At 39.7% G+C, this 70,630-nt stretch overlaps 5 protein-coding genes across 13 annotated transcripts in view; 3 read left to right on the top strand and 2 right to left on the bottom strand.

Moving 5' to 3' along the window:
* CDK2AP2 (cyclin dependent kinase 2 associated protein 2) overlaps positions 1–3,962 on the bottom strand; it is a 7,114-nt gene extending 3,152 nt beyond the window's left edge. The window contains exon 1 of one of the 4 annotated variants that reach the window (XM_034420267.3): positions 3,309–3,962. In XM_034420267.3, the coding sequence (XP_034276158.1) occupies positions 3,309–3,405 (97 nt within the window). In that variant the 5' untranslated portion in view covers positions 3,406–3,962. Of the gene's footprint in view, positions 1–3,100 lie in introns of all 4 variants that reach the window. The other 3 variants (XM_034420269.2, XM_087881518.1, XM_087881517.1) reach the window with 3 other exon arrangements.
* A 2,510-nt stretch (positions 3,963–6,472) lies between these two features.
* CABP2 (calcium binding protein 2) lies at positions 6,473–31,535 on the bottom strand. Of its 3 annotated transcripts, none has more exons than XM_034420265.3 (7): positions 30,449–31,535; positions 20,961–20,991; positions 16,620–16,754; positions 13,840–13,949; positions 11,241–11,388; positions 10,503–10,545; positions 6,473–6,702 (listed from the first exon to the last, which is right to left on the bottom strand). In XM_034420265.3, the coding sequence occupies exons 1-6, from the start codon at positions 30,824–30,826 to the stop codon at positions 10,520–10,522; spliced, it is 828 nt and encodes a 275-aa protein (XP_034276156.2). In that variant the 5' UTR covers positions 30,827–31,535; the 3' UTR covers positions 6,473–6,702; positions 10,503–10,519. The 3 variants fall into 3 exon arrangements, with proteins under 3 accessions (XP_034276156.2, XP_034276157.1, XP_034276155.2); XM_034420266.2 differs by lacking the exons at positions 6,473–6,702; positions 30,449–31,535 and adding exons at positions 22,379–22,561; positions 24,708–24,900 and having other exon boundaries at positions 8,127–10,545; XM_034420264.3 differs by lacking the exon at positions 6,473–6,702 and having other exon boundaries at positions 8,127–10,545; positions 30,449–31,533.
* Positions 31,536–37,325: 5,790 nt separating this feature from the next.
* GSTP1 (glutathione S-transferase pi 1) lies at positions 37,326–48,861 on the top strand. Its single transcript, XM_034420263.3, has 7 exons — positions 37,326–37,690; positions 37,889–37,927; positions 43,590–43,696; positions 43,986–44,073; positions 44,945–45,048; positions 46,351–46,458; positions 48,424–48,861. Coding segments are annotated over exons 1-7 (636 nt in total). The 5' UTR covers positions 37,326–37,689; the 3' UTR covers positions 48,613–48,861.
* Positions 48,862–52,808: 3,947 nt separating this feature from the next.
* Positions 52,809–58,154, top strand: NDUFV1 (NADH:ubiquinone oxidoreductase core subunit V1). The gene is made up of 10 exons (XM_034420258.3): positions 52,809–53,031; positions 53,690–53,772; positions 54,971–55,141; positions 55,809–55,992; positions 56,119–56,308; positions 56,579–56,791; positions 56,954–57,120; positions 57,197–57,278; positions 57,591–57,736; positions 57,894–58,154. Exons 1-10 carry the CDS (start codon positions 52,951–52,953, stop codon positions 57,972–57,974), a joined length of 1,398 nt encoding a protein of 465 aa, XP_034276149.1. The 5' UTR covers positions 52,809–52,950; the 3' UTR covers positions 57,975–58,154.
* Positions 58,155–60,051: 1,897 nt separating this feature from the next.
* NUDT8 (nudix hydrolase 8) lies at positions 60,052–64,135 on the top strand. 4 transcript variants are annotated; one of them, XM_034420262.3, is made up of 5 exons: positions 60,052–60,267; positions 61,115–61,380; positions 61,881–62,013; positions 62,320–62,397; positions 63,218–64,135. In XM_034420262.3, the coding sequence occupies exons 2-5, from the start codon at positions 61,121–61,123 to the stop codon at positions 63,437–63,439; spliced, it is 693 nt and encodes a 230-aa protein (XP_034276153.1). In that variant the 5' UTR covers positions 60,052–60,267; positions 61,115–61,120; the 3' UTR covers positions 63,440–64,135. The 4 variants fall into 4 exon arrangements, with proteins under 4 accessions (XP_034276153.1, XP_034276150.1, XP_034276152.1 ...); XM_034420259.3 differs by lacking the exon at positions 60,052–60,267 and adding an exon at positions 60,368–60,691; XM_034420261.3 differs by lacking the exon at positions 60,052–60,267 and adding an exon at positions 60,403–60,477.
* Positions 64,136–70,630: the final 6,495 nt, after the last annotated feature.

Raw genomic sequence — 70,630 nt, 5'->3', positions numbered from 1 at the left:
TTGCCTTGCTAGACTGAGACAAGGTGGAAGTTTAATAAATAAATGAATAAAATATCTTGGAAGTATCAACAAGCCTTCTTTAAGAAATGGAGGCAGAAGTAAAAAATATATATATTTATAATGTGAACAGACAACTTCCCCCTGGCTTTTCCGTCTTGACCGCAGTAGCTTGTGGGTTTTAACTCAACTTCCGGCAGCCCAATATATAACATAAAGCAGAATTTTATGGGTTTTTACTGAGAACTTGCTGCCCTATACTGATCTGAATTCAGCCATTATTCTTGGCTGTCAACTTCATCTTGCTTTTCTCATCCTAACCATGTGAGCCTAACACTCTAAAAGTAGACTATAATTTCAGTATTTTATGAGTAATCCTGCGAATTTTATTATAAAATGATAGACACTTAACAAGTAAAAAATACAAATGTACACATAAATGGTACACTACTCATCATTCCTGTATCACATTATGATCTACTAAAACTATTCAACTCAGGACAAGTTTCTAAAAATAGAAAACTTGAAAATACAAAGTCCTTAATTGAGAAAAATGGGTATTATTATCCCACTTATAAAGGGTATGTTTTTAGACTATGAATCATTTGGAATTAATGTGTGGTAGAAAGTGAGTATGAAAGCAACCCAATTATTTTGATCAGATGAATCCAGAAAAATAACTACTTAAGGTTGGCCCCTACCAAGATTGCATACAATTTGGATCTCTTTTCTGAACCACTTAACTTACTGTATCTGTTTTTTAATTTGTGCAAATGATTCACCTATGGCTACTACATGTTAGTTTAGTAGAAATTTCTTCCACAAGAAATGTCCTTTCAAAATTGTTATATCATATACTGTACAATTTTCTTTAACACTATCTAATAATGATGGCATCCATATAGTTCTAATTAGCATAAAGGCAATATGTTTTCTACCAAGTGTCTAGCATTTTAAATCACTTACAAGTTTTTTATACAACCACATCAGCACAGTAATTACAGACATGCAATTAACTTCCCTGATCTGAAGAAAATATGAGAACTAGAAAAGGAAGATTTTATAAAACAAAAGTCTGCTGATTCTTTTCTTTGAAAACTATTAGTGTTCTGCAGATATCTAATACACGCATGTAGGAAATTTAGTTAATAACCCAAAAATACATGAAGTTTAAATGATAGATTGATCAAATCCAACAGTATTATTCTGGCTGCCTGTGATTGTCCATGCTGTGGCTGATAATTCAATTTGCTATCTAAAATCTAACTCAAGAGGACTTCCATGGAAAAAATGGCAAACTAAAGACTGTTCTGCTAGCAGAATGAAGTGACAGTGAGAAAACCAACATTTTATCATTCCTTTCTGGACAAAGAGAGGACTTGAGATCACCCACAATTGCTCCAGATAGTTGCTCCTCATACGAAGATTGCAAGACAGCAGTTTCCAGCCCTAGGAATCGAGGGAAAGCCAACTTTGCTCAAACCATGGTCTGCACTTTAATGACACTTGGTTTCCATACTTCCTTCTCTAATTACTTTCAGAAATTGCTTGTTAACTGCTTTTCAGCTATTAAGAATCTTTGAATTGACAAATTTTACAACTCTAGGTGAATTTCTTTTAATCCCTAGCACAATAAGATCTAAATACAAGTTTAAGGACTTAAAAAATTATTGGAACAGTAAATGGGTGATTAGAACTTTGATTTTGGAAAATTACAAAAAGTGTAAAAGTCCAGATAAATGGGGGTGGGGGAATTGAAATTAATTGTAAGAAGCATTCCCGTGGGGAAATGTTTTTGTTTGAAAAATGATTTGACAGGACTTGAAGGTTATACTCTATACACTAGAGGGAACTAGAAGGGACTAAAGATTACAATTAAAGAACTAAATTTAACTTAATATGGATAGAAACAAAATATTGCATAATATATAAAATATATATTTCTTTGTTACATTCTTATTGTTTCTTTTCTACTTTTTTCTTCACTGATTTTTCTTTTTTTATATTAGTTTTCATCTTTTAATTGTAAAGTTTAATAAAAGTATTATAAAATCAAACTGGATATCACACCTGAAACCTGAATATCCTTTATGCAAAGAATATACTTCATCGCTGACCTAAAATTTTTCCTGCTGTGCTCTAGTTTACACACCTATTTATGAATAATTAACATCCTGTAAGTATACAATCAGGAAGTCAATCTCAATCTTTTTCAAGCATATACATACATTCATCCCAATATTTATCTTCAAACCTATATAATATACTCAAGTATGCCAAAAGAAGCATAAGTACATGGTGGAGGGCATCAGCACAACTAATACCTCCAGGAACTTTCTGTACCCAAGCCAAGATATATACAAAGAGCAGAGTTAGTAGTCTGTGTACTAGGAAAAAAGTAATTTCCGTTCCTAAACATGGTAACCAGATCCTAGGGAACACTCGGTCAGAATGTTTTTTACAGAAAAACTGACAAGAAATGCAAACCGCAGGATCCAGTTCCATTCCTCATGTACATGAAATTGCTTCTTCCTGGCCACTGCCACTTATGCTATGTTCAAATTAGTTAGCCAGAGTTATAAGTAAAAACTGTAACTTGTCCTCCTTTGTGCTTATTTTTCAATTAAACTCTAGTGTATTGCTAACCTAGCAAAACGTGTTTCACCTGATATTATGCAACCCTATATTGCTCAAACAGAAATCCAGCCGAGTTTAATGGGGCTCTTAGCACAAACTGCAAATTCTATGCCACCACACCGAATATAAATCAAGAAACCTCTGTAAATATGCAGACTGAGCTTCCCTTCTGTTTATTTCCCCCCCCACTTTTACCATCCAGAAGTTAAACTTTTCACTTTTCTGGGCCGGTTCGCTATTCTTTTTAACCAGCAGCTCTTTCTTACCTTAAAAGAATCAGTGTGATAAAACAACCGCATATTATCCATATATATATATATATATACACATATATTAATCGCCTTAGGTCCCCCCACCCCTTTTGTTTAAAGTATGCATTCATTTTGTTTCTTTCCTATTCTAATACAACCCGGCTTTTCCCCTTCTTCCCTTTTCTGGTCGGCCTCCCCCGAGCCCTCCGTCTTACCCAGCTGCTCTGGAAGGCCCAGGAAAAACCTGCCAGGAAAAGGGCGGAGGGGGGGGAGGGAGGGAGGTGAGGCAACCCTCTAGGGCCGGCCACTGACCCCAGGCGACTCCGCCGTGTAGCCTTCCGCCCTGTTCGGCTTCCAGCCGGCCACCGCTGCTCGGGCGCGGGAAGAGAGCAGGCGGGCGGGCGGGCAGGCGGGGGCTCTTACCGACCGGCGGGGCTCCGGGGGCGGGACTGGCGCTACTGCTGCTGGTGCCGGCGGCTCCTGAGCTGGTGGGGGCAGGCGCGATAGGCTTGTAGGACATCCCCGACTCCGCGCTCTCGAGTAGTGGCTGGCCCGCGATTGGCGCGCTGCTCCGGCTTCAGCCGCGACTGCCGCTGCTCCGATTGGAGGGGAGGCTACAAAAAGCACACACCCCCGGGCTGGCAATCTTTTTTTTTTTTTTCCTCCTCCGACGGTGCTGATTGGTGGGAGGCGTCCTAAACGCCGCCTACCCAATCGGCTTGCGTGGGTCTTCCCTCCTTTCCCCTCCCCCCCCTCTTCCCGGCTCCACGCCTCTTCAGCTGCCTGTCCCGGCTTGGTTCCCCGGCGAGTGGGGGGCTCTTTCTCGCGCCCCGAGGAGGCGCGCGCGCTTCACCCTTCAATCCCTCAAGCGAGCGGACGCGCGTTTCCTCCCTCTTTCGCGCCCACGGTTCTAAGGCGGCCTCTGGACCCTGGGAGAGCGAGCACGCGCGCCTTCTGGCCCCTTTCGCTCCTCTTCCCCTCGCGCTCGGAGCGCTCGAGTCCTGCGAGTGGCCGCCGTGGATTACGCCTTCATCTCGCGCCTACGTGTCTCGCTCCCTCCCCCTGTGACCTCACTGCGTACTATCACACCCGTCCCGTCCGTTTCCATAGCGACGAGAGGGCCCGAACAGTGGCCTACTTGATGTCCTTTCGTCAGGCCTTCGGGCTCCGAAAGGAAGTCGCTGCGGCCTCTGTTGCCTCTTTACCCCGGGCTTCTACATGTACTAGAGTGCCCTGTTGAACCGTTTTGAGCCCTCTAAAAGTTTGGGGCATTCTTTTTTGGGGAAGGGAAGGGAAGGGACTCTGTTACCCCAAACGTTAAAATCCTAGATTTTCACATGACCTATTTTTGCATTTTTATTTTTGTTTCTATATTTCCTATGCCTGAAACTGGAATTTTTATTCAAAGAGGGGTGAGAAAGTCAGGGATCAGAGGTCAAGGTTTTTCTTTAGATACTGTATGCTTCACTGGCTGGATAATTTTGCAACACTTTTCTCCCAGAGTGGTGCCAGGCCTTTCTGCAACAGACATATAAGTCTGTGCAGATATTTTCATTGCTGTGGGCTTCCAAACCTTAATGGCAATTGAACTGCCTCTTTTTTTCTTTGATAGACTTTATAAAGAAAGGAGGAAATTACTTTGGACTGAGGGATACGATTTTTATTGTATGGCTGCATTTATAGTTTTGTACATTGATGATAATGAAGGTATAAAATTGTATTAATAGTAAAAAATAGTTTTGGCTTCATTTCAGGTGCTGAGTTTTTTAATGATGGATTCCAGATTCTGGAACAAAGATAGTATCTTTGTTGTTATCTGTAAAAACATCAGTTTATGTTTAGTTGAACAATTTTTTCCATCAGATAGTAGGCATATGGGGAGAGGGCAATTCACGAACATGCAGCAAACTGCAAGTGTCAAAATCATGATGGGTTATCACATAAATTACAGCTATGCACTTACATCATATATTACATGATAGAAGTTCATTATTTGCTCTTTCCCCTGTGAATAAAAGTGAGGTACAGGTAGTCTTCAACTTACAACCATTTGTTTAGTGGCCAAATTTAAAACTGCACTGAAAAAGTGACTTAAAACCAATCCTCTCATTTATGACCATTGCAGCAACTTTTTTTGACAAGGGGAATGAAAACAGAAACGTAAAAAATAAAGTTTAAACTTTTCAAAACTTTTCATGGAGCTGTAGTTCATGCCATTGGAGTCTGAATTTCAAGTCCAGTGCTGGCTAAGAATCAGAGATTGGAATCCATTCTACTTGTAGAACACCAAGCTAAAGAAAGGTATTTTATAGCAGTATATATATAAATATATGGCAGGTTCATCTATTAAAAAACAGCTGTTCCAACATGCCGTACAGACTGTATACAAAATGCAGCACCCCGCATGGTTTTGTGCTGACCTCGGTGTGCACATGTATCATCATCTCTTCTGTAGGAGCTGTATTGGTTGCCGATTTGCTTCCGGGTGCAATTTAAGGTGCTGGTTGTCACCTTCAAAGCCCCTCATAGCTTGGGACCAGGTTATCTGAGGGAGTGTCTCTTGCCGGTCACTTCTACCTGACCCATCAGAGCCAAGAGGCAGGGAATGTTGTGAGTCCCATCCCCAAGGGAGATACATCTAGTGGGATCCAGAAGAAAGGCCTTCCCCGTGGTGGCTCCCTCTTTCTGGAACATCATTCCCCCAGAGATTAGAATGGCCTCCACTCTAATACTCTTCCGGAAGGCGCTGAAGACCTGGTTCTGCTGGCGGGCCTAGGGAACCCAGAGCAGGATAGAACCCATTAAATGGCTTGTGTGGTTTGTTGTTGCAGGGACGGGTGGGTGGGTGGGGTGGCTGCTGCTTCTCTGTGCCACAGCGCTGTCTGGATGGGACTTAGAGGAAAGCGATGGCTCACAGCTGCTAAATTGTACAAGACCCTCTCCCAGCAGTGTGGAGAGAAGCAGCCGCTGCCCCAACTCTCTCTCTGCCAGAGAGCAGAGATTGAGGGGACCAGGCCCCAAAAGGCTGCTCGGTCGAGCCTCACCATGCGTGTGCTCATGTGCAGAAGCCATGTGTGCGCACATGTGCACGCTCACATTTTTGGCGAACCGGTGGTGAAATTATTTGAAACCCACCACTGTATAGTGTACTATATTAATTTATTTGATTCTTTTTGTTTTTATTGTTTTAAATGTGGTTTTGTATTCTGTAAGTCGCCTTGAATCGCCATGGTCAAATAGGCGGCAATATAAAATAAACAAATAAACAAACAAACAAATAAATACAGTACAATATCCATTGTATTGATTTTTTAAATTTGCTTCTTCTGTTTAAAAAACGAACGCAACTTTATATTGTACTGATTTAGGCTATAAAATATGAATACTTTCTTTACTAGTCATAATCCCTTGGGACTCATCTTCAAGAATCTATTAGTTAGGCATAATAGAGGGAAAAATGCTGTGTTTATGTCATGGATGATGGAAATGCAACAAAAATTAAAAGCCAATTTCCACAAACATTTTAATGTGAAATCTATTTAGAATAAGATTAGGATGATGCCCTATGAATAATTTTGATCCCTTAGACAACAGTAGGGGTGCATTTGGAAAGAGAACAAAGTGCTGTGTCAAAATTTGGTCCAAAAGTTTAATTTGTGTAACAATGGGAATCATACCTAATGAGAAATTTTAAAATGGCTATGTTAAGCAAGGCATTCTCTCATTGTTTTGTTGCTTTAGTCAATCTGTGTGGCTGTTATGCTAATGTTTATTTGAATTTAAATTATTATTTCCATCTTCATCCTCATCTGCAGGTCTGGTGTGAGGAAAGAAAAAGAAAGAATAAGATTATAGAAAAAAATGTAATTTACCATCTTCTCTTAAAATACAACAAATGATTTCTTTTTTCCATATCTCATCTATTAACAAAACCTTAATACTTTGTCATTTGGTCCTGATCTGTATAAATCCACTAAAGATTACCCGAGATAACAACATATCTATTTTAACCTTGATCAAATAAACCAACTTTATATTCCACCCCTTTACTTTTAATAATCTTGATCTTTAGCACTTCAAATGTGTCCCATAAACATAATAATAATATTTTTCAGAATTTTAATAAATCACTTCTGTAAATGCAATATAAGAAAGCTACCAGTATCAATTGGATTAGGAAAAGGAATAGTTTGCCTTCAGAAATTGTGGGCGTTCCATCACTGGAAGTTTTTAAGAAGAAACTAGATAGCCGCTGATCTGAAATAGTATAGGTTCTGCTTGAGCAGGGGGCTGGACTAGAAGACCTCCAAGGTCCCTTCCAGCTCTATTCTATTCATCACTTTGTTAAGGCTTCAGCCATTCACTTGTATGTCTAATGATATTGAGAGAAACACAATCAGGAAATACCTATTATTTTTACTGTAAATTTCCAGATGCAGATTAATTGGTATTATATGGTACTGAATGAATTTCCTGATGGCTTAGCTGAACTTTTATATACAGGTAATCCTTGACTTAACGACCACAATTGAGGCCAACATTTCTGTTTCTAAGCAAGATAGTTGTTAAGTGGATTTTGCTCCATTTACAAGCTTTCTAAGTGAGTCACTGTAGTTGTTAAGTTAGTAACACAGTTGTTAAGTGAATCTGGCTTTCCCATTGACTTTGCATGTAATCATATGGTCCCAAGACCCTGAAACCATCATAAATATGAGTTAGTTGCCAAGGATCTAAATTTTGAACACATGACCATGAGGATGCTGCGACGGTCATAGGTAGGAAAAACTGTCATATGTCACTTTTGTCAGTGCTGTTGTAACTTTGAACAATCACTAAATGAGGTGATTGAGCACCTGTACTATCTTTGAGTGTACACTCCCTATAGTCTTGGGAGCGAATCAAATGTCAGATCACTAGAGAAGTCTATTACCTTCCAAAAAGAGAAAAAGGAGAAACCTACAAATCATAGACCAGAGTTTTATTAATTCTAGAGCAGATCATAAAAAGCTTTATCTGCAAACATAGAAATTACTCTCTTTGGATTTACCAAAAGAAATCTTACATACTAACTGTAATGTAACTCTGATCAATTAACTTCTTTAATTTATCATGGAAATACTGTAGACATAGTATTATTCCAGCAAGGCATTCAATAAAAGCACCGAATAACATTCTAGTTAGCAAGCTAGAGAAATGTGGAGTAATAGCATAATAAATAGATTCATAACTACCTGAAAATTGTACTCAGAAAGTGTTTATTAAAGGCTCTTCATCAAACTAGGTGAGGTATTGAGGGGGCAGAAATAAGGTGTGGCCCTGGGTCTTTCAGCATTTTTATTAATAACTTGCATTAATAAAACTTGTAAAATAAGTATATGTTTTATTAGTAACTTGCATATGTAGGCTGAATAAATGCTTATTAAATTAGCAGATGACAGGACTGGGAAGGATAATTCCAAAGAAAATAAAATTCAGAACAAACTTGTCAGATTAGAGAAATGGGCTGAGAATGAATGAAATTTAACAGAGACAAATGCCAAAATTCTTCACTTCAAAAACAAAATATGCAATTATAGAATAGAAAATTATTGGCTTGTTTATAATACTTGTGCAGCAGTTTTTGGAACAGTAGTTGATTAGAAGCTGAACATGAACCAGCAGTTCATCTGGCTATAAAAAGGCAAATGTATAACCAAATTATTATAGGTAATAGGAAGAAATTGTACCCGTTGTCTGCATTCCCCCTGAAAGTTTCAGATAAACTGAAACATGTTCAAAGAAAACCAGCAGAGGCTAGAAGGCTAAAAATGACATCTGAAGAATAGGAATTAAAAGAACAAGGATGCTTGGCCTTCAGAATAAAAGGTGAGAGGGGACATGACAGACTCCTCAAGTACGATATTGCTAGTTCATATTCAGTTTGTAATCAAAAGATGGTACATATATAAAAATTTAAGACCTGTTTTCTGTTGTTATTGAAAATGAATTTAAATTACAGGAGGGAGATTCTGATAGTTATAAAAATGGTAGCAGGAAGAACAGTTTAAGAATGCAGTTACTTTTCTTTGCTCAATGTATTCAGGAAGGGACTACACATCTTTTGGGAATGCTTTAATTTGGATTTCTCTGGAATCCCTATCTTCGTAGACTTTTATTTGTCTGCTGTGAAATCATTCTGAAATTGTGAAACATTTTGGTGCACACTTATTTAGGACAACATGCTGGGTTCTGGTGTTTGAGTGCATCTTGAAGCTCATTCTACATTCCCCTTAGGCTGTACATTTTCAAAGACACAATAGGAAAGCTAGTTCAACAATTTTTTTTGTGGGAATTCTAGCAAGCTTCCAAGAGTTTCTAGGGTTCTCCAGAAGACTAAAAATTACCAATACAAATACAAAATTACTAATAAAATAGATCAATATATTTTTATCATAGTCCTGAAAGGGGACATTTAGTCATTGAGTTTCCTCCATGCAGGAATCCAAGTTAAAGCATCTCATACAAATAATTGTCTTTGCTGGCCACAACCAGTGAAATGGAGTCTACCTTCCTCTGGGTTATTGGTTCCACTACTAATCTGTTCTTACAGTTAGCATATTTTTTCTAACATTCAATCAGAATTGGTCCTCCTGTGACTTATCCATTGTTTTGTGTCATGTACTCTGGCATGGTAGAGGGTGATCTACAAAGCATATGTTTTCATGGAGTGTATGGAAGACATATGTCCTGGAATTAGACAAAAGAAGCAGTACTGTAGTTCTATCTTTTAGCATTCCAGCTCCATCAAAATAGATACATCTCTGGATCACAGATGCTACTTCCTGTGGACTTGATCAATATTTTTGTATCATCAGTTTTATTCAGACATTAAAACTGATTTAAGAGTAACCAGCTGCCTATCTAGATCCTAGCAATTCTATTTGGGGCCATAAGTCAACCACTTTGCATTTCTATCCTGCTTAGGAAGAAGAGTTTATGGTGCAAAATTGAATTTGGGTCAATCAACGGGACCAGAGATTTACTCTTTACTCCAGTAAATCTCTGCATCTGGTGACCAACCCAAATTCAATTTCGTATTGTTATCCTGGAACGTGTATATTTGCCTTCATTTCGAAGAGTTTATGACTTTATATGGCATATTAGAAATGATGAAATATTATTTATGCCACAGTGGAAAGCAAAATATATTTTGAAACAGAAAACAGCTGTTAGAGGAAGAACAAATAAAGAGAAACAGCCCTTCTTATAGTAGAACAGAGGTATTTGGAATATTTTCACAAATACACACAATTAGGGAGATTTGTTGGTTAAGCCTGCTTGGAATGAACAAAGTGGAAATTCAGTGTTACTGCAAACAGTTATCAAGATATGATGGCATCTGAAATCTATGGGAAGTTCATGGCCACGTTTAATACAGAAATCTGGTATTCCTCTGGTTAATGTCCACAACATCTTTAAAGGTGCTGAAACTAGCTGAACTCTCTGGATTATAGGAATAGCTGCTTGGTTCCAGGCAGAAAACATAAGATATGTGGGAAATTCTTTGCTGCCGAATGGCTGGATTGATTGAAGCTGGAATTTATGGCAGTTGTCCTTCTCAAGGCACTTCATTCTTACATTGCTGCTTGTTTTTCTCAGCGAGACATCATCCGTACAAACTCTATATGGAGAAGAGCCAGGATATCAGCACATTAGGAGAGAAGAAAGAATGTATCATTTTTAAAAACATTGCTGAGAAGTAGGAATGGACTAGTTAGCTATAGATCCTCATTTTGTAAAAATTCACCTCATTTTTCCAATATTACAGTATTTCATCACACACTAGTTTGACCAAGAAACAGATGTATATGTATCAATGGACACCCTCCCTTAAAAAAAAAGAATGAAAGAAAGAAAGGTAAATAGATTGCAAGAGGCAACAGAGCTTTATAGGAGCAAAACATGATTTTGCTGTTTTTCACTGAGTAAAAATCTTCACGGAGTAAAGATTTAGAGCCAACCATTGAGTTCACATGTTTATCTTCTCCAGTTAAAATATGCCTGCCAATAGGAAAAGATAAAATGCTCTACGGCAGTTGAGTTTAAAAGTTAAGTTTATATATAGGTATTCTGGTTAGTATTTGCTGCTTTGAAATTTTAAAAAAATCTTAGCTTTCAAGCTGTCCCTTTTTGACTGTATTCTCTATTAAATAGAAATTGGTAAGTCCTAATATATATTTTTTCTCCCAGCCTGTTCAATATATTCCTTCCCAAAACCAAAACCAAGTTCCAAATAGTCTCTCGGCTTCAGTTCAGACATCCTACTCTATTTGTAAAATAAAAGTTTTCATCCCAAAAGGACTTTCCCTGTCATACCTTCAAAGTCCACAAGACCATCCCCATTCAAATCAACATCCTGGATAATCTCATCCACTTCTTGGTAGTTCAACTGTTGCCCTAGGAGCTTATGCATTGCTTCCCGTAGTTCAGCTATGCTGATCTGCCCATCGCCATTTGTATCAAACTGGAAGGAGAAAATACACAAACACCTTATTTCACTCTTCATTTAGTTATCTCTCATACTTCTCCAGTCTTATTTGAACCCAGTATTGTTTTCTGTTCTTAGCTGACTAATAAACAATGGCAATTGGTCTAGTGGTTAAGGCACCAGACCAGAAAGCGGGAAATCATGAGTTCAAAGTCCACCTTAGTCATCAAAGCCAGCTGGGTGACTTTGGACCAGTCACTCTCTCTCAGCCCAATCCACCTCACAGGGTTGTTGTTGTGGGGAAAATAGGAAGAGGAAGATGTGTTGGATATGTCAGTCACCTTGAGTTATTTGCAAAAATAATAAAGGCAGGATATAAATAAGTAAAGGCAGGATATAAATAAAGGCAGGATATAAATAAGTAAGTCAGTAAACAAATAGTTGATACAGGGCAATGTAATGCAATACAATACAATACATCCTTACGTATATATCCTGCCCATCCAAACGGGCTTGCATACAGCAGACATTTCAAGCAGCTGCACATAATAACATTACAAGGTATACTCATGTGAATTTTGCAAATTCAAAACCAAAATCATGCCTGAAAAAGCATTCATTACATCTATGGTAGCTGCTGCAGTTAAGAAGTATTACTTAAGAAGGATTCAGAGAATTTGAAATAGGCTCAGAACAAGGCCATGAGGATGATTAGGGATTAGAAATTAAATCTATAAAAAAACTAAGTCTATAAAAAGAGATTGAAAGAACTGTGAATGTTACTCTTGAGAACAAACAATGACAACACAATTTAAATTCCTAAAATACATTAATGTGCACAAAAACTGTTTTTCTCTCATCCCAGAGTCATAGACATGGAAGAATGCATGTAAATTACAGGAAGGGAAACTCTACCCAGTTTGTTAACAAGAAGAGCATATTGACACTCCAATCATTCTGTGAGATGGTGAATTTCTGTTTGCTAGATGTATTCAGGCAAAAGCTTGACAGCTACAGTATATGTGAATTAAACATTTTTAGGTTTCTGCATGTTGCAAGAGGATGGTTCCTAATGGCCTGAAAATAATCACTTGTAATTTTGCTTTCTCAGTTCAAAATGGTACCATAGTCTCCAGTTACTACTCTAAATAATTTTCTCTGCCTGCAGACTCGTGACTTGTTTTCAATGAAACCCAAATATACAACATCCTTGGAGTCCAGCATTTCATTATTTCCTATACCTAGATGATTCCAGTAAAACAGACAATACTAAGGAAGATTCTTCTTAATTTCACAAGTATTTGATTAGTTTCTCTATCGGTTTTCTCCAATGCCTTGTTGGTCTTACTAAGAATTATTTTGATACATAAAGAATATACCTTTATGTCTGTTTTACCTAAGGAAGGGGGGAAAGTCTGAAGGTGGGGTATTAGCATGACCTAGAAGAATGTAAAAAACAAACAGCAGTTAAAGTATGGAGGATATACTTCTTAGTCAAGGATGAAAAACTGAAGAAAAACAATACCCCTGAATTTTCCTCAGAATTCTGCAGAGAAAAACCTGGTTGAAGGTTTCTTACGCAACAACAATACTTCAAAAAGCTAAAATATAATGATAAAGCTATTTCTTGTCTAAATATCACATTAGAATCTATGCATATCAAGAGTAAGAGAGTTACTCAAAGATATTTTACATAGTAAGAGAAAACTTAATTAAAACAGTTAAGATTTGTTTCCTTTACAAGTTAGCCTTAGAGTTATTTTTTTAATAGTGTACAACCTAACAATAGTTTCATGTATCCTTAAGGAATAACTGAGGTATTTCTTTTTACTTCTGCTTGTGGAACCTCTGTATTTGTGTAAAGCTGGAGGAAAATTTGAGTAACAGGGTCCTCTGTTTTTCGGAATGAGAATAATCCTCAGAGTCCTTGGTGTCATCTGGCACATCTAGCAATGACTAAATCATTCACTCTTCGCTTTGACGCTGAATCAAAAATGAAAAATTCAGGACATAATTTCTGGTGTCAGTTTCTCACTTTGTGACTTGATTCTTATTTATTTTTTTAGGTTGATGAAACGTTGATCATCTTGAAGGTACACATATCAATTGTTTAAAGCATTTGATGGTTGTTGATACTGCCTAACTTAAAATTGTGAATCAAGGCTGCAACAATTTAATCAAAATTAAACATCCACAATATATAGTTATCCAGCCACTCTTTGCTCACCATATGTGATCATGCAATTTGTCACATATGGTTTTCCCACTCTTTGATTCAGTGTGATTTGCTTATTTATGGCTTAGTGTGTTGACTCAACTCATCCAGAATCGTTTTGTAAGCAACAGTCTATGACTGAAACTAGCCAAATGTGGTTTATTCAGTAAATCATTATTAACGTATTTAGCCATAATATATTATGGGAAGGTAGCAGGCATGCATATAATACTACTATCTCTGATCCTTATAACTGTATAACTGTAGCTCACCTCTCTGAAAGCATCCCTCAGCTCTTTAACTCCAATCATGTCTGCTGTCTCCGCCAACAGCTTAGGGCCCATCAGTTCCACAAAGTCATCAAAATCCACTTTTCCTCCAGCTGTAGACATATAAAGGCATTTTCAGAAGAAGCAGGGCAACACAAAATTAAATATTTTATATCATGAGCCAAAGCCATCTCATACTGGGAGAAACTGAGTTTCATCTTTCTAACTACCATGTCCCCCAACAGAATTCCCTTTTATGTGGATTGTGTATATTTATTTAAAGTAAAATGACTGTTACCAATCTAGAATAGAATAGAATAACAGAATTGGAAGGGACCCTGGAGGTTTTATAGTCCAACTCTCTGCTCAAGCAGGAAACCCTATACCATTTCAGACAAATGGTTGTCCAATCACTATTTAAAAACTTCCAGTGTTGGAGCATTCACAATTTCTGGAAGCAAGTTGTTCCACTAATTGTTGTAACTGTCAGGAATTTTCTTCTTAGTTCCAGGTTGCTTCTCTCCTTGATTAATTTCCATCCATTGCTTCTTGTCCTGCCCTCAGGTGCTTTCTAAATAATCAGAATTTGAACCCTGTTAGAAAGTCTACACAGTCAGTAGTTTTTCCTTAGCACAACCATTTGCACATTCAGGGCATCTTTAATGTGAGGCTTCTATCTTCATTTGAAAACAGTTTTGGCTCCTGCCATCCCATCCCATTGTCTATTTTCAATAAGCTGAGCCAGTATTTTCAGCTCAGCTGCAACTGCAGCAAGGGTAGTATTACTGTTTCCAAAGCTTTGAAACAATCTTTGTGCATGGTTCTTTTCTTCATTGATGGAAATTCTTGCCTCACCCCTTTTCTTGAATTCAAGGCAAACCTCCCACCTCTGTTTAACACATATACTCCATGGAACTTTTGTTTCAAGGCAATCACTAGGGGGGTGGGGAAGGGAGAGGGAGATAAACCTAAATAGCCCCCTGGAGCTTTGCAGTCTGCTTGCCCCTGCAGAAAAGAAGCGAAAAAGCATTATTCTTCATTTCACATCTACTTGCTTTGCCTGGGTTACGGGACTCCTGGGAACACTTGCAATGGTATTGAAAAAGTCAAAACAACATGGACCGAGTACACCCATTTTAGCACAGTAACCAACCACCATGGTTAGAGCCATTGGGAAAAGTGGCTAACATGCTACCCTTGCAGCATCACAGTTCACAATTTTTTTTAGCAAAATCCAGGGGTCTCCCAAGGGTGAGATTTTGATTACATAGTTGTGGCTGCTATCTAGACATTTTTGAGACACACAAAGGCACCCACATACCCGTCGACACCCCTGACAGAAGCTGTAGAGACCAGAGTGGCTCCTTTTCTAGCAACTGTTCAGATTGTTTAAACAACAACATTCAGATTCAATTCAAACTGAAAATATTGGTGGGGAAATGGAGGTGCTAGCTATTTCTCATTTGAATGGGATGTGTGTGAGAGAGAAGATTTCATTCCAGGAACTGCAGCAGTTTGAATTTTACTTGTTTGTTTGTTTGGCTTTTCCTTACTGGTCATCCTGAAGAAATACTGATCAGTTCATCGCATTCTCTGCCATTCTCAGCATTTCAAACTGGCAGAAGGAGAAATGATTGGGGATTGACTTCAAAGAGTTTTTAAGGGATTGGTGAAAGAAAAGGTTTAAAAGTGTGCTTGGTCTCAGCACTAACAAAACAAAACAAAACAAAACAAAACAAAACAAAACAAAACAAAACAAAACAAAACAAAACAAAACAGTAATGCTCTGTGGAGGTGAGAAAAAGGAACCCAAAAAGGTTTCATGGATTTTCTACAATGACTCATACCCTTATTCCACTCAACTGGACTTCTGCAACATGGTTTATATGGGGCTATTATTAAAGACCACCTGAAAGCTGCAGTTAGTTCAACGTTCAGGTAGATTGCTTGCTAACTGGTGGACATTTGAATGGGATGTGTGTGAGATAATATGACATCTATTTTGGAGTCCCTGCATTTCTTACAATGGGTTTCTAGGTACAGTTCACAATGGTAGCAAAGATTTAAGATTTGGGGGTTCTATTTATTTGTTTAATTTATATGCTACCTTTCATCTAATTGCTCACAGTTATGTACATATTGTGCCCATTTGTCATTTTTCTCCACCCTGAAAATCTTTTGAGGTAGATTGGGCTGAGAGACAGCAATTGGCTCAAGATCACCCTGAGTTTCTTGACTAAGGATGATCTTGAAAGTGGTCATCCTAAATCAGCCTGAGATATTCCTAGTCAAGGTAGCAGATAATTTCAAGGATGCTCTTCATAACAGGGTGGATGACTGATTGGGATGGATCCAGGGGTGGGTTTCAAAACCCATCGCTACTGGTTTGCTCATGGGCATGCACGCGCTCGTGCGTGCACTCAACCCTTCTGCTCATGCACAGAAGCTTCTGCATATGCACAGAAGCATCCAGGCAGGTGGGCGGAGCCTCCCGCTGCCATCACTACCAGTTCGCCCAATCCGGGGCGAACCGGTAGCAACCCACCACTGGAGGGATCAAGAGATGAATGTCAGTTTTAACATCCGTGCTGTAAAAGCAATTCAAGAATGAGAGGCAGTCAAAAGGTATTGCTGATTTTAATTCCAGCACTCAAAGATAAAGAGGCAGGGGAGGTAAAGCTCAGAATCCATATTAAAGGCAACTGGAAGACATTTCTCAATGGGACATCCCTTACTGCATAGTATTCCTTAGGCATTACAGACTTATAGAAGAAGGTACGTACTAATTTGTTGAGATAATTCTATGAGTTCCATTTCAGTAGGCATGAAGCCCATAGTTCGCATACATTCTCCCAAGTCCTTATAACTGATGTAGCCATCACGATCTTTGTCAAACTCCCGAAAAGCCTCCTTGAGCTCTGAAAGGAGAGAAGTTGTTATAACAAACTACAGTTAATAGGCAGGTGAGCCCCTGTCCCCACCTTCTGGTCTACACTTGCAGCCTGCCTGCCAGCCCTTATACCAGGTGACAAGATGCAGCCCTTCTCTTCATATAATTGCATAATTTTTTTCAGTGAGAGATCCTTTTAAATTGAAATGTGTATTTTTATCTTCTTTCCAATGTAATGAGCTGTGAAAAACCTTGGAGACAGGAGGAAGAATCACAGCCTTGACAACAGTCTGATAAGAGAGAACTAAATCTAAAGGAAAGACAGGGGTGGAGAAAGCATCTTAGAAGGGACCCTCCTTAGTACTCTGGTAATTAAAGGCCCAGGAGGGGCCAAGTGCCTTCAGACTTGCAAGGTTTTACTATAGTAATCTTATAATAAAGGTAGCATTGGTACTTATGGTTTTGGTTTCATGTCTGGGCCACCTTGAAGAGCTAACAGCCATCGAATATTTTAGCACATAGCTTAAAACTACAAACTGATTTTTGCATTTTCTCTTTCCCGTTTTAATAATTTTTTATTCTAGACAAGCCTTGCGAGATTGATGAATCCCACAAAGGGGTGGCATTGATTTCCTTAGTGACACAGCTCAAGGAGGTAGAGCAAAGGAATTTATACCTTTTAAAATATTTTTTTCCTTTTTTTATCTTAATAAAGCAAATTGTCTATGAGGCTCCTATTTCTCTCTCACCACATAAAATCTCTCTGGAAAGTATTGGTGGTAGTAGTAATTACCAAGCCACCTATACCCAGACAGAAAGGTATGTAGGCAAAAGGGTTTCAAAAATAAGAGGTTAATACCCAAAGATGCTTTTTCAAGAGGCAGCTGGACTGTCTTGTTTTTTCTTTGAAGATGTTTCACTTCTCATCCAAGAAACTTATTCAGCTCTGACTGGATGGTAGGGAATAGAAGGTTTTATACTCCTTGCAGACAGCTGGTCATTTGCATTCTTTTAGAGTCACTGAGGCCACTTGGAGGTTTATTTGGGTTCTCAGGGTCACCTGAGTAGTGCAAATGGGTATGAAGCCTTTTGGGAGCTGTTGAAAGGACTGTGTTGTAGACTGGAAATAGATGATGTCATATCCCTCCCCTTCTGTCGAGAGAGGGATGTTCAATTTTGACCTCAGATGGCCTCTTTGACCCCTCTTTCAAACCAGCGGTCCTCTCTGTCCAAAATGTGGACTTCGTTGTCTTCAAAAGAGTGGCCTTTGTCTTTTAAAGGCAGACTGACTGCTGAATCTTGTCCTGATGGGTTTGTTCTCTACGTTGTGCCATGCATTTATGAAGTGGTTATTTTGTTTCTGCAATATACAGATTTGCACATACTTCCATTCCTTCCATTCCTCACCATTCAGTCAGAGCTGAAGAAGCTTCTTGGATGAGAAGTGAAATGTCTTTAAAGAAAAACAAGAAAGTCCAGTTGCCTCTTGAAAAAGCACCTTTGGGACAACCATGAGCTGGATGACTGAGAATCTCCATAGACAGAGGTTAATACTTCCAGTCTTTTATCCTATGTGCTCAGCTCTGTCGATATAGGATCCCTATATCTTGGCAGCAATCCGAAATTGTTATTGCTGAACCACATTACCCTTTTTTTCCTAAATTTGTTTTCCTTGAAAATACTATGATCCATCCATGTCTTGCATGCACCAAATTGATACAAAAGTGGAAATGGAGTGACAGAATGCAATATACACAATATTTTTACCAATTCTAACATCTCTGCTCCAGTTTAATAGTGACTTTGGAAGTTACTCAAGGAAAATTAGACCAAAAATGGTCCATAGCAGTGGTGGGTTGCCCCCGGTTCGCACCGGTTCTATAGAACTGGTAGTAAAACCGGCGGGAGGCCCCGCCCACTGACCTTGACATCATGAAAATGCTTCTGCACATGTACAGAAGAGCGTGCACGCATGTGAGCAAAGTGAGCAAGCGCACGCGGTCCCATTGCGAACCGGTAGTAAAGGTAAGTAGAACCCACCCCTGGTCCATAGGCATTCAAATCCCAAATTTTCAGAGGAAGGGATATAGGGTAAAGAAAAGAAGCAAAGAATAGCATTGTACCTAAAAGAAAACATAGCTTGAGAAAACAAATAACAAAACAAATTGGTGCAATTAAATACTAAATTAAATCAGTGATTTACAGTAATTTACACCTATTTTTTTAGCAAATTAGTATAGTATTTTAAAAGTACCCATAATAGAGAGCTAGAAGATAGCAGCAAAATGTGTAAATGTCTAGACTCCATTCCATTAATTCCCTTGATAATGCCTGTATTTCATCAACTGCTCAGTAAAAGTTTATCAGAAAATCCAATTTTCTGAATAATTTCATAACTCCTGATAGACAGTTTCACAATGTTAAGTAGAAACTCTCAAACTTGATTTTCCCAGTTTAAATAAGCAAAATGATACCTTACTAACATTAATTCTTGATTTTGACTACAAACAATTAAATCAGTGAACTCTTAGCAACCACATAATTTTCTCCATGACAATCTGTCCCTAACTTGGTCTTACAGATCTTCCAGCAATGCAGCCATCACCATTGCAACTGAATCATTATGAGTCTCATTATAATGGATAGCCTTCACATCCTCCAGAATCCAGACTCATGATAGAAAAGCAAACCTTTTATTTTAAAAAGATCACCACTAGTTTTATTTTGTTAAATAAAAAGTACAAGAATTTTAGAAAGGGGGAAAAAATTGATCTTCCCTGGGACTGTTTTTCCCACTTTGTTTGATGTATTTTCCTTTCCTCATCTTTAAAAATTGTGCTATTATTTCAACATTGCCATCTTTAACTGAAGTTCTGCAGTAGAAGAAAATGATGGGGAAAGTGGTAGAATTGCAAATGTCAGTTGGTCTCACAAAGTTTTATAAACAAGAGAGTGTAGCTGCACAATAAATTCTCATTTAGCAGCACTTCTTAGCAGGAGGATCGACTAATGAAGATTTAGACTTTAGGTCTTATGAGACCCCCTTTAGGCAGCAATGTGTGTTACTTCAGTTGTGAAGTACACAGGGAACATTCCTAGCCATAACCATCATCTTCCAATGACTTTTAATTCTTGCTATGTTAGAGGAAAAGCTAAACAAGACTGAAGCTGGGAGAAAGGTCCTCACACACACCAGAGGGAAAAAAATCCTTACAATTCTTTAAATGATAAAATTATCATTAATTCAGTAGCATTCATTAAAGGGTAACAACCTCCTCCATTACAGAAATGAAATAATGTTTGATTTTGCACTCCACATTTATTGAGGGATATTTGTTATTTATATTACCTGTACCATTGATTTAATCTGCTTCCCATTAAAAATATTCTCAGTGAAAGAGCCTTGGTAGTACAGTGGTTTAAAGCACCCTGTTATTAACACAGCTGCCTGCAATTACTGCAGGTTCGAATCTCACCAGGCTCAAGGTTGACTCAGCCTTCCATCCTTTCTAAGGTAGGTTAAATGAGGACCCAGTTTGTGGGGGCAATAAGCTGACTTTGTATAAATATACAAAAGGATGAAGGCTATTGCTTAACGCATTGTAAGCCGCCCTGAGTCTCCGGAGAAGGGCGGCATATAAATCTAATTAAAAAAAAAAAAAAAAAAAAAAAACAAGCTCATAAACCCAGGCAAAATGATAAAACCATACAAAATTAGAACTGTGAAACTTTTTACAGCAGAAATGGCAAAAATGCACTACTACACAGGATGGAGATGCCTATAGTGGCACCACATCCTTCTACCAACAAAGCAGTGACAGAAGAAGGACGAAGGTGGCCTAGCACTATCTGGTAACTCTTATTTTGTTTCCCCTTCAGCTTGAGTTCTGCAGGAACAGTTGTGGGCTGTTCTGAGATTCCTTTGGAAGTGAGAAGCAGATTGAGGGGAAGATGAAAATACCTTAAATGATACTATGGAATTAATTCAGTCTAGGATTAAGAACTGTTTTCTTTCAGAGCAGGGAAGCATATCAAAATTTAAAGGGGAGCATCATGTAGTGACTAGTGTCAAGCCCTATGCTGCCCTCAGCTGCCAGTTTATCACCTGTTCCTGACATGTCTTTCAAGAACTTTCTCAGCTGCCTGCAGGGCCCTAGATTTCAGATCAGCATGCAGACTAGCTGAGCTTGAAAAGACCTAAAAAAGAATTATGAGAAAGTATTTTTCATTTTACCTTCAATTTCTTCCGCTCGCAGCTTTCGGTCCTAAGGAGAGAACAAGAGTAGAGGCCAGTGAAAAGACAAAACAGAAACAGTTTGCCAACTGATGCTTATTTGAATACCTTTTATGTCTGATTCCCCCATCCATTTGTAACCTTCAATTGGGCAAAACAGTGAATCAGAAGGAAGACATTTTGCAACAAGTTTTGAATTAAGGTACCTCAAATGGGCTAATTTAAAGAATGCATCCAGAATCCAGGATCCATTATTCTGAGGTAATTGAAATTTCAAGAATTTTTCACCAGTTGTATTAGCAAAGTTGTGGCCACTGCAGCATCACTGCTGATTGCCGCAGGCATTGGGATTGTTATTTCTAACTACACATTCCTGAAAGCCATAGGATGCATGGTGCAAGGAAAAATGAGAGGGACATACCCTTTGCATCCAATTGACAGCAAAGCCTGACAGGGGATTGGTGATTGGATGCTTTGGAAACAAGGCTGAAATTTAAATTTTCTTAGTGGGTGGTGAGGGAAGAATGAGGAGTAATTCAGATGCCTGCTGGTGGAGAAGGGTTGAGGGGGGCGCTATTGGTCAACGTAGAGTGAGGGAACACACAAGGATGAGGAGCACAGGTACAATTTTCATCACTGTTTAGGACAGTCTTTTTTCCCACTCCCCCCAGCAAAGTGGCAGGTAATATGTGTGTCAGCCAAGGTGAAGGAGGACATTTTCCCAGGGTTCTTCTGGGAATCCTGAGGGGAGGAGAAAGAATGCCAGCCTATATTATATGTGGAAAGAAGGATAACCCAATGGGTCATGGGTTATAGTTCCTTTTAAAAATGGGTGTTTTGTGGATATTGACATTGAGCAGGTAAAGTATAGCAATATGTTAAAAGGGTTCACCTAGTTGGAGGTTTGTTCAAAAGCTGCTATTAAAAGATCGATCTGCTCATTGTGGAGTCTCAAAATAGGAGATTGTCTTTGCCATGAACTACCAAATAGCCTTAAGAGCTTTGCTTTCCATCACATTCTTTAGAATCTAACCCCAGTAACCTCACTTTCCTCTTTTATGGCATGGTGTAAATATTATTGATTTATCGGGCATGCAGTAACATAATGTGCATGAAACAACTGCATATCAATATATCCCTATTAATTATTAATATTTCCAGTTTCCGAGCTTTTGACATAGGGGCAATGAAGTCACTGAAGGACACTTTTATACATCCAGGGATTTATAATTTGTATGCAGAAAAGGTGTTAAGTGGGATTTCTGAGGGAGCAGAAAACTCTGAAGGTGAGCTAATTCATAATGGAGCAGTGGGGGAACTACACAGAGGGTAAGTGAGGAGAATCATACCAGCAGGGCAGAGGGTCATTGAGGAAAGTGGAGATATGGTGGCAGCTACAGGAGAAGCAGAGTACGTACGATCAATGAGATGGCGATGCTCTGGCGCAAGAAGATGCAGGCTGGCCCCACCAAGCCATGCAACATTGAGTAATTCTGCAAAGATGGATGCTGTGTGCCATCATCCATTTCATCCAGCTTGCTGTTAGAAGAGGTTGGGGAGTCAAGAGCTTCTGAGGGTTGCTTATTCTCCTTCACAATAGCCTGCAATTAGGTATGTTTGATTAAAGGCCCTATACTATCACGCCTGAGGGTTTAAGATTCCTGACTCTTGGGAGATTCTAGGAAAGGAAAGAATGTAATGGAAAGGAAAGAATAGACAGAAAGGAAAAAAGGACAAGAATACAAAAGAAAAACAAGGAACAACAGAGAAATGTTACCAGCTGAGAAATACCTTAACATCCATCAATTGATGTCAGCCAGCTGACGGTACAGTATATTTCAACCTGCACAACCCTTCAGTGAATCCTTAATGGGAGTCAAAAGCGTTGTTTATAACACCAGTGCAGCATGATCCATGCTGGAGTACAAGCAGGTGTATTTTCCTAATACCATAGATCAGGGGTGTCAAACTCACGTCATCATGGCATTGTCACCTGATGTATCGCGACTTCCCCCTTCCCCTTCGCTAAACTAGGCACGAGCATGGTCAGCACGTGATGCAGCCAGCCTGCAGGCCGTGAGTTTGACACCCCTGCCATAGATGATACTCGTGGCACCTACTCAATGCATACACATAGTTTTAGGGAGACGTAGAATACATATTCCACTCTTTCCAAAATGTCATACTGCTGGGATTCATACACCAATGCCTCAAGCATTGGATCCTAACAATAACACCTTTAGGGTAGGTGTGCTCATTTTTCCTAATGATCTCTCTGCTTTTTGTCCTACATATTATCCCTACAGATTTAGACTGAATCTCAAGGAAATGTGGTTTGGCGAGGAGGGCAATGAATCTTTAACAGGATTCTTGGCAAACTATGTTTCTTTCCTAACCAGATGTCCTTCATGTGTGTTGCATTAAAACACCCATACTTTCTATCCAGCAATGGATATAAAAGTTAAATAGAAGTAAAACTGATTTTTAAATGGTATGTAGTGAAATATTCCTTAAAAGTCATTAAAACATGGGCGGTGTAAAAGAATGCCCTAACTCTGAGTAAATATTCTTCGCCACATAAGCACACAACTTTAAATTTTTCAAACTTCTCCAAAAATGCCCACTAAATCATCCTTTTTAATTTAACAAAAAGGGGATTATGAAATCATATAGAGTGCTTATTTACGCAGTTCTATACTGAAGCAACATAGACAGAGATAAAAACTGGGCTGACCTGTTCATGAGAATTTGGTTACAGAGACCATCTTCCTCATGCTTTCAAATTTAAAAATTGTTTGGCAGCTTCTCTCTCTCTCTCCCTCTTTTTTTTTTTTTTTTTGGGTTGTTATTGTTTAGCTTTGGTTGAATGTCTTCTCTTTATCAAAGATTTGCAAAAGTTACAATTAGAGTGCTTTGACGATTACATAAACATGACTCTTAACAACAGACAGAAACATAAGCCTAGAGATGATGTTACCTAACATGGTAATGAAACATCTGTAGGAAAACAACCAAGAGAACCTCAATAATTCAAAAATTGAGCCCTGAGCTACATAGATTTCCTACTATTACACCTAAATATTTTTTTCCAACATACATGTTTTGTTTCCTTCACTAAACAATTCCCCACTCTCTTTCTTTCCATTCTGTCTTGTCACCCTTTCCTTAATTTGATAGTCTAAGCGGTGTACAAAATTGGTATGCAAATACTGGGATACAGGCTGGTTCTTCTCACCTAGTCATCAAGAATGGAGATGATTGACCTTGACCAAGTGCAAGAATGTGGGAGTGAGCATAAATAATGGGACCCAATTCCATGAACCAATATTTTCTGATCCTGGGTTACAACTTGTTCATTTCCCCCACTCACTGGATGCAAGAAATAGATCAGGCTGGTAAACTAAGGATTAAAACGGAGAAAGATAAGGGCCATTTTCAGTCTCCTGAATTATTCTTCTGTAAAACATCCCAACAATTTGGAGAATTTTTATTTAGAGCTAAAGGATCTTGGGATGATACCTCAAAGCCCATTAGTCTGAGACAGGGCAAAGCAAAGAATTTTTCCACAAACACTCACCAAATGGGGACATTTTGCCATATTTTCTAAGAGAATTCAGGCCTCAAATCTGGACATTAAAGGACAGACACAACGAAACAAGGAAAGTAGACAAACGTGCTGAAGCCAGACAGAAAAATGGGAATGCAACAGGATGAGGGCCCCCCTCCCCTCCATCTTTTTCTCCCTACCTTGGAGAGTCGCTGGCCAAGGGTTTTGGTGCAGTTGCCCATGGCTTCTAAGGCCCCCCCATCTCACGGAGCAGAGCATTGGGCTGCAGGCAGCTGGCGCTGATGGCAGTGGGTTTTTTATAGTAACAAGTGATTCTCTTCTAGGAGCTTTAGTCTCTTTGAGGATTTTCAGGGTTTTTATTGTTGAATATATCTAGAATATTAAGGGAAAGTAAATGGAGGGGGAAAGGCGTAGAGTAGTACCATAATCCTCAGGATTATGCAAAACTCAATAATAGATGGTGCTGAAACAGAGAATGGAGGGGCAAGCAGACATCTCTTTCTCTGAGCACAGCAGTATCCCAGGAAGAAAAACATTATCCATAGTTTGTTCCTCTTGCCTCCTTCCATCTCAGTCAGAGGCCTGCAAACAGAGAGTCCCTGAATCATAAACTGATCTCCCTCTCTGTCAGAGTATATGTGGCCATAATCTCCTCTGTGACAGTCATCTATATTTTGAAATATTTGCACCAAGGATGGACTGCTTCCACTGTGTATAGATGCTGTAGCTCTACTGGCATCATTGGACGTACAAAGTAGCACATACAACTGGCAAAAGATCTGAATGAGCTAGTAAAATCCACTGTATTTAGACACTCAAGGCCATTCTCACTACTGCTGAACATCTGTTATAATTAACACTAATTCAGGACAGAAATTGGAAGAGAGAAATATTGGAAATGGAAAAACAATATCTTGTTTAAGCAATTCCCCAGTGAGAAATAAAACTACAATTGTAGCATTTATGAAAATTGGTACAAATCGAGGGCTTATTTTAAAAGCATATTTGGGTCATACAATCTGATCAACTTTTGTGAATCATAAAGGCATGCAGAGAAATTCAGGCTTGTTTGTTTAAGTATTTAAGGCCTTTCTAACACAAAGTAGTCTTCCTCAGCTTATTGAAAATTCAAATATAACACAGGGGAAAGGCCCAGGTTTAGATTAGAAAAAAATAGAAAGCTTTAAGAGTGGAAGTGTTATGCCAGAGCAATCACATTCATTGACTTGCTTCATCTGTTCACAGAAAATTTGCAGATTTATACAATTAATCAAATTATTATAACAAATAAAGTTGCTGACGTCTCCTCTCCTCTCCCTTTTCCCAGCATGATAGCCTTCTCAAAAGAGCAAACATAATATATCCAAAATATGATCATTTCAGCCAGATCAATTGTGCCTCAAGAGAGAACTCTGGGCTGATTTGTCCATGGTTTTCTCAATAAACTTCTCCAACCACAACATTTAAAAGCATCAGTACTCTTTCTATCTTGCTTCTTCAAAGTCTGACTTTCATTTCCACAGGATGTCACAGAGAAAGCCATTGCCTGCTCAGTTCTAATCATTGCAGGTATAGACACATCCTGGAATCTGAATATGTTTCCCCCCCCCCATAAAATAGGCTTCATTGCTACTTTACCAAGGCTAGTCTGAGGCTGTCAGCCTTCCTAAGTTGATCAGACAGGAAACATGACCAGATGAACTAAGTCTAGTTTATTGTAAGGTTACATTAACAGAATCTTGCACATCTGAAAGTACAAATCTCCCACCATCTCTTTTACAGTCTGAGAAGTTAGGAAGGTTCCTTTACTGAGTCTCTTCACATTATGCAGTTGTGGGCTATATGTCCCCTTTTATCTGATCATTCCCTAGGCAGTATTTCTTCCCCAATCTCCCAAAGTCATTTCCTCATACCATTACAGAGGCACATTTCTTGACTGTTGGATCCTTAGATCTTAGATTATTCACCAAAAAGTAATATTTCAGATGTGTTGATGACCATTGTATTTGTATAGGAAAAGAATGAAAGAATATGTGCTTCTTGGAGATATCATAAAAATAGCATTTCATTTCATGTTTTGCAATGTTCTAAAGTCAGCATGTTCTGTGAAGAAGTAATTACATACCTTAACTTGATTTTGAGGCAAAGGGAAACCAATCAATGTGCAGTCATTTTATTCAGATCTTAAATATGAATAAACTTAAACTTGAGTTTGTTCAAGTTTGGGTATGTTTTTTTCTAGAGATGATATGGTTTTCAGGAAGCATAAGACCCCATAGGACATCAACAAGGAAGCTTCACATATCACCCCATTTTTAGACTGCATGAAGCAGCATCAAACCAGGAAAGACTGGCTCAACCAAGAAAATCAAGAAACACAAGAAAATAAAGAAAAACCCCAGCATGAATGCATGAAGAACTTTCTGACCAATTGAAATTGAAAGAAAAAAGAGATAAGTACTAACAATGGAAAGAGGGACAAATAACTAAAGCAGAATGCCACCAAATTGCCTGAACCTGCAAAAATGAAGTTAGGCAAGCTGAGGTTCAGAATGAATTAAGATTTACAACAGATGTCAAAAACAATTTTAAAAGTTTCTTTCAACACATAAAAAACAAGAAAAGTAAAAAAAACCCAATCGATCCATTCATGGGAGAACATGACAAGAATATAACAGGCAGTAAAGAGAAAGCAGAACTGCTTAATTCATTCTTTATATCTTTCTTCACTTACAAAGAAAATAAAAACAACTTACCAAAAACAAAAGTAAAAGACAGGCTAGGAATGCAAATTAAAATAAGCAAAAATAAGGTAAGAGAACACCTGTCAGCTCTAGATAGATTCAAATCTCTGGGTCCTGATCAGTGGTGGGTTGCCCCCGGTTCGGTCTGGTTCTATGGAACCGGTAGTAAAACCGGCGGGAAGCTCCACCCACCCGCCATGACGTCATCACGGGTGATCTGTGCATGCGCGCGTGCTCCTGTTGCAAACTGGTAGTAAAGGTAAGTAGAACCAACCCCTGGTCCTGCTGGATTACATCCCAGAGTTTTGAAGGAACTGGCAGATGTGATCTCAGAACCTTTGAACCATATTTTTCAAAGTTCTTGGAACAGAGGGGAACTACCTAAGGACTGGAAAAATGCTGATATGGTTCCCATCTTCCAAAAAAAAGAGGGGGGATCCCAGATCCAGGAAATTACAGACCAATCAGCCTGACATCAATATCTGGAAAGATTTTGGAAAAGATAATCAAGCAACAAATCTGCAAACATCTAGTAAAAGCAAAGTTATAGTCAGTTGCAACATGGGTTTATCAAAAACAGTTCATGCCAAACAAGTCCTATTTTATTCTTTGACAAAGTGACTAAATTAATATATCAGTGAAAAGCCATGGACATAGTATATATTTAGATTTTAGAAAGGCATTTGGCAAAGGTATTTGACAACATATAGTATTCTTGGTAAGCTAGAAAAATGTGGGATAGACAGCATCACCACCAGATGGATTTGTAACTGGCTGACAAACCATATTCAACATGTAGTCCTCAACAAAACTACATCTATATGGAGGGAACAAAGTAGTGGGGTTCCCCAAGGTTGTTTTACGCCCAGTACTCTTCATATATTCATAAACAATCTAGATGAGGGAATAGAAGGGAACTCATCAAATTTGCAGATGACACTAAGCTGGCAGGAATAGCCAACACCCCAGATGATAGGCTCAAGATCCAGATGGATCTCGACAGACTTGAACATTGGGCCCTGTCTAACAAAATGAAATTCAAAGTAAATAAAAGTAAGGTTTTACACTTAGGCAAGAAAAACCAACTGTACAGGTACAGACTAAGTCAAACTTGACTCAATGCCAGTAACTGTCAGAGGGATCTTTGAGTCCAAGTGGACAATCACTTAAAAATGAGCCAACAGTGTGTAGCAGCAGCATCCAGTTTTGGTCACCACAATATAAAAAAGATGTTGAGACTCTGGAAAGTGCAGAAAAGAACAGCAAAGAGGATTAGGGAGCTGGTGACTAAGACATAGGAACAACAATTGCAGGAATTGGGTATGTCTAGTCTAGTGAAAAGTACTAGGGGTGATATGATAGCAGTGTTCCAGTATTTGAGGGGCTGTCACAAAGATGGGGAGGGGCAAACTATTTATCAAAGCTCCAGAAGGCAAGACAAGGAGCATTGGAAGGAAACTAATCAAGGAGAGAAGTAACCTAGAGCAAAGGAGAAATTTCCCAACAGAACAATTAAGCGGTGGAATGCCTTTCCTTCAGAATTTGTGGGTGCCCCATCACTGGAGGTTTTCAAGAAGAGACTGGACAGCCATTTGTCTGAAATGGTATAAACTCTCCAGCTTGTGCAGGGAGTTGGACTAGATGATCTCCAAGGTCCCTTCCAACAACTCTGTTGTTCTATGTTCTAACTCTCTACCTGCTATTGCCAATTATCCACGAACCACGTACTATTGATAAACTACAAACTGTTCATATTAGCACTGTGTCAATCCAATGTCCAACAAGATTTCTGAATACAGTCCTTCTATTGCTCATTTAGCGCTGTAGCTAAATACAGGTAATCCTCATTTAGAAACCCCAATGGGATTGGAAATGTGGTTGTTAAGTGAAGTAGTCATTAAGTGAAACTGCAACTGAGTATATGAACTTACTTCAGCTTTCCTTTGTTTTAAGACTTGCAAAGTTCGTAAATGTGAGGATTGGTGGAAAGTTACTTCTTCATAAATGTTGTAACTGCAAATGGTTGCTGTGTGAGGCAGTTGCTAAATGAAGACCATCTACACCACTTTCCCCTTTGCCTTAGCGTCGCGTTGTTCATTTTAAAGGCAAAATTGGGGCTTGAATTGTTGATCTGACAGCCAAATCCACCACCCTTTTGTTGTTTGTGTTATTAAATTATAAAAATTGATATAACCCCTCAGGTCTCATTAGACTTACCCATCCAAAGTTACATTTTACCATGGTCTGCCTATTGCAAGTGAGATCCTCAAAGAATAGTTATCTTTTGCAAGCCTTTTAACAACCATGGCAGAATGGAAAGCATACTTCCAGTGCAACATTTTCGTTCCCCTATGTAAGTATCCTTGTGCTCTGTTTTGTGTAATAGCCAGCCTATGCTCCCTTCTGTAGGGCACATTCAAATGGTAGCCAGATGCTATCCTGCTACCTCCTCCACCCACCCCACTCCTCCTTCACTGCATTTGCTTTTCACAGTGTGAGGGAGAAAAAGAAAAAGGAGGCGTTTCTACTAATAGCAAACCAATCCACTCATAGCTCCAACAGAAATGCAGCAAAATTGTCTTAATTTCTTCTGGAGCAGGAAGAGCTAAATTGGTAGTTATGGCCCAAAGCCCCGCAGTATTGGATGGGGACACCAATACTGTAATATTGTACCATCTCAAATTGGTACAATTTTAAATTACAGAAGGAGCCAATCCTCCTTATTAGGAATTCCTTCACAAGGATTTTCAAGATTAGGAAGAAAAAAAAAAAACAGATCTTGGCCTCCAGACTTCTTCAGCTGGTCCCACTGTAATGAGTAAAAAGTCTATGACTTTTCATATATGGCTAACTCCCCAGCCAACATAGTAAATGTTGAAAAATCCTGAGCTAACTTGGGACATTGCAGGAAAGCAAGATTTCTAGCTATGAAAAAAATAAGAAGAGGGGAAAAGCCTAGAATGGTTCTTTTTATATAAAAAGATAAAATATTTTTAAAAACCCTACAATAATAGAAGATGAAATATTGATAACTGGAGAATTTCTCTTATTTGAGCTTTTCTTCCATTGGACCTCAAGTATAAATTCCCTGATTTTCAGCCCCCTCCTCTTCCTGGATGGCCCACTCTTCTTCCTTGTCATGGCTTCCCCCATCTGCTCCCAGTTTTTTAAGTTACCTGCCCAAAGACAGAAGTGAGGCTAAGCTCCATATCCCTGATACTTAGGCATTTATCTTCTGCGTGAGCCAAGGTGATCCTTCCGACATCCTCTTGCAATGGCTTGTCCTCTGGCTTGGTTGCAGGCAAAGTTGCTCCATCACCCAACTGGAAGCGGGTGTGAGAGAGGGATCCAGAGGCGGTGGTTGAGGCAGGGTCAGAAGTGCTCCTGATCCTGGGCCGCTGCATGGATTGCCGGTCTTCTTGATGGGACCAACTGCTTGTCCTTCGGAAATGTCCACCCTTGGACTGCCTCTGAGCACCTTGTCGGGAACTAGACGCCTGCAGGCATGATGCCTCACTGTTCAGTCGGCGGGTCTCCCGAAGAAAAAAGAACATGCTGAAGGCTGGCAAAGAACTACTGTCCTCCTTTGGAGCTCTTGCTATTTACTCTCTCTTTGGGGAAGATGATCTATGGCAAGGACCTGCCCCTTTTCCCACTGCCGTGGCCTTCTTCTCTGGCTCCCATTGTCATAGGCACATCCCGTGTGACATTGACCTATATTCCTAATTCTTTCTTGTTTCCAGTTGCTCCAGTTCTATTCCTTATGCTACTTGCTTGCCACTCTATTGTGGACCACTCTGCTGGCATCTGTCCTCTCCAAAGGCACACACTCCTAGTCGGACTGCCATAGTGTTATATTTCTAGATCTGAAGTAATGCAAATATCTCAGAATATACCCTTCAGCTACATATGCCTTCCACTGTCTCACTCCTTTTCCCATTAATTTTTTCTCTGCAATGTTTTCCTCATTCTGAGACCACTTTTCTTACCCACTCTAAACACTCTCTCTCCCTTTTCTTTCTCTCATTCTCCTGTTTCCTATCCTTTCTTCCCCTCCTTTATCTCCCTTATTTCCCCATTCTTTCAGGCATTTTTTTCTCTTTGCTTTCCCTGCTTCTAATGGATCATCCTTTGTGTTTCCCAGGGCCGGGGACTGACATGGGAGTAGGAGGGGACTGCAGCTTCTGTCACAGCTCACCCCCGCTCTCCATCAAAACCCAATCAAGTCATCTTATTATTGTAAGGAGCGAGATTGAAGCCGGAGGATGTAGAGGAAATCTGAGCTTATCAGGTCAGACATATGACCCGGTCCAGATTGGCTTTTCACTAATGATGCAATGCAAACAAGGTAAAACAACTCCCTGAAGTAGGAAACCCAAGAGGTCTCAATGCCTGCAGGATACTGTTTGAGCAACACTATGGAGTCCCTGGGCATTTACATATTACCTACTTATTTTGAAAGTAATGCAGTAAAGAAGAGAGACTGAAACAATAGATTGGAAATAAAATAAAATCACCTGCTAGTAGAGTCTATTTTTTTTTTAAAGAAAGTCTTTGATAAAACTATTTTGCCCTCTCTGGACCCCTGCTTGCTACTTGATATAGCTGTTCAGGAAGCAAAGCAAAGCAAAGCAAATCTTTATTATGGTCACAGACCAGCATAATACTTAGATATTTACAGTTTTTTTCCTCTCTATTTTGCTCTCTCTGTTTCCACCCTCATACCTGCATTTGCTTCCTTAAGTCTTACTCTCCATTATGATTCACTCACACATGCGCCATGATCCCCTTTCTCAGCTTAGAAAGCTGATTGTATTTCAGCAAAGCTGGACCCCACCTGTGGCATTGGCTACCTTCCTGGCTCTTTGAATGGCAGAAGGGAGTGAATGGCAATGCTCCACGGGGACTGTTGAGCAGACTATTCATGATTTATTTAGTGGAAAGTTGGCAACATTCCAGTTCAGGAGTAACCAGACCTCATCTAGCTCTTTCAGACAATGCCAAGAGTCCTGGATGAGGTCTTAATGTTCTGTGGCTCATCTAAGAGAAATCAAGAGCAGAAAGAAAGAACTAAAGAACAAGTCTCAGTTGCTTAGACACTGAAGATTTCACCTATTCCTACAGAGCCTATTTTCTTACCTGGACTCTTATCATATTTACAGGGACAGGATTTGTGTACTTTTAACTGCATTAGGTACCAGAGGAAAGTTTTCCATCACTACATCTTCTTGTTAAAGAGCATCATGTACTCAATATCTACTTGTCAAGCATTTTACCCATCTTTATATGCTTGACGAGTGTATCCATAGATATATATTTATGCAGTTATTTATGGCTAGGTGATCTGGACTGCGAAAATCAGTATCATGGCAGCAGAAGAATAGAGAAAACGTCAATCTCATTGCCGTCTAGAGGTTGTCTGAATTTTTGTAACCTAGATCTCAGTGGTGAAATGTAAAATTTGTTACTACTGCTTCTGTGGGTGTGGCTTGGTGGGGGGTAATGTGACTGGGTGGGCATGGCCAACTTTTTTTTTTACTTTTAAAAGCATTTTTTCTACAACCTCTTCGGCTCTGACGATCCCAGCTGAGCCGCGCGATCATCAGAGGCTTTTTTATTTTTATTTTTAAAAGCATTTGTAGAAAAAATACTTTTAAAAGTAAAAGGGGGGCCCAGGGATTTCTGCTACTGGTTCTCCGAACCACCCACCGCCATCGTTACCAGATCAAGAGATCCGGTCCGAACCGGGAGCATTTCACCTCTGCTAGATCTGATTTACGCTCCCCCTTTTTCTTCCCCTCTGGCCTTTATCTTCACAACAATTCTGCAAGGAAGGTCAGGGAGAAAGAGATGGAAAGCAGTTAGCTCAAGTAAGGTTGTCACCTCAACACTTGGCTGTGTGTCTTAGATCTGGCCTGATGATATCTGTCAATTGTGGTAACTAGAAGATTCTCGCCTTGCTTGCCTGTTGTCTTTCATTACAGAAGAGCAAAATGTCCATCAGAGGTTTTGAACTATGATTGGTCTTTCTTTCCATATTTGGTTCCTCTTCAGACAGCTGGCAAATACTGTAGGCCAGTCTTGCTGGGACTCCGGTGGCATGGACATGAGGCAACCATCCCATCTCAAATACATGTTCCATCTGCATTTGTAGGTGTACCAGCATGGCTGAAACTATAAAGTGAAACACCTGAGCAATCTCAAGCCCTGTGTCCCCGAAGTACTTGGAGACTACGCACCTTCGGCTTCCTCCCTTTCTATGCAGTTTCTATGCCACCATCTGCCTTCAAGGGAGTTGCCTTCCAGTTAACAATAATTCATTTAGGGACTGTTCAGAATTACAACTTCAATGAAAAAAGTAACTTACGATGAGTCATCCTGCTTGTAATTATCACAGAATCCATGTGGTCATGTGATCAAAAATTGGGCGCTTGGCAACAGGCACGTATTTGTGATGGTTGTGGTGTCCCAGGGACATGTGATCGCCATTTGCCACCTTCCCAAGTGGGCTTCTAACAAGCAAGGTCAATGAGGGAAGCCAGATTCATTTAATGATCATGTGATTCACGTAATCACTGTGGAAAAAAGGTAATAAAATTGGCTATGACTCATTTAGAGCTACTTTACTTAGCAACAGAAATTCTGATTTCAATTCTGGTCATAAGTAGAGGATTACCTATACTTGCATCTTCCCCCCTTCCAGCAACTCTCAAGGTATGTAAAAGGGTTCCTGCAGTCTGGGAATGTTACTACCAAGGAAAAAGTAATAAAAATGAAATAAATCCTATAGCCCTGTCCTAGCTCTAAAACACTGAGGTAACTAGAGAAATCAGGTCTTCTTTGCTCACCTCCTTTGTGGAGTAATATCTCCACAGATAAATAGAATCAAATCTTATTTTCAAAAAAATGTAAAGAGAAAGCATAGAGACATCTTTTAATTAAAAAATTCAGTAGCAGAGGAAGAAAAATACAATGCTACTGAACTCACAGCACTAAAATGAAGCCAGCATTTTAGATAAATGAATAAAGATGTAGAAAACATATTTGCCAGAGATTTTAGAGAGATAATACTCTCCAGAAACTTAAACACTGACAAAGAAACTACCGGTAAGGGGGGTCAGTTTTTAACTTTTTCTCATTCCTGTAGGAAATAGATGCACCTTGGAACAGATGTTGTTTTTGTGCAAATCTGTTACATGGAAAATCCTTTTTTTCAAATTTCAACTTTAATCAGAGGTTAAAGGATAATTTTACCTCTCTCTTTATTCCTACTCATCTCAGCGTACAGTTTTTTACTTGGGTCCTTCCTGTTGCAGAATTCCTTGGAGTTTTCAAAAGAACAGTTTCAAAGTATGTAAACTTGCGTCTGCTTTGCTAACGATTCTGTTGACAGCATAGTTGGGTAACTTGTAGGGGGTAGGATTAACTTGGCATTTCTTGGCCACAACAGACTGGTATAACCCATTTCCTACAGTTCTTGGGTATTCCACAGTAACATTATTTTATTTTATTTTCTCCCAAAGAGCCATAATATAATGGCATGGGGCACTGCTCTCGTTTAGTGGAGGGGCAGAGTTTTGAAACCTGGTCTTTGGAATGGTAGGTAAAACAGGAAAACTCAAGCGTAGTCATCTTTCAAAACTTGGGGAAATGGATTTCACTCAGGGGTGAAATGTAAAATTTGTTAATACCGGTTCTGTGGGCATGGCTTGGTAGAGGTTTGGGTGGGTGGGGGTAATGTAATTCTACAATATCTTCAGCTGAAGAAGTTGCAAAAAAATGCTTTGAAAAGCCTCTCTGATGATCAGGCAACTCAGCTGGGATCGTCAGAGAAGCTTTTCAAAGCATTTTTTTTACCACCTCTTCGGCTGAAGAGGTTGCAGAAAAAAATGCTTTGAAAAGCCTCTGACGATCCCAGCTGAGCCGCACGATCATCAGAGGCTTTAAAATGCTTTTAAAAGTAAAAAAAAAAAAGCCCCTGATGATCATGCGGCTCAGCTGGGCATGGTGGTGGTGGGGGGGGGCAGGGATTTTTGCTACCGGTTCTCCGAACCACCCGCCGCCATCGCTACTGGATCAGGCGATCCGGTCCAAACCGGGAGCATTTCACCCCTGATTTCACTGTCTGGGTGTTGTAACTCATCCACTTGTGCTATCAGTGGATGAGCATATGTATGTGTGTGCCATTTGCGTGAGCGGCATGCATGCTGCTCGTGTAAATGGATGTGTGTGCGCTTGCACAGAACTATCTCCTCTCTCCCCCCACCTCCACTCTGCCGGTCTGCAAAGCCAAAAGGGTTGGGGAACTCTGCTCTAAACTATTCAGAGATTGGGTTTACTGTGTGATCTAAATCTGCAAAAATGATAACCTTGTGAATAGATGAAATGCCATTAAGCACTTTTTTTTTGTTGGAAAAACAGCTGAGAATTACTTGGTATGTTGTCTCAACCCAGAATAGTGGTCAGTTTATGGTAAAGTAGCAATTAATCCCCCCAAAAATCAGCACAGGCTGCAGCAATAACGAAGAGCTATCTTTGCTGCAGAATTTGCTCTGCTGTGCTGTGGTTTTGCAGCCCCTGCAAAGCTATAGAAATTTCTTTTGGAAAGAAAGGGGATGGGGTGAGATTTACTTTGCCTTTCTATGCATCTCCCTATCCCTAGAATCGAAGTGGACTACCCCAGACTTTTAGCTGCTGGTGGCTCAGTGGCTAAGATGCTGAGCTTGTCGATCAGAAGGTCAGCAATTCAGCGGTTTGAATCCCTAGTGCCAAGTAATGGAATGAGCTCCTGTTACTTGTCCCAGCTTCTGCCAAACTAGCAGTTCGAAAGCACGTAAAAGAAAATGCAAGTAGGAAAATAGGGAACACTTTGGTGGGACCGTAACAGCACTCCATGCACCTTCGGCATTTAGTCATGCTGGCCACATGACCACGGAGACGTCTTCGGACAGCGCTGGCTCCTCGGTTTAGAAACGGAGATGAACATCATTCCTTGAACCGGAAACGACTAGAATGCATGTGCAGGGGAACCTTTACCTTAATATAAAATAAAAAATACTTTAAAAAATTAAAAGGATACTAGTTTACTTTTTTCTGGGTAAGTGCCCTTAAGCATGGTTAACACTGAATCATACTTAAAACAAAGGTTGCCATTAATTTCAAAAGTATGTATTCCTTGTCTTTAGGTTGAGGTGAGACTTCATGGATGATTTACTGTAACTGCAGACCATAATGAATATTCTGACATAAATAAAAAACTACAAATAGATCAATGACCAAGAAGCACAAAGTAAAAAGTCTATAAGCATACCCTTCAGCCATAGAATAAGCATCTAATTGAATCACTGGTTTGTCTCAGAGCTGGAATGATGCATGCAAATTTTCTGTACATGTGATGTAATTCCCAAGCAGTTAAATATGTTTCAACACACTGTAACATTAAGATCTCAATTGACAATTGTATTTAAAAGTCACCATCTATGAACATTCATTTTATTTCTTCATTTAAAAAGAAAAAAAGCTTTGATTTTTAAGATCACATACTCGTCAAGTGACTCTGGGCAGCTGACAAAGGAATAAAAAGCAAACTGCAGAAGCAACATACCAAACCCGGGGCCAGTAACCTATATCACACAATCAGATGGCGTTATGCAACATCAGGGCATAAGGCCTGAGGGAACAGCCAGTTTAAGGCTCATCCTTTGCATTCTTAATCTCAGTTGTGAGTGATTTTCATTTAAGAGTTTTATCCTCTAGTCTCTTCTGTCTCTTATTTTGCACAAGGTAACACCCCAGTAGTTTCCCATTGCTTTTTCTATCAATTGCTGCACAAACTACCGGTAACACTTTGTCATTGGGAGAACCATTCGGGTTCACACATCAGTTATAATGGAGCTTAGTAGGTTGTTATGAGATTGTGGTTTATACTCTGTTTCCTCCAACTGTTGCTCCTCTCGCCATCAATTGCAGTTTTTGGGAAAGGGGAAGGGACACCCTCCTTTTCGACTTTGTGTGAACCAACGTCGACTCTTAAAAAAAAAAAAAAAGCAAAAGTCGAGCCGATAAACGACCCCACTTGCAGTGCCAGCTGCTATGTTCCAAACGACAATCGACTCCCCGTTTCTTTAGGGATCGTCGTTTTCTCAGGCACACAACATTCCAGTATTCGAGACGGCCCAAAAGATTGCCTTTGATTCCCGCTAAACTTGAGGCCAACTTAGCCTCGAAGATACGACCAAGTCTGAGCCCTTTCCCCCCTTCCTGCCCCTTTAAGAAGGGCTGGTCCAGAGGCCAGCTAGCGGAGCGTGACTCAGCAACTTTTGCCGAGCTTTGCTTTGTGCAGATGCTGAGCTAGAGAAGCTGTTCGATCAATCGCTCTCTGCTTTGGTTGTGTGCCTTGTCCCGCAGCTTTTCCGACAGTGAGTATGCCCGCGTTTCTGTTCCGCTGGCCTGCTTCTCCTTCCCTTTCTGGGGTGATGGGCACGCGAGATGCAATGGGGGCTCCCGTCTCCTGCCAGAATTAAACGCCTCCCGTCGCGGTTTTATTATCTCTAGCGGGGGCTGCGGTAACTGTCCTCCTTCCTTCCCGTGTTTTTTTTCTTTTCTTTTCCTCCTAGTGCCTGGCGAGTACACCCTCACCTATTTTCCTGTGCGAGGTGAGTACTGAGAAACGCATCTCGGGCGGTGGGGAAAGCTTTTTAAAATAACGTTGCAGGAAGGAGTGCGGGGAAATCTTCGCCAGTAGGAAGAAGTTGCTCTATTCCTGCAGCTAAACTTGTCTTCCAGTTTTCAAGAAGGTTTCCTCCCGCAAAACAGACTGCCGTTTTTTACAAGGGCTTTCAAGGGCTTTTTATTGTTTCCGATCACTTTGATCATCTGTTGGAGTTCACACTGTGTTGTTGCCAGGAAGTGGAGAATTCTGGCTGGCTTTGTTGCATCCCTTTGTTGCATTTAACAGAGGGATACAATCAGTGGTGGGATTCAAATAATGTAACAACCGATTCTCTGCCCTACTGCCCTTTCTTCCAACAACCAGTTGATCAAACTGCTCAGAAACTTAATAACTGGTTCTCCCGAAGTGGTGTGAATTGGCTGAATCCCACCACTGGATACAATCAAGATCAAGTGAGGTACTAATATCACTCTATAAAGCCCTAGTAAGACCACGCCTAGAATACTGCATCCAGTTCTGGTCATCACACTATAAAAAAGATACTGAGACTCTAGAAAAAGTGTAGAGGAGAGCAACCAGGATGATTAGGGGATTGGAGGCTAAAACATATGAAGAACTGTTACATGAACTGGGCATGGCTAGTCTAGTGAAGAGAAGGACCAGGGGAGACATGATAGCCATCTTCCAATACTTGAGGGGCTACCACAGAGAGGAGGGGGGTCAAGCTGTTTTTCAAAGCACCTGAAGGCCAGACAAGGAATAATGGATGGAAACTGACCAAGGAGAGATTCAACCTAGAAATGAGGAGGAACTTTCTGACAGTGAGAACAATCAACCAATGGAACAGCTTGCCTTCGGAAGTTGTGGGAGCTTCATCACTGGAGGCTTTCAAGAAGAAATTGGACTGCCATTTGTCAGAAATGGTGTAGGGTCTCCTGCTTGAGGGGGGGGGGTTGGACTAGATGACCTATAAGGTCCCTTCCAACTCTGTTAATCTGTTATCCCAGTTGACCAGCCTGGAGTCTTATTTTGGAGCCTTCTGAGCTGCCCATGGTTCTTAACCTGGCAGAGTCCCCTGGGAGAGGTTTATTCGTCCCACCTTTATTATTTGTATAAGTAACTCAAGGCAGCAAAGATAACTAATGCTCCTTTCTCCTCCTATTTTATCCAACAACAACAACAACCCTATGAGGGGTGGTTGGGTTTAAGAGAGTGAGTGACTGGCCTGAAATCACCCAACCAGCTTTCTAAACTAAGGTGAGACTAGAACTCACAGTCTCTGGCTTTCTAGTCTGATGCCTTCACCACTAGACTGAGCTTTAATGGCCGCGTGAGAAGTCCCCATAAATACACAGGACAAAAAATGTCAAAATTATTTGCTGCAAATAAAAGTATATGAGGAGGGAGTATATCAGAGTTCCTTTTGTAGTTGGAAAAAAGCACATGTATTTACTCATTATCATTGAAATATAACAGTAACATTTAGTTATTTAATCCTGCTAATATTCATAGCAGTTTTTGAAACACTGTATCTTTCATATACTACCCTGAATATTAACAGTAATGTATTTCAGAACAAAGAACAGTTTAGGAAAAGGAGTTTTTAGCTTCATTAAGGGGGGGGGATGAAACTCTGTGTCTACTCTAAAGCATACATTCTGAACAGCACTAGAACTTTTCTCTCTATTTCCTCATCCATTTTTATTTACAGTCTGTCAAGAATTCTTGTTTGATCTAGATTGGCCTTAGATTTCTGTAGTATTCTGGAGAATGAAAAAAAATTAGCACCCACCCATAAATTTTTTACCATTTTTTCCATAGAAAAAAAGTTTCTTTTTCATCAAACTGAATATAAATAGGAAAAAAAATGCAGAAATGTTTTTTTTTAAATTTTTCAAAGCATTTCTTTATTGAGAAGTGTCCTTGCTGAGCTAAATAGGATTTGCTACGTAGTCTATTGCATTAACATTCCATATTCATATAGGAGGAATGTTCTCTGGGTACCAGCTGAGGGGCAGAAAGGCAGATTGTATGGATTCATCATCATTGGAGTTTCCAATATTTATTTTAAAATGCTTCTATTATAAAAACAGGAAAAAATATACAATCAGATAGGAAAAAAATTAAAAACTCAAAAAATTAATAGAAAGAAAATATATTTTGCTCAGGGTTAAATTGAAGGGTCCTTGGTGCTCTCTGAGGTTGCTTGTTTTCTTGCAGATGTTTCATTATTACCTGCTGCTGATGGCATGGATGATGTTACCTAGTTTGGGCAATGAAACATTTGCAAGAAAACAAGCAACCTCAGAGAGCACCAAGGAACCCTCAAAGAAAAATATTTTTGAATTAAATGCATACAGACAAAAACCTCAAATTACAAATTACATCTTAACCACTTGGAGAAATACTGTTTAGATTTTGTAAAAGGCTGATAAAAGTCCTATTCCTATTCAGAAAGTGAATACATGTCTTCCATGCAGGTTTCTAAACCAGTTGTAATTGTTTAGTAGTTTACATATTTAAACACTTTTTCTACTCACATTCAAACAGGCTCAAAAGTTAATGTCCAAAATATTATGTTTCCAACATAGGGAGATTAAACCCAACTTTTATTACACATTCTCTGGGGTACTCAAATACACATGAAAATAATATCACAGAATACTAGTTTGATATTCATTCAAATGTAACCCATTGATTTGTTAAAATGAAATACCCCATTGCTTCCTTGTTTGCTTTTATTAACAGCTTTTGTACACCTGCTCAGTCTAACCAACTCTGTAATGTAGATGAGCAAACCAATACAAAATATATCAACAAAAATTAGCTTTAAAAAAACACAATAAATTAATGACAGCAAAAACAGGTAAGTATTCTAATCACCCTAGAGGCCCATGGGATATAATTTATGTTGAGTGTTAGCAAAGCGATTAGGGAGAAGATGGAAGAGTAAGCCTGAGGGAAATTGCTACTGTTATTCAGTAATTATTGAGCTAGGTGTTGGGCTAAGAATCAGGAATAATTCACCATCATCTGAAAGTTTTTCTGTCTCAAGATTGTTTTGAGCGTACAGCACCACCAAATTTATTGTTTAAGTGATTTTCTCAGATTTATTTACTGCACAGTAGATAGGGTTTCCTATCTATCTACCACCACGAGTAACTTGGCTCCTGTGACTTCATGGGCATTTATTTATTTATTTATTTATTTATTTATTTATTTATTTATTTATTTATTTAGGAAAGCTATAGATAAGTGCTTTGCTACTGCCACTTCTGGGATGGTTTTTGCCATACCAACCCTGGTTTTCCTCAGAGGACTCCCATCTAAGTATTAACCAAATGGGACACTTTTGCTGAGGTCACCTTAACTATGATTTGGAAGATAGTTAAGATAGAAGATAGAAAGATATTTTAGTCTGAGAGTTGGCTGCCATCAGAGGTAAAAGCCTTGTAGTTAATGTGTGAGCAATCCCTTAACTTTTGTTGTTTGCTTACTTAGCTGGTATTAAGCTCCATTGGGCAAGTGTAAAAAGAGTGAGCTGTAAGCCATCTACAGCTGCTTCTCCTCTTGGAGAGTAGTCATGTCTTGACTCTGAACATTTCTCCAGCAGGAGGGAGTCTTGGACTTAGAATGAATGCCTCATTTTATGACAGTACATAAAAAAATGTATTTATTCAAATCCCAATAGCAACATTTTCTTTGAGAACACTTCACTCAATTATATTTTACATATCAATCTGTTCCTCTCATTTTTCTGTTGGAACACTATTATTTTAAAGAAATACCTGGAATTCCATGGATGAAGAAGCAGCCTGGCCAATGGATAATGCACTACGTGAAATACTCCGTGGGAAAAGTGTAAAACACAACATTTTACCTAAAACATAAAACATTAGCAATAGAAGAAATTATCCGTTCCTGACAATTTATGGTTTGGCGTCGCAGCGAGACAGTCGGGGAAATAGCAGGCTCTGATGAGTCCCGTGAAAACCCCAGCTGTCGAACCGCCGCCGATGGGTCTTCGGACCGGAACCATCCTGCAGGGACGGGGGAAAAGGAGGGGTACCTTGGACAACCAAGAAGAACAGGCAAGTTCCTTGGAGGTCAGAGGGAACCCTCTGTGAGTTGGCAGCGGGGAGAGGCAGCCATGGCGGCTGCCACAAAGCTGGGACAACCAGGCTAAGAAAAGTGCTGGAGGAAAGCAGAGTGAAACGGAGCTCTTTGAAGCTGGGTGAGTGACAACAAACCCAGGCTTGCAACAACGTGTGGAGCAATATTATTATTTAGAAGACCCCTAGCCTAAAATAGCGGCTGTGCAACAAAGGGACTTTGGAAAGTTTTAAACTGCAACCTTAAAGAGAAAGACCCGAGAAACAACTAATTTTTGAACAGAACTAAGGGAATTAATTATTGAGATATGGTAAAAAAACTGGATATTTTAAAATTCGAATTGGATTCTAAAAAAAAGAAGATTTGATACTTTTAAAATTAAAAGAAGAATTGCACAAAATGGATACTTGCATGACTAATGGAAAATGTGGATTGTAGAGAGACACCATCTGGTTTAAAAAGGAACTTTGTAATTTTTTTGTTTGTTTGTTATGGAACATTCTGAGCCCTACAGATAAAAGCCGTGGGACTTTGCGGAGAAGTTTTTTTCCTGTCTGCAGGCAGCTGGATTTTGGTGAAAAGAAAAGGAAACTATAATGGAACTCTTATAGTTGAAACAACAATAACTAAAAAATTGGTGCAGGAACAAAAGAAGGATTAAGCGCAGGCTCGAGAGGGAGACTTGATACATTATATCCAGAATAAAAATAAGAAAAAGATTTAATATGATTTATGGACAAAACTGAAAACTTTGAAAATGGAATATATGTTTGCAGGCGAGGAAATGAAGAAGTAAGATAAACACGACTGGAAAAAGAAAAAAGAAGATTTAAACAATGTGATTTAAAATAAAATAATGTAAAAGTGGATTGTAATAATAATAAAAAGAAATTATTCAGAATTGAACTGTGGGGTCCTTGGTACTCTCTAAATTTGGTTGTTTTCTTGCAGACATTTCATTACCAAACTATGTAACATCATCATTGCTAGTAGGGTGGGGTTTACTCTCATTCTATATACTAGTGGATTGCCCTGTTGGTAGGAGTGGCCTTGGTGGTTCCTTGATTGGGCTGTTGTTTACTGCTAGCTTGTTGTCAGTGTAAAACATTGCTGTATGCCCTTCCCCTGAATCAACTGAGGTTGAATTCAAGAGGTCATAGGAAGCTTCTATAATATATTTCACAAACAACTTCCATTCCAATATTTGACTCAAGCACGCAACTGCCTCATGAGAGACAAATCTCTCTCATTATTATCTGCATCAGTTTTGTTAATTTTAGACTTCTTCCCTACCATTTCTTTGGCAAATGTCATCTTTTCTTCTGCTCTATTGCAGTGGCAATTAGGTTTTCTTGAAAATACTGCTTCTCATCATAGAACATGCAAAACCAAAATGTGGGGTTGAGTGGGTAACTTAGCATCTTGTGAATCCAAATAATTATAGTCAGTGACCCATACTTAAAAATTATGGTTCAGTGTGCTCGATAAATATTGCCACTAGGTTTATTCACGTTTGAAATTTTTTGCCTCAGGCCGTGGAGAAGCCATACGCATGCTGCTGGCTGATCAGGGACAGGAGTGGACTGAGGATGTGGTGAATGGGGAGATTTGGAAGAAGGGAGATCTGAAGAAATTGTGTGTGAGTAAATCTGCCTTTGAGATACATTTTATGGGTTTAGAAGAGAAATCCTTCTGCAAAACGAGCATTCATTCCAGTTCCCAATGTTATAATTTCATTAACCGGATTTCTGTCTTAGGATGCACAGCCTCTGGCTCTCCAGTTAGTTTACAAATTTCATTATCTTCGCTATTTGCAATACTAACTGGGTCTTGGAGGAGGCATTATTCAGCAATATCTTTACTTACTTGGAAATACAATGGAATGCTCCATCATTAACCATTTTTCTCTCATTTCTTTTCTTTTCCAGGCCTTTGGCCAACTGCCGAGATTCCAGGATGGGAATTTTATATTGCATCAGTCAAATGCTATTCTGCGCCACTTGGCTAGGAATCACGGTGGGATATATGGGCAAATCTGTGGGCATGTTGCCTTTGGGTGCTAGCGCATTTGTGTCTACACATATGCTTATGTATATGTAACATGCCTCTTGAGATGATCACAATGGATTTCTACATGTTTGATCTCAACTAAAAGACCAAGAAAAAATATAATGGAATTCAATTAATAGCTAACAGGGATAGAGCCAATTTGGTGTAGTTATTAAGGCACTGGGCTAGAAACCCAGAGACCGGGAGCTCATGTGTGCCTTAGATAAAAGCCAGCTGGGTGTCCTTGGGCCAGTCATTCCTTCTCAGCCCAAGGAAGCAGGCAATGGCAAAGCATTTCTTAAATCTTGCCAAGAAAACTATAGAAACTTGTCTAGGCACTCACTAAGAGTGAACACTAACTCAAAGCATAAATAAACAAACAAAAAAGGGGTATTTTATTGCTCATAAGAGATTTTTAAAAATACAATAAAAGGCAATTACCAGATGTGGCTGTAAAAATACATAAATCAGAGAATAACAGTTACGATTTGCATAAATACTGATAATAAACTAAAAACTGACTTGGGCCAAATACTTCAATCAGATGTATGCTTAGCAGTTGTAGATTGTCTTCCAGATGTTAGATGCATGAAATCTCTGACTACATTCCCATACAATGCTAACCCAAATGTATAATTTGGTTTTGACTAAGTCTGTTTTTAATTCTACCCATTCTAGATCAACCCTCTGTAGCTTATTCAGCAAACCATGATTTAGAAAAATCTTGGTCTAAACTTGCTATATTGAGGATGGGAGAAAAATTCAGTTTTAGTTATCAGTGTTGTTATGATGATCCTCTCTAACTTTAGACCTGGCCACTTTCTTTCCCTCCCTTTAGGCCTCTATGGTGAAGATGCAAAGGAAGCAGCACTGCTGGACATGGTGAATGATGGTGTGGAGGATCTGCGAAACAAATATGCCCGCTTAATCTATCAGAACTATGTAAGTTGGATTATAGGAGAACTTGGTTTTATTTTTAGCTGCTGGATGGAGAGCTCAGTCCCTTATTTAATGATGTCTTGGTTTCTCTGAGAACCAGCTGATCAAATCATGGGTTTTTCTAACAGTATCTAAGAAGAGGTAGATTTTACTGGGAAAAGCTAATTTAGGTTTCAATCTAAAAAATGTAACAGTAAACCTGATTAATTTAGTTTAGCTGAACCTTTTACCCCACTACGATGGTAAAGCTTTAACCAAAAGGGTTCCAGTAAAAGTGTCAGTGACGTTGGCTCCACAATCTCATTCGGTTCCCACTAGCCAGAAGATGTGGCTGGGATGTTTCCTATTAAAAGGCATCATTAGCATCCAGGTTCTTTGCCTGATTGCAGTGAGTTTTTTTAGGGCAGGGGTGTCAAACTCAATTTTATTGAGGGCCAGATCAGCATTGTGATTGTCCTCCGTGGGTAGGGGGAGGGGAGAAGTGTGGCCGGGGGGAGGGGCATGGCTGGGATTATCATGAAGTATGATAATGCTGCTGCTGAGAACGGAAACTGAGCTGGAGCTGCAGCCAGGTTTTCCCCTGTTAGAGCTTTTGGAAGAACCTGGGGGCAGTGCACCCTTGTGGCATAGTCTGGGCCTTGGCAACAGGTTGGTTATCAGGTATAACAATAGGCAGCGCATCATCTAGAAAAGGCAGGATGAGGGCAAGTGGCACATGAGAACCAATGATTAGCAAGAGAGATTTGGATTAATCAGAAACCCTGATCAGAGGATCTTTGAATATAAATGTGGTTGAAAGAATGGTGGAGTGGTCCATTAAAAGGGAAAATGTGTATTTTATGAAGAGTATGGATTCAGCCCAGTGACTAGTGAATGTAAGCTGCTATTATATTGGAAGTAAAAACTAGATTTATTAAGAAATAAATGAAGATTAAAAAAGCCTCCTACCTACAGTGGTCTTGGACAGAGGGATAAAATTATCATTGTTGGTTGAATACAAAGACCTAATAAGTCATGTGAGAAACAGATGTGAGATCTGTTTCTCCGTTTACTATGGGCTCATAGGTGTAAAGAGATCATGCAATCTCTAACAATCAAACTCTTTTTTTAAAAAAAAACAAGGGGCTTGGATTACCCCCCTCTCCCCCAATAACAAGGGCTCAAGCAAGCTGCTCAGGATAATTGAATCCTTCATTTTGCATTATTGGTAGAAATGTCTTGTGCATTCCTTTCACCCTAATTCTTCTCCCGTGAGGGAAAGGCAGACCTGGGGGAGGAAAGAGCTGAACTGTTTTTCTTTCACAGGAATCTGGCAAAGCTGCTTACATTGAGGCCCTGCCAGCTGAGCTGGCCCCTTTTGAGAAGCTCTTGGCTCAGAACGATGGAGGGAAAGGCTTCATTGTAGGCAAACAGGTAATCAAACCATCACAGCTTCCTGTCGAAGACAGACATCTGGGCTGGCCATTAATGGTCTTCCGGAGAGGGAGGCAATTACTCTGGGGTGAAATTCATACATTATTGTTAATGTGTGTTCGTTGTTAATAAAATCACTGCGGTTTACTATATTGCAGCCACAACCGTCTGGTTCATGCCAGCCATTAAATCAAAGCTAAAGCAATCAAGTATTGCTAATGTGCTAACAGCAGGCTTCTGCTTTGCCTTGTCCATATTAATCTTGATTTTAGATAAAGAGGGAATACTAACTCGTCCGTATAAATGGAGTAATACATTGTTCTACTTCCAGTGGATAGTATTTCTTAAAACTCAAGAAAGCTGCTTCTTTTAAAAAGAAAAATCAAGATTTTTCTGACAGTTGGGGTTTTGTACTGTGTTCTGTGTTTTCCTGCAGTCCCACAGAATTGTTATAAAAATAAGGTCAAAAAGCCCCCCCCCACCACCACGTGCTTACTTTACCAGCAAAGGCCATACCAAGTTTGGTGTTTTCTTCTGTGACATAAAGCAACATGATGCATCATTGCATGTGTTTCTACTTTTCCTCATGTTTTCTGGGCATATTTGTGTATGCATGAGTGAAAACTGAGCTACACTGAGCAGGTTGATTTGTTGCTGGTGAATCATTCCCTCCTGCCTATACAACAACATCCCTGCCAGGGCTGCTCTTATTCCTGGGAGGGTTTGGGGGTGTTTCCTAGACTTGTGGTGCTGGGGGAATTTTTGACATGGCTTCCTTTATTGAGTGGTCTATGCAGACCAAGAGTTCATGGCTACCATGGATCTTGCCCACTTACTGAGAGGGCGATATGCATAAGGGGTGATATGTTGGGGTAGATATGATATGAAGTGAGAGGCATTGACTCCACCCCTTATCATGGACATATCATTCTCTGGTTGCTATGGAGTTTCACTGTATATCCCCCCCCACACACACACATTTTCTTTCCTGTGGGGAAACTTAATGAGCCCAGATGATTTTCAAAGGACAACTGGGGAGTTTCCCATGGGCAGGGTGGATCATCTGATTGAAACCCAGGTTTCCCAGTTAAATAAGGTGGTTATGGCACTTGATCACATTGCACTGGAATGGCCATCCCTCTCACACTTCCTTGGTAGACCAAGGTGCTCCTGGAGATGAAGCAGCAAAGGAAAACCCATCTTAAGTCTGAGAGTGGATATATAAGACCTTATATTCAAGCTTACAGTATTGGGGATATAGGCAGCAAAAAAGATCATACTGTATTTTGCTGCCCACATTGTGTCCATTGAATGCCATCCTGCAGCCCCTTTTTTTGAGTTGCCTTAAAAAGCAACCTTCAGGTATGGGTCAAATACAAATAGATTAAATGCATAAATATGCTCCACTTGAAATCATCAGCACATTGCGAGTGAGTGACTGCCAGATTGCCCCACCCACACAATTGGAGATTTTATTTCCCTGAAATATTTTTCTCCCTTGACCCCAGCCAAATCCAGCACATTTTTTAACAGAGAGAGATTTAGTTCCATTCTGTTTAGTTTTTGCAGGGTTGTTCTGCTGATAGGTAGAGATCCAAACCCCTTTATGTTGATTTCATTTCAGTATTCTATAATTCTGTAGGTTGCAGGAAAGCACAGAACACACTACCGAAGTCCAACTATATGGGAAATCTCAATTTTTTAAAAAAACTGCTTTCTTGAGTTTTGAGAAATACTATCAGCTGGAAGTGAAAGAAAATGACAGCTCGGCCATTATAGATATTTAGCAAATATGGTACAGGTAGTACTTGAAAGGTTTGATATGTATTTAGGGGGTGGGGTGGAACATCTGTGTTTACTGTTATGTACGCAAATACAAAACTAAAAATGTTTTGCAGTTAATGATGTTTTTATTTCCACTGTTCTCTCCTGTTGCTGTGTGCCACTCCTCTCCATCTTCTCCAGATCGGCTTTGCAGACTATAATCTGCTCGACATTCTACATGTTCATTTGGTCCTGGCATCCAATTGCCTGGCTTCCTTGCCTTTGCTGGCTGGCTACGTGCAACGCCTTAATGAGCGGCCACTTCTCAAGAATTTCCTGGAATCAGATGCCCGTAAGAAACGTTTCATCAATGGGAATGGCAAGCAGTGAAGCCACTTACTTTTCTAGGATCCATGTTTGTAGTTTTGCACCTTTGAGATCTAATAAAGCTACCGTAGTTAAAAAGGCCTGCATCACTCTGCTGGGGAAGGAAAACCACGAAATCTATGGACATGGAAGCCTTTTACACTCCAGAAAAGATGCTTTCTGGTTGTAATAGAGTAGCAATAATGCTAAAAGCGCTTATTAATGGTAATGGTAGATACACTTTTTAAAAAGAATAAAATGCAGTTCTGCAAAGACTGATTCATAGTGTGGCTATGACACAGGAATAAGAATGTACCATTCACTCATGCTCTTTTCCCATTGGAATCAAAATCCAACAGTTGCATTTTTCTAAGTCAACAGTTCCTCATAAATCAGTCATCCCCCTTCTAAATATATTCTGGTCTCTCTTACTAGCAGTGTATATTTCCCTTAGCAGTAATCTGCATGGCTACAGTTCCAAGATTACGGTGTACACTGCATTTCAGGATCAAAGATGGCTAAAACTGCTGAATTTTTGTTTTTATCTGGATCTGATAATAAACTCTACTACAAAATGGAGAAAATATCCTATTAGATCAGTTTGATTAAAATAATTTCAGCAACCATTTCTAAGGTAACTTATTTTCAGACAGGTGTCTATTAAGTGTGCAAATGATTTTCTGCCCCGCCCCACATCATCAAACGTTCTTGTCATATCTTCCATATTTTCAAGTGGCGCAGTCACTTCTCTTTTCTGTGTTGGATCAAGTTATTTCTATTTATTATACATTTAAAATAGGTCATACTGCTGTTCTGCTGAGATTCTTAGGTATTTTCATTATCTGAGTTTATCATACATATCTTATAGGTTAAAATATTCTGCAAATGTATCTTTGAAGAGAAAAAAAGCATTTCTCATAGTAGACTTGTAGCCAGAGTTCTTTTAATAAACCAGGATATCTGAAGAACCATCTCACCCCAATGGGATAGGCTTCCCTATTCATTCTAGCATGGGGTGGGCAACTATGCAACTTTACAACTTGTGGACGTCAACTCCCAGAATTCCTGAGCCAGCCATGGGAGTTGACGTCCACAGTTATAAAGTTGCCATATTTGCCCACTCCTGTTTTAGCAGAAGGGGACCTACTGCGCACTCCCATCAGCCAAGGAATTTCAGCTGGTGAGGTCTAGATAGAAGAGACTTTTCTGCTATGACTCCGGCCCTTTGGAACATCTTGTCAGTGGAGATGAGATCCACTCCTCTCAATCCTTCTGGCCTTCTAGAAAGTCCTTAAAACTTGATTCTGCTAGTTGGCTTGGGGACGCTCTAGGCTAGAGGTAGTTGGTGCAGTGACAGAGAAGACACTTCAGTCCCACATTTTTAGCCTGTAGTTAACTCCTGTAATTTTAAATGATTTTTATATTTATTGTATTGTAAGCCACCCAGAGTCACTTTGGAGGGTGATATGAGCAGCATGTAAATTTAATAAGAAATTTTAAAGGAGGAAACCCTTTCTTTGATTTGTCATAGATGAAGGATGCTTTTGACTTCCATTTGAAATATTTTCTTTTACAAGGGAGCCATTTTTAAATTTTATTTTAAAAAAAGAAAGAAACAGCCTCTAAGGATACAAGCATGAGAGAATGATGATGTCTTCTCAGGGTGGTGGTGGTGGAGAACAGACACAAAGCTGATTATACTTGCCTCTTGTTTATTTTTCAGTGTTGGTAATTTTGCAGCAAAGTAAGCAAGTTAGTCCTGGAGAAATGAATGTTAGCCTCCCCCCACTTTTTGGGGGGGGGATCAATTCTGCCATAAATTGCTGGATTGTAAATGAATTTCAGTAGGGTGATGCTAGACTCAGGACCACTATATGGGTTGAGTGAGGGCCACATACAACTCTTAAATGATACTATTCCTATCTTTTGAACATATAAATGGGGAGGGACTTCTATATGATTGCACTGAAAATCATGGGCATGCTTGTTAATCAAGAAACTGAATTTTGTTTTAGGTGCTACAATGATAGTAGTTCTTCATATGCATTTCTGATGTTTCTGTTAGCAACAGATTGTTCTTTGTATTACCATCACAAGCTGCTATTACTAGGAGCTCAAGACATTTTGCTATGTGAGGCAGTGGACAAAAAGGTGTCCCTCTGATAAATATATACTAACAGCTTAACTTTACCTTCAACACTGGCAGTAGAATTGTGTCCTTCACTCTACTCGAGAAGGGCATACTAGTTTGATGGCATAAGCCCCTCCTGCCATTTTGTCATTCAGTACCTTTCCACTTCATTTCTGCATGCGCCAATGTGTGTCATATGGCCATGCCTCACATTCATTGGTCAAAATTGTCCTTTTTGCTTACTTGGTTAGGCGTTTGGTTGGTGTTTTCTTCAGCCATACTGCTTGAGATATTGGTAATGCAAGCCTCTAGCTTCTTGCTACCTGGGCTAGCAATGTGCAAGCAGCAGTACTAGCTCTGAAAGATGGGAATGCTCATAGAACAGAGAAGCTAGGGTTAGGAGGGTCAAGTGGAATTGGAGATACTGCTATAATGCCTCCCTGCATCTTTTGTCTGAGGTAGGTACCTCACTGCCTAATGCTGGGCTGGCCTTTCTATAAATGAGGATTGGAAAGTTATGTTCCAAGATCTATGTATGATTGATGATCCCTCTGTACAATTTTGGAGCACTTCCATGCAACTACTATGCTAGAGTACACTCCAATATAATGGGATCATCCTTCTCGGACCAAGAATCAACAGGATCAGAGAGATCAGTGATGTAATCCTCTTTCTGGCAGAACAGATTAGCATCTTTTTGAAAATGAGGTAAACTGGCAAAGGCAAGTCCCAGTAGAGCTAATGGAAATGGAGGGATCCAGGAGCTGTGGTCCTTTGTGTACCAGATACAGACAGAAGCATAATCGGAACACTTCATATTTAAAAAGAAAATATTACAGAAAACAGCTTCTAGAACTACAGGTATATATTATTTAACTTTAAAATGAAATTGTTTTCCTCTTCTTTTCATGCCATGCCAAGATCCTGCAGACTGCAAGTCTATGAGCATTTTTAAAATTGATTATACTTACATTCTGAGAATATTTTTGGCTGAAGAGCAGGATAAATCCTTACCAACCAACTAAAATAAGTAAATAAAGCAAGCCAGTAGAGGACATTTTTGTGAAAAAAACACTATTATATCATTTTAGAAGAGGAATATGTAGAATGGTAAATCCACAAAATTATTAAAACTGGAGACATCTAACAACATACATGAGGGATTTATAGGCACTGAATATCCCAATGACTAGTTACATAAAATACATATACATAAAATACATAATATATATTTGAAGCAGTAAACATCCCATCATTATTAAAATGACAGAAAAATTGTTTTATGTTTAAATTGGATAAAATAGCAAATTGCTGTATCTTTAGTTATGCCCATCTTATGAACTTCCTTAAAGTATCTGGTTGACCACTGCCCAGCTAACTTTACATATGACAAATCCAATAGATAATAAATATTCTGTAGGGTTTTATGACTGCAATTATTTTACATAATTGTGTAACAATTTCACAAGCAAGCTATCAAAACGTGTACAGCAAGATTCACAGATGGAATCCTAAAATGTGTAAAATCTTTGACCTAACCTGACAAGAGAAGCGAGTTAACTGTATGATCCAAGTTTTACTATGAGTTGCACTTGAAAAGCCAAAAGGCTGCAAATGGTTGTGCAGTTGACTGCAACAACCAAGACTAGATGGAAAAGACGTCCAGAACCTAGAAAAAAATGGTTGATTTTGCTACAAACATATTAATTTATTGCAATCTTTTAATTACAAACTTCTGCCTTAAGCACATAGGACATTAATAGTTAACATATGTGAAATCTCACTGCTTATATTGAAAACAGATTTCGGAATAGTCCCTTGCATATCCCGATTATTTATTTTTAAAAGATCCTAACTATTGTCATACATGTTGCAAACAAATCCGAGAGGAAACTTTACCCTTATAAACATATTTTATCAACCACTGTGCGACGCACATATACTGCTTTATTCCACACCCATAACCTCTTACTCCAAAAAAACCGAACCTTCGCGGCAGTCTGTCATTTATTCAGCACTAAACACTGGTCGGCGATCGCGTGCACTTCCTTGTGGAACTTAAACTACAATTCCCATGATCCCAGACGCCAAAGGAAGTTGCCCCGTCTCTGGTCTTCCGGGAAAAGCGAAGAGAAACATCGTGACGTAGTATTATTGCGCCTGACAGGTGAAGGTGACGAGGTTAGGTGCTGCAGCAGGGGAGACACCGCCCCCCCCCTTCGCTCTTCGCTATGTTGGGGGCTCAGCCCTTGCGCCTCCGTCCGATTTGCACCCAGGCTCGCTTTTTTGCCGCCGCCGCCGCTCCAGAATCGGTGACTTCTACTTGCCCTTCTTTTGTTTCTTTTTCAACAAGGGAAAGCGGAGAAGGGATGGGGACTTATACAACTGCAGCAGTGGTTCTCAGCTAGCTTGCCACGGGGCATAGGCTTATTTCTATTGTGCCACGAGATTTTTGTCTTATGTTATTTTTTTTCTTTTTGTGCTGTGCATGTTCTGTGTAATCCGTATGTGCAGTACAGTGCAAATATTATTAAAATAGTTTTAACTTCTTAAAACATGTCTTACACGTTTAAAAATATTATATGCATTTCATAATTTTCCGTGTGCCAGAGAACTACCGTTATGTTCAATATTGTGCTGCAGATTCAAAAAAGGATTGAACTAGAGGAATAAGGGAAAGGAGTATGGATGATGGAGATCTCCAAAGTCCTGCTTTTTGGACCTCCTCGGTTCCTCCAACATGCTTTTTAGTTATTTCTAATTTTAGCATGAATGTGTGTTTTAGAATATATATTCTTGGGGGAAGAGTGCTTTTTTCTTGCCTGTTATGAAGATGGCTCAGTTTCTGTGCTTAGTTTTGGAAAGGGATTTATTTGCCCCTTTTGTTTTGTTTTTTTGTTTTTTTGCTTTTGTTCTATTTTTGTAGTATGGTTTTCTTCAAAGTTAAAGCTATTTCTTTTTGTTTGACAGGCACCCCCAAAGAAAACTCAGTTTGGTCCCCTCAAAGATGAGGATCGCATTTTTACTAATCTTTATGGACGTCATGATTGGAGGTGAGAAACAAAAATGTAGAATATATTTTGCTTGCTGACAGGAAAATATACAGTTTTCAAATCTTAGTTAGTGGAGAAAAAAAAGTTATGAAGGAAATGGAGGATTAAACAGTTAACTAGTGAATGAATTGTAGGTTGCAAAAATATTTTTCTACTTATCTAACAGTTGTGGTTTACTTAAATGCAATTGTAATTATTTTAAATTTCTCTAGTTGTGTGTTTTCATTGGTTGTTTGCAAAATTGCTTTCTTGGCAATTAATTTCTCTGATATTTTGGCACTGCACAATTTTGTGATCGTGCATTTATTTGTGCAGCTACTACTTTTGAGGTTTTCTGGTTATTATAAAGGAAAGGAAAGCCACGATATTGTCATGTCCTGGCTTCTACTACTTTGCATACAATAGAAAATAGAGAAGAAAAATCCGCAGTGATCTTCTTGGTATCAGCATGACCATGGATAGAGTTGGAAGCCTTACTCAACTCCACATCTTTCTGCTTCTTTTTAGCCTCTCTTCTGACTTTGGGGAGGGAATTAAGAAAAAGAAAGAGATGGAGAGCTAAAGGAAGACCTATTTTTGTTGCATTTTTCTTAGATTTTACCACTGTTTTAGAATAGCAAAGTGAAGGCTAATGTTTGTTAATTCTATAACTATCAGTTTTCATACAGGGGCTAAGAGAATAAGCAATGAAACATGCAGTGTGATGCAAATGCTGCCCTTTACTTACTTGTGCTACAAATACCAGAGGACAAGGCTCGTGTCATGACATGATGATGCATGTTTTATCATTTTGTCATTATTGTGTTAGAAATGAGGACTCTCAACTCCATTTACAAGAGGAAGATATATTTCCTAATTCCAAACATTTCCAAATTCCCATGTATTTAGTTTGCACCTATTGGTACAACTCAAGATAGAATCAAAATGCTCCTGCCTCCTATTTTTCTGTATTAAAAACCCTTAATGTAGGGTGAGTTGGGCCAAGAGAGACCAACTGGGTCAAAATCATGATTAAATCATATTCATGCCTAAAGGAAAACTAGAACTTGCAGCTTCCCAGTTTTTAGTCCAGTATCTTAACCTCTACATTAAACTGTCATATTCTGAGATACCTGAACAACCCCAGATGGGGAAAGCAGCCCTAAATTTATTTACAAAATGGAGTTAATATGCATGACTCTTTCTTTTTTGTCTCTAGGTTGAAAGGGGCTTTGAGCCGAGGTGACTGGTATAAAACCAAGGAAATCCTGCTGAAGGGTGTTGATTGGATCTTGAATGAAATAAAAACTTCAGGCCTGAGAGGCCGTGGAGGAGCTGGCTTTCCCACTGGCCTCAAATGGAGCTTTATGAATAAGCCTCCAGATGGCAGGTGTGGTACTAATTATGAACATTGTAGTTTCAAACGTTAGACTCTGCCTGTCTTCTTGTGCAGAACCTGTCTAAGCCATAGTTTTTCCTTCTACTTTTGGGTTGGAAGGCCATTTATTATTAATTAGAATTTGCGACTGTGGTTTCTATTTCAGTCTTTTACATTTAAAATTGTGCATCTCAGCTTTGAGGAATGATTTATATGTTTCAAAAGTTTTAAAGCCATCTTTTCTTCTCTCTTTTTCAAAAAAAAGTTGTGTTCTCTAGAAAGATTGGCTCTGTGAAGCAGCCAGATCTCTGGACTTCTTATCCAGAAGAGCTGCTATAAGGGGGGATAGTTGGTTTGGCTAACTAGGTGAATGGAATGTGAGATTCATACTTGGAAAAGTCAGCTTTAAATATCTCTGTGTGTGCTCTTATTTAAAATTCACCTTTTCTCAGCCTATATTTTGCCATATGGCTAAAATATTATCATTTGCTGTGGCTGCAGAAATACAAATATAGTTTCCTCAGTAATACTTAGGATACTTAGGATGCATACTTGTATGCTCAGATTAGTTATGTAGTGTGTGTGTAAACTTTAATAGATTAGGTAGCATTATTAACTTTAGCATATACTGATGGAGAGGCTTTTCTTGTTGGTGAATATAATTATTTCTGTGTTTCAGGCCTAAGTACTTGGTAGTGAATGCAGATGAAGGGGAACCAGGAACTTGTAAGGATCGGGAGATTATGCGTCATGATCCCCATAAGCTAATAGAGGGCTGCCTAGTGGCAGGAAGATCTATGGGGGCTCGAGCTGCTTATATCTATATACGTGGAGAGTTCTACAATGAAGCATCAAACTTGCAGGTAAGCTGCTGTCTCTTGTGGTTACCTTAATTTTGTCTGCTAGATTGCCTTTTTCTATGGTCAGAAATCAAGGTCACCGGTGTTTGGGGTATGGCTGTAGTAATTAATGCTATCTTACTTTATTAGGTGGCAATCAAGGAGGCCTATGAAGCAGGACTGGTGGGCAAGGATGCTTGTGGCTCTGGCTATGACTTTGATGTCTTTGTAGCAAGAGGGGCAGGTGCCTACATTTGTGGTGAAGAGACAGCACTCATTGAATCCCTTGAGGGCAAACAGGGCAAACCCCGCCTCAAGCCTCCTTTCCCTGCAGATGTAGGTAAGGCATTTTAAATGTTTCTTCTACTGGTGGTTATGTATGCGTGTGAATTTCTAATATGCTTCCTCAAGTCAACATAAGACTCTCATTATCTATATATAAGGCCATCAACATACTTTTTCCACCTAAAATAACTTTTAAGTCCCTATCAAATATCCCATTTAATAGTACTAAAACTCTCATTTTGATTATTCTTGTGCCCATTCCCCTTTTCATCTTGGATCGTTAAGAAATGTTGTTCATGTTAACCTATATTCTTTCTTTCTCTAGGGGTTTTTGGGTGCCCTACCACAGTGGCAAATGTGGAAACAGTTGCAGTAGCACCTACCATCTGCCGTCGAGGAGGTACCTGGTTTGCTGGCTTTGGACGTGAGCGTAATTCTGGCACTAAGCTCTTCAATATCTCGGGCCATGTCAATACCCCTTGTACTGTGGAAGAGGAGATGTCAATACCATTGCGTGATTTAATTGAACGACATGCAGGTGAGAGTGACTTATTCACCCCAAAGAATGAGCTGTCACTTAAATTTAGATACGTATATTAGTGGCATCAGCTTTTTAGTTCATTTTGTTCCTCTTGTATGTTGACCTGATCCAATCATCTAAAGAGCCAGGCCTCATGGTGTGTTTCTGCCTTCTGATCAGGCGGCATTAGAGGTGGCTGGGATAACTTGCTTGCTGTGATTCCTGGAGGCTCTTCAACACCGCTCATTCCCAAGTCAGTGTGTGAGACAGTTCTGATGGACTTTGATGCCTTAGTGGAGGCACAGACCGGGCTCGGGACAGCAGCTCTCATTGTCATGGACAAATCGGTAAGCAATGTTCCCTAGAGTTATTTCTCTGGGTTTTGAGTATGACACATCTTCATTTTCTTCTCTTTCTCCCCAGACAGATATAGTTCGAGCCATTGCCCGCCTCATTGAATTTTACAAGCACGAAAGTTGTGGGCAGTGCACACCTTGCCGAGAAGGTGAGTGTTATTATTCAAACCTTTTGAAGTGTTAGCAAAATTATCCCAGAATTCTCTGAATTAGAGTTGGGAGTGGAAAAAAAAATGTGAAAAAACTTTCACATTATTTTGCTTGTGGCAGTATTATTTAAAATACAGTGGAAACAGATATCTGAAAATCTCTGAGGAAGGAAATTGCCAATCCAAGGTCAGGAAAAGATCTGTAACCTGGGCAGCAAAATCAGTTTAAACTTTTGTGTTTACTATTGTGCTGCCTTTCTGATTTTCATGAGGCTTTGTATTCCACTTTTAATGTTGATTCCCTTCCTACAGGTGTTGACTGGATGAACAAGGTCATGTGGCGATTTGTGAGCGGCAATGCACAAGTGGCAGAAATTGATGCACTCTGGGAAATTAGCAAACAAATTGAGGGTCACACTATCTGTGCCCTGGGAGATGGGGCTGCTTGGCCTGTGCAGGTAATTTCCTCTTTACTTTAGAATATGCTGAAGAATCACACAATTTGCTTGAGGGAGAGCTAGAAATGAAATGATTTTGTAGGAAGGCCTCAGGTTGGAGTACAGGGAATGCTACAGATGTATTTAATGGGTAACTCCTGTGCTTGATTTTTTACAGGGTCTAATTCGTCACTTCCGTCCAGAACTGGAGGAACGGATGAAGCAATATAATGAATCTAAAAAGCAGGCATCTGGATGAACAGTTATAAAGCCCACCTCAAAGAAGTTACACTGTTCTATAATCTTTTGTAGCCCATGTCTACTTTTGCTTGGGCTTCAGTATCAGAGTTTAATTTCTATTATTTGTGACAACCTGCCTCAACTCCCATTTTTCTTTTTTGTTTTCTTCTTGGGCAGTTTATTAAATACTTTAGACTGATCTGTGTAATTTCTTACAGCAAAGAAAATAAGGTGAATACCTGGATGTGATCTTATTTTATTATTGGATTTCTATGGCCATCTAATTCATAAATGAGACTCTGGATGGTGTACAGCATTAGAAATAGAATGTAATATGCCCCATGAAAGTAACTGAGAATCAAACCACATAGGAACATCTTACAGAACAAGCATAGCAACATCCTGTGTCTGAGGCCTTGAATTGCCTTTATATACTTCTTGGAATAATTGATTATGAAATGAAGCAAAGAAATTTTTCCAATCTATATGAGTTCATGGAAAATAATGTCCAAAACGACCAGTCAGGATTCTGTAATACATAAATATAACTTTGATGAACTCATCTAAACCTTTACTTTCCTAATTCTTCTGTAAGGCCTATAAATGTGCAGATGAAATGGAAAGCTGTACTATTTGCAAATATTTTTAATTTTTTAAAATAGTAAACATCAGGATGAAATGGTTTAATGCAGCACATCTGGCTCTGCAGATATATTTCAGTATTGACTTGCATATGTAGTTGGATGTGCAGTTGGCCATGTCGTGGGGGAATTCACTGAAGAAAGCAATTATGTTTGGAAGAACTAGCGGCAAAGGAACCCAGGCTGTGAAAGAACACGGTGGCTGGACACTATCAAAGCTGACATCAGCTAGACCATAGAAAAATTCAATTAAATAGTGCAGGATCAGATGTGGAGAGACCTGGCCCAGAGAATCGCAAAAGGTTGGACTTGACTGAATGAGTAACTTCATAATCATGCTCTTGGATGAGCAATATCAGTCATCTTTAGAACCTGGAGGCTTAGTAAGAAAGGAGTAGTGCAGTGTAATAAAAGATAGCTTTCATCTATTACTTGAACTAGCTATTTGAATAATGTAGTTTCATGATTCACATACTATGCTCTAAGTCAAAAAAGTAATTATATTAAGGCTGAGTACATTATGTAATTCTTGTACCCTTGCCTCAGCTGTTGCTGTGGGATAAATTAAAAGGGACAAAACGGAAGACCGTTTCAAATTGTTTCATACTAAATGGAGTAGTTTGTCTTTGGGCTGCTTATGTTTTTTCTTTTCTGGTATTTATACTGGTTTTTAAACTATGTCACCTAGAGTTGTTCAATTGCCTCTAAATTGCTTAAATACATAGATACCATATTGTAATACAAAGCCCTGTTTCATCCAGTGAGAAGAGAAAAGCACAGGATCTTTGGACAACCTATAGAGGGTAAAACATAGTGTTATATATCAGGCCTCTCAGGAATGTTAAACTGGGACCTGCCCTCTTATCCACTTTACATCATTATGTTCAGCCATGGTGGCATTTGAATTATTTTACATATTTCTCAATAGTAAATAGGCCACAATTTTTGTCTAATATATTAAGGCTAGCAGACATGCTTAAAATAGCTTCCTGAATAATAAGTGATACTATTACAAGAGATTCTGTGGGCTATTTATCAGTTTATTTGTCCTTATAGATAACAAATGATAATGACAATTCCTGGGTGCAATTATTATTTATTTGTATCCTGCCTTTATTACTTTTACAAATAACTCAAGGTGGCATACACATACATCATTTTGGGGATTAATTCCAGGGCAGAAGCCCCTAAATAAACTTTCCATTTTGTCACTGATGCTATCATTTTGCTATCTTCATGTGGTTTAATACCTGTCCCGAAAAGTAAGGATATTTTATCAAACCAATATCTTAAAATCTCATAAAAGCAAGTATCAACCTTGAATTAAATAGATCTTTTTGCATCCCACAGTCTAAAGATACATGTATCTTGGGTGGAGTTCAAACTTGTCAGAATATGTCAGCACAAAGCTTTCCTGTGTAAATCACTGAAAGGAAACAAAGATGCCTTAAAGAGCCGTTTAGCCCTCTTAACCTTTCCAGCCATAAAATCCTAACAGCCGCCCTCAAGGTCTCTAAAGGGGCGCTCGCTGCACCGCCCAGCCTCTCAGTTTGGGGCGTGGCTTTTGCCACCCACCGGTCTCATTGGTGGAGGCGGCTTCCTCGGCTGTCGGTTTTATGCTGCTCTCGGCGAAGAATTCCCTCTTTTGACGGAGAAGAACGTCTCTGCGAGGTTAGAACGGCGCTTTCCATATTTCGGCCTGGCGGAAGTATGCCCTAACTGACATCGCCCTGTTCCCCCATTTGTTGAAAAGCAGGCTGGGAAGCTTTTCAGTCCCGCCATCTTTGTTGAGGGGAGGGGCGGGGCTAATAGGAAGAACTATGAAGTGGGATTCTTTTGGTTGCTCTGAGTAGCCGGTTGCGTCGCCGGGTAGTTTTGCGGGTAATTGTGATAGCGGACGGAGGACTGTTTTGTGCTTTTCCTTGGTGGCTGCTCTCGAAAGAACGAACCTCCTTTTTTTTGTGCTTCTGGAGATTGAATGGGACGGTTTCAGAAGCCCCGGCATCTCCTCGACGGGGTGGACTACTGCTCCCATCTCAGGCTGGTTGGCTAAGGATAATGGGAGGTGATGTCCAACTCATATGGAGAACTCTGGGTAAAGCTGATAAGGCAGAACACAAACACCCAAGACCTGCACCCTGATTAACCATCCTGTGATAGTTCTCGTTTTCTGACTATGGAGGACTTAAACTCCTGCCTGCTCTGGGCTTGTCCAATTCCCCGTGCGTTTTCCGGGTCTTTCTTTGTGCTTCTACGACGGTCGCAGCCGCGTTTCCTGACACGATACGAAACGACTGTCGCAGACCAAGAGTGGTGGGGTCCAGATTTGATCAGGGGAGATGAAATGTAGACCCTTGAGTTTGGATTCCAAACTTTAACCCTCCCTGCCTCCCTTGCACAACAAGTTTGGACTAGCCTTAGGAACCATGGGATGAGGCTGAAGGAATTGCTAAATCGCAAGGCGTGGACTGTCATTCAGCTGAAATTCTTCCCTTCCTCTTTTTTTCCCCCCATTTAGGGCACTATGCTTCCATCTCTGCACTTCCATCTCTGCCAGCGTACACTCTGTATACCCATAGCCAGGGTGGGTCTGGTACGTAGATATTTATCCTGGGAAAACGAGCAGCGGTGCAAAGGGCTGCTAGAGAAATCCACTGTCCGGTACAAGAAAGAAACTATGGGAGCAGCAGTGCTGGTATCTCTGTGCTCCGTGGCTGGGGACCCAGCGATCCTGTACACTCTGCGTTCCAACACTCTGACCGGTTTATACAAAGGGGAAGTCAGGTACTTGACAGCTTAATCTTCCTCCTTAGTAAATGCAAAGATAAATTGCAGAATATCCAGATGGGAGTCATTAACTCCCAGTCACATCCTCTTGTTGTCTTGGGTGGACCTCATAAGTTTTCTGAAGAACAGTTGAAAGCCTGAGTATAGAGACAATTAAAGAGAGGCACAATAGTTGTCTCCAGATATATGAAACTCTTGCAAAAGGCAGGACCTAATTGTTTTAGAGTTGTTCTAAAGAAAGGGGCAGGGAAGCATTATTTAGCTGAATGTTACAAATTGGCACACAAATGTTTCATAGCAATATAGGCTGGAGAGGTATTTGAAAAGCAGGGTGACAATTCAACAGGATGTGTCTTCATTGAAGAACCTGGCACAAAGTTAGTGATTGAGCCAGAAGATGTCCAAGAAACTTTCTGACTTTCCCAGTCCCTGTCAAGTAATTTTAAGATTTTCCCCTCCCAAACTTCCCTTGCACAATAACTGATTTGCTTTTGCAGTTTCCCAGGTGGTAAACGTGATGACTCTGACCAGGATGCCATCACCACAGCACTGCGGGAGACTCATGAAGAACTGGGCATACAGTTAAAGGAGGACTGTGTCTGGGGAATCATGAGAGCTATTCCTGATAGGGTAATGCTTAATGTAGATCCTTATCTTCAGGGATTAGATGAACTTTGAAATAGACTTCTGTTGTGGAATCACGATGGATATGCTGTTTTGTGCTAGAATCAGTCTGGGGGTGGTGGGGGGGACGGGGACCTTTTTTTTTTGTAATTGCTGTCTGAGATGAGAGCAATGGAAAATTTCCAGAAAACAGAAAAGCTGAGCTTGGGAATTAACATACCACCTGGGGTATGCTTTGCTTTATGTTTTTTCTTTGAGAAAGCATGGGATAGTGAAAAACTCATATCTGTTTAATTTTGCCTTTTTTTTCAGACTAATATGATGGTGGCTCCTGTACTAGCAAACCTGGGGCCTTTGGAGGACCTGAAACTGAAACCTAACCCCCAAGAGGTGAATCAGAATATTAACTGGGACACAGTGACACATATTATTTTTATTCAATATATTTTTCAGGAAAGATGGGTGTGAAAGAAAATTATCAGACACTTAGTGATATTCTAGTGGCAATTCTTCCTGTGTTAAGCACTAATTCCCTTGGAAGTAATCTCTTACTTCCCTGTGGTAGGGATCTTACGGGTGGGATGCACCATTTTCTTTCTTTTTGATACCAGATGTTTCTATTTCTGAACCTCTCCCCCACTTTCCCCCCCTCTATTTATTTCTGATCCTCTTTTCTCTTTTTTTTCCAGTATTACAATTTGAGATTGTAGTACCAGGGGTGAAATGCTCCCACTTCGGACCGGATTGCCCGATCCGGTAGCGATGGTGGGGGGTGGTTCGGAGAACTGGTAGCAAAACTCCCTGCCCCCCCCCCCATGCCCAGCTGAGCCACGCGATCATCAGAGGGTTTTTTTTTTTTTTACTTTTAAAAGCATTTTTTCTACAACCTCTTTGGCCAAAAAAAATACTTTAAAAAAAAAAGCCTCTGATGATCGTGGGGCTCAGCTGGGATCGTCAGAGGCTTTTAAAAGCATTTTTTTCTGCAACCTCTTCGGCCAAAGCTTTAAAAGTAAAAAAAAAAGTTGGCCACGCCCACCCAGTCACATTACCCCCCACCAAGCCATGCCCACAGAACCGGTAGTAACAAATTTTACATTTCACCACTGATCTGAACTAATTACTTCCAAAGGATTTTGATGGAAAAGAAGTTATTCCATAACTAAATTGGACAAGTTATGCTTCCACTCAATCTTTGTTGTTTGATTTACAGGTTGAGGCTGTCTTCACACTGCCTGTCTCCCACTTGCTACAAGAAAAGAACCAGGGCTACACCCACTACTGCCGTGATGGTATCTACCGTTACACATTGCCTGTCTTCCTGCATGGTCCTCACCGTGTATGGGGTCTTACAGCAATCATAACAGAGCTGACTCTGGAGTTGCTAGCACCAGGAAAATACTTCAGGCGGACTTATGTCATGGGTCAGCACTGACTTTTGACTCAAATTCACACTTGGATCTCTAAGATCTCTTTTTGTTTTCCATATTTGTCAAAGGACTTTATAGAATTGATGATCTCATCAGCCAAGTGCTGCTCCTTTTCCTTGTCATAAGAATCTTCAAAACTCAGGTCAGCTCAGTTCTAAATAACAAGAAGAAAACCGTTTATCTCTCCAGCTCACTACCTCAGAAGACAACTATTACATTATTGGCAAAAAGCAATGATGAAACATCTATCTAGTTTACTGTTGTTACCTGAATAAACAAGGACGCTCGAAACCTTATGCAGGTTTCTGTTTTGGCAGGTGTAGTACAAATAAAACATAAGTTTTAACCTCAAAGATCCTAGACCTGCATTCTAGGCTTGCTTGATTGGTAATGGCAATAACTGCATAAATGAATGATAAAAGGAGCATTTGCCAAAGAAAGCACTGACCTTTAAGCTACCAAAATAATAAGTGCCAGCGATCCAGGTTAGGATACAAATTTGTGAATGAATATTGATCCCTATTTCTTTCACATCTCCACTATTTCCTTATCATATGGAATTTCTGTTTATGGCTCTGTGCTGATTTAACAAAATCTGCATTTCAAGAACAGATGTATATAAATCAAAGTTGTATGCAAGAAATAATATTTAAATATTTATGTTGTTAAATCAGAATAAATCTGAGATTGTTTGGAATATAGATCCTAGTAATCAGTTCCTAGTTTTTTGAGACATGAAACATTTTTCCTTTGCCCTTCCTCTGCCCTTCCTACTCTCTAAAATAGGAGCATGAATTATATATTGCTACCCTAAGAAAACAATTCTCATTAGGGCTATGGCACATTTTGTAGAACAAGGCATCTTACAAGATACTTGTGAATTGGTAAAACCTTGGTTGTATGCAGTCTGAATTCTGCCGTGTGTGTGTGTTCATACAGAGGGGACAATATGCTGATTTCACCTTAGCTTTTTCCCAACATGTAGCAGACAATAATATAATTGGAATTAAACTGGTTCAAATATTTATTTGGTGTAACAACAATTCAGAGTTGATGGCAGGAATTACGGAGGTGATGCATATTTCTGAATAGAGGTTCACACCAAACATGTTAGTATCCTTCAAAAGAATGTTGGTGGATTCAGAGAAAGGCTGAAAATAAAATGGTAGAAGTGTATAGGTCTGAATGGATGTTGTAGTTCAGAGGCCTTCAAACTTGGTAGCTTTAAGATTTGCGGACTTCAACTTCAGCATAGCTGGCTGGAGAATTCTGGGAGTTGAAGTTCACAAGTCTTAAAGCTGCCAAGTTTGAAGACCTTTGTTGTAGTTTAAGACACAGAAACTAATAGATTATAAACAATGTGGCTTTTGGGGAAAAAAAGTATATGAGATGGGCAGTCTTGTTTTACAGTAACCAGGTCACCAGCAATTTTCCTATGCTGAATATGGAAAGAGGAGAGTCTTGCCTAAAAAGAGGCAATAAAAATGTGCTATTAAATTTAAATATGTTTAATAAATAAATGCCAGTCCTGCCCTGAGGTTCCATCTATGCATTGAGAGTAGAAACATGGCCAGGGGAAATCTCCACAAACAGGCCTTCCTAGAAGATTGCACTGCAGTCCCAAAACAGTCTCTATGCAGGGCCGGATTTTCCTATAGGCTAACTAGGCTTCAGCCTAGGGCCTCAAGATCAAGAGGGCCTACATTCAAATTGTTAGCAAAATTAAAATTACACTTTCACTATAGGTGAAAGGGCCTCATAAGTGGAATAGCCTAGGGCCTCTTTTCATCTAAATCCGGCCCTGTCTCTATGTGATGCCCAGCACTGTCTGCAAGGCAGGGCAGAATGACAAAAGAACCTTGTAAGGTCACAAGGAAAGCCCCACCCCTTTTGTGCATGTGTCAGGACAGGCTGCAGGGCTTGTAGCAGGCCCTGCTTCAGTTGTTTGGGTAAAATTAGCCTGATACTTTGTGGCAATGTCCACCTGCAGAGCCTTCCCTTTCTCTAATATATACAGCCTATGAACATTAGACAAGGAAACTAAACAATGTTGTGGCAGGTGCCTCTCTTTAGGAGAAGATCCTCTCTTCATGATTTTAACATGAATAGCTTAGTTTGTCCACTTAGTATGAAATTTGAATAGAGGATTTTCAGAATGATGTGAATAGGTTGGGGTGGGGGTGGGGTGGGGGCTGTTGTTCTAAAGCAGTGTTTCTCAACCTTGGGCAGTTTAAGACGGGTGGACTTCAACTGCCAGAATTCCCCAGTCAGCATGGCTAGCTGGAGAATTCTGGGAGTTGAAGTCCACCCATCTTAAAGTGGCCAAGGTTGAGAAACACTGTTCTAAAGAAATCTTGTATATTCTTTCCATTTGGTTCTCTTAAACTAATTGCCACAATTCACCGTTTCATAAGGAGTCCTAATCTCTTGCGCTACAAAGCAGAAGCTGAGTTCACATCAGAGGTGAGTTTCAGCAGGTTCTGACCAGTTCTGAAGAACCGGTAGTAAAAGTTCTGACTGGCCCCACCCCCATCTATTCTCTACTTCCCAAGTCCCAGCTGAAATGGGGATTTTGCAATAACCTTCCCCTGGATTGGGGAGGGAATAGAGATTTTACAGTATCCTTCCTCTGTCATGCCCACCAAGCCACACCCACAGAACCAGTAGTAAAAAAAATTGAAACCCACCACTGGTTCACATGTTGGGATAAACTTGCATTGAGTTACCTGACCTAACCTGGTATGTGAACCAGGGCCTATTCTTTAAACTGAAACAGTAAACCATAGTTTATCACTTTGTATAGTAAGGTAAAATTTAGGAAGCTATGAGGGACCCAAACAGTGCAAAAGAAGACTAGTCCAGCAGACAAATGCAACTAGAATTTAAACTGTTCCTGTTGAGAGATGGATCTGCAATTTTTTTGCTTCCTGTATGAACATAACTATTTCTAATCTGTACAGGAGACTGTCCGTGAAAGAATTCTCTTGTGAAATGTTATTAAACACAACAATGAAACTCACGGATAATACTAAGGTTATTTCTTTCCAGTTCTATCAGTAATGTTTATAAAAATGCATTCAATAGATGGCACTGTTGCTTTAGACAAGTGTTTCAAACCTGTTAAGGCCAGGGAACATTTTAGTTTTAAAAAAACATTCACAAACTTCTGACCAAGAGAGGTAAAGCTAGTTAACAAAATTGGCTGTGTTTGAGTTAACTTTCTGTTTGTTCTTAGCCTCTCACAAAGTCTGTGAAGGTTCCCCAGAATACAGTTTAGAAATCCAGGGACTTCCTTCCAGTTGAATAGCCTGTAATTTCATAGTGTCGGAGAAGATGATACCACAAAGAGCAGTTCACTTTTCCTACTGGCATTGCCCCCCCCCCCACCCAAAAAAGAGTAAGACCTGCCTGCCTCCTGCAGGCTGGTCTTCTGGAATGAGGAAGTCAGGAGCTCGTCTTTGGAGAGGTCAGGAGTGGAAGTGCCCCTGCCTGGGCTAGACTCAAAAATGCACTGCTTAATTCCAAGCATGAAGTTCTTTCGGAGTGCAAGGGATGGGCCCTTTCAAGGTTATTGAAGGGATTGACAGCAACCGCTTCTGTCTCCAGAAAGGAATTCTTTTCAAAGTATATTTCTCTCTCTCTCTCTCTCTCTCTCTCTCTCTCTCTCTCTCTCTCTCTCTCTCTGAATCAACAGTGGCTGCATATCAGGAATCAAAGAACACGGTTGCACTGATTTTTCTCCTAAAGCATTTCTTAAGTTAGTAACACAGTGGTTAAGCGAGTGTGGCTTACCCATCGACTTTGCTTGCCAAAAGGTCGTGGAAGGGGGTCACATGATCCCAGGACAGTTCAACCTTCATAAATATGAGTCAGAGGCCAAGCAGAGGAGTTTGATCACATGACCATGGGGATGCTGCATCAATCATCAGTGTGAAAAATGGTAATGAATCACATTTTTCCGTGATGTTGTAACTTTGAACAGTCACTAAACAAACTGTTGTAAGTTGAGGACTACCAGTAACTAACAAACAATAGCACGGTTATGATTAATGGAATATTAGGAGAAGATGTTTACACTGGATCTGTTTCAAATTTAACAACTCCCATTGCCACAACTGCTTCCTGCAAACAGCAGCAAATATTTACATACTCGGAGCCTGCTTCTTCAGAAGAGCAAAGGGACTGTCGGCTACAAATGGAGTAGATCTGAGTATTGCCCAAAGGGTTGAATAATTTGCTGACAGGTCATTCCTTTAATTAGGGGGATTTAGGATAATTACACTTGAGAACTTCTTGTATCAATTCCACCTGCCTTTTACGAAACATTCCACACAATTTTCTCACAAAGAAGCTACCTAAAATCCTTACTTTTCTAAAAAAGCTCGTACATAGGTTTATCTTGTTACTTAAAAGTGGATGAAAGGGAACCTAAAAGCAATTCCCCTAGTAACCAAATAAGGATTAAACATGCTTGATGGCTACAGAATATTGGAAAATTAATGCAGGTAATTTACAGTTTGATCAACATGTTGCTCATGTCTACACAATGCCTATATCCAGATCAGAGCAAGTACAGACACCACTCAGATCAGCTAACAAAGATCTAACGTGATGTTGATTAAACAATCAGTAACATCAAAACACTTAATTGGCAAAGCACGATAAGGGGCAGGCAAAAGCAAGATAAGAGACGTGAACTGAAGCAAGAACTGACATCCAAAGGGGCTGAATTTTCCAGAGCCATTGGATACAATTCTGTAGGTCATTAGCATAAAGGTAAAGATTCCCCTCGCACATATGTGCTAGTTCCTGACGCTAGTGGCCGGTGCTCATCTCCGTTTCAAAGCCGGCACTGTCCGAAGATGTCTCCATGGTCATGTGGCCGGCATGACTAAACACCAAAGGTGCATGGAATGCTGTTACTTTCCCACCAAAGGTGGTCCCTATTTTTCTACTTGCATTTTTTATGTGCTTTCAAACTGCTAAATTGGCAGAAACTGGAACAAGTAACGGGAGCTCACCCCATTATGCAGCACTAGGGATTCGAACCGCTGAATTGCCGATCTTTCAATCGACAAGCTCAGCATCTTAGCCACTAAGCCACCGGCATCCTATGCCATTAGCATAGGCAGTTCCAAAGTCTTTGGTTGGCTATTCCAATCTTAATCTTTTTATGACATAATGTGAATGGGATAGGGATGGGAAGGAGGGCACTAGATGGTCCTTCCTCTTTTCTATATCATGAAATTCAAATTCAAATCTTTATTGTCAGTGCACAACATACCATATTTTTCGGAGTATAAGGTGCACTGGAGTATAAGAGGCAGCTTAGTTTTGGGGAGGAAAATGGGTGTGTGTGTGTGTGTGAAATCTGCCTACCAGGTATTCATCTGGCTAGTGTCCTTAGTCTGATCAGCTTCAGCACATTAGTTTGCTGATTTTTTATCCCCTGTTTGTGGATAAAAAACAGCTTCTAAGGCACAGCTGAGAGGAAGCAGCAATGGCAAAGCACAAGTAGATCGCTTCACTTGGCTAGCACCTAGTTAGGGCTGAAAAAAAGCTTCTAAAGAACAGCTGAGAGTCGGAGCAAAGCATGGAGATCGCTTCACTCCTTAGGGCCTCCTTAAAGCACAGCCAGCAGAGAGTCGAGGGAGCAGGCAAAGCTGGGAAGATCCTTTACTCACTAATGCCTTGTTAGCACCTTGTTAGGGATGAAAAAAAGCTTTGAAAAAGCTATATTTGGAGTATAAGACGCGCCCAAATTTTCAGCCTCTTTTAGGGGGGAAAAAGGTGTGTCTTATACTCCAAAAAATACGATATGTGTGTTGCAATATTTTCAGGATCAGACTCAATAAAGATAATAGGAGTTAGAGCTTTAAATATATTTCTTTTTAATTATGATAGGCATTCTATATTCACTGAATATTCAAGGTAGAAGCAACGAGAATGGTGAGGGTGGCTCCTTATATATACAAGGGGTGGAGCTAGGAATGGGAGTGGTAAGTTATGAATACATTAAAGTCCAAAGAATAAGTTAACCTCTGATGTTCCATATATACATTATTTACACATTGGAGAATAAGGCATTTACATCTGACAAATCCCCCTCTAAATGCCGGTTCGTTACACAACACCAATTACATTCTGATTCAGGACAATATAATACATATAATTTAGAAGTTAAATATTTGTGTTGTTTAGAAGGTAAGGGTTTTGTTAATATGTCAGCTAATTGTTCAGAAGTATCGCAATGTATTGCTTTAATGAATCCGTCTTGAGACAGTTGTCTCACATGCTTAAACTTTATATCAATATGCCTGGACCTTTGTCCAATTGCATCGGATCTGGATATTTCAATGGCCGCTTTATTGTCTTCATGCATAATAAATGGTAAGGTGGGTTTCTTCCAAACATCAGTGATCAGATCATTGAACCATACAAGGTTATTTGCAGCTTTGGACAAACAAACATATTCCGCTTCTGTAGTAGAAGTGGCTACTAGTTCTTGTTTACCAGTATACCAGTAAACTGGACAATCATTCAATAGAAAAACATAACCAGAAGTACTCTTTCTGCATGATGTATCACCAGCCCAATCTGCATCAGCATAACAAGTAATTTTTGGTTCTCTGTCATTATTGGGTTCCAACATTAAACAAAAATCTAATGTACCCTTCAGATATCTTAGAATTCTTTTGACAGCTTCCCAATGATACAAGGTTGGTTTACTAACATATCTTGACAATAGATTGAGAGGTAATGCAATATCTGGCCTAGTCCAATTAGATATATAAAGGAGTGAACCTATAACTGATCTGTAAAATGTATTGTCTTTAAACTCAGGGGAAGATTCATCAGTGTTTCTAAGAAAATCAGTTTGCATAGGGGTGTCACAGGTTTTAGCATTATTTAAGTTACATTTGTTTAGGAGTTCGATGATTTTATCTTTCTGTGTAAGTTTGAATCCCCTTTTAGTTTTGTTAATTTGCACACCAAGGTATTTATTCACTTTACCCAGAGATTTCAGTGAGAAGTGTTCATTTAACTTATTTACAAAGATTTCCCTGCTCTCTTTATGCTTTCCAATGTATAAAATATCGTCCACGTAAATTAATACAAATTCAATATGATCATTACTCTTTTTTACAAAGAAACAGTTATCAGCAGTGGTGGCGTTGAAATCCATGGTCTTAAGT

This window comes from Pantherophis guttatus, chromosome 1, assembly GCF_059756535.1.
Source record: "Pantherophis guttatus breed Tessera chromosome 1, ASM5975653v1, whole genome shotgun sequence".
Taxonomy (NCBI): Eukaryota; Metazoa; Chordata; class Lepidosauria; order Squamata; family Colubridae; genus Pantherophis; species Pantherophis guttatus.
The sequence above is the reverse complement of the archived record's forward strand: the minus strand, read 5'-3'. Positions and strand labels throughout refer to the sequence as shown.

Coding starts and splice junctions, on each gene's coding strand:
- GSTP1 (XM_034420263.3), top strand. Junction 44,074..44,944: donor CCACTTGGCTAGGAATCACG/GTGGGATATATG, acceptor CCCTCCCTTTAG/GCCTCTATGGTGAAGATGCA. Junction 46,459..48,423: donor GCTTCATTGTAGGCAAACAG/GTAATCAAACCA, acceptor CATCTTCTCCAG/ATCGGCTTTGCAGACTATAA.
- NDUFV1 (XM_034420258.3), top strand. CDS start 52,951: ATGTTGGGGGCTCAGCCCTTGCGCCTCCGTCCGATTTGCACCCAGGCT. Junction 57,121..57,196: donor TCATTGTCATGGACAAATCG/GTAAGCAATGTT, acceptor CTTTCTCCCCAG/ACAGATATAGTTCGAGCCAT. Junction 57,737..57,893: donor GGGCTGCTTGGCCTGTGCAG/GTAATTTCCTCT, acceptor GATTTTTTACAG/GGTCTAATTCGTCACTTCCG.
- NUDT8 (XM_034420259.3), top strand. CDS start 60,665: ATGTCCAACTCATATGGAGAACTCTGG. Junction 60,692..61,114: donor ACTCATATGGAGAACTCTGG/GTAAAGCTGATA, acceptor CCCCCCATTTAG/GGCACTATGCTTCCATCTCT. Junction 61,381..61,880: donor TTATACAAAGGGGAAGTCAG/GTACTTGACAGC, acceptor TTGCTTTTGCAG/TTTCCCAGGTGGTAAACGTG.
- CABP2 (XM_034420265.3), bottom strand. CDS start 30,826: ATGTTCTTTTTTCTTCGGGAGACCCGCCGACTGAACAGTGAGGCATCA. Junction 11,389..13,839: donor TGAGGGATGCTTTCAGAGAG/GTGAGCTACAGT, acceptor TTCTCCTTCCAG/TTTGATACAAATGGCGATGG. Junction 10,546..11,240: donor TGGTCTTGTGGACTTTGAAG/GTATGACAGGGA, acceptor TTCTCCATATAG/AGTTTGTACGGATGATGTCT.